Genomic DNA, 70,000 nt, shown 5'->3' on the forward strand with positions numbered 1-70,000 from the left:
GTCATAAAAATGATATAATATAATGGGCATAATAAAGTAGAAAACTACTGTTTTTATACTATTTTGTTTTATCTTGTCTGTGCCGCCGACGAGTCTGTAGCAAGGACTAAGTATCTATTCAAGGAATGACGGTATATATTGTCTTTCCTTTCAGATTATAGAAGAAAAGAAAGGCTACAGGGTAGGGGCTTTACTAAAGTACCGAGATAGTATCTTTTGATATTACACAGCGATGTTTGATAATAGTGAAGGGAAACTGCGGAGACGGATGAAATCTTTGGAAACTAGCTGTAAATGTTTTGAATTCTTTCATATCTCTTAGTCTATGGCGTCTAGAAAAAAGGCGAGTGAATTGATCACTGCTATTCCTCAGCAACACCAGGATTCTTCTGCTTGGATAAAAGGCCAAGTAAGAGTAATCCCATCATCTTTCTGTTGCCAGTATTGGACGAAAACACAGCACTAACTCTTCGAGAATATATTACATCTTTGAAGAGAAGAGATTTTAAGGCTCATTAAGTCAACCTTTTCTTTTTTTTTACTCATATATCCTTGCTTTCCATAGTCTATGGATAGAAAACAAATGTTCAATGTCTATCTTGTATCAAATCTTTACTATGTAGGTTGATTTTTCAGGTTTTCACCTTTTTTTATTGGTCTGTTCAAAACACGAGTCGAAGGGTCATAATATATCTGGATATCTAAATAAAACAAAACGCATTCTCAAGCACCACCACTTCGTAATTAGAAGGATCTAGAAGAATGCCCCCCCAAATAAAAAACTAACCGAAGCACTGAAATAATGAGAGATGGTAAGGGTGCACTATTGAGATATTGTATGATATGAATAACCACAAAACCAAAGAGCATGGGCTGTAAAACGTTTCTATCATTGATTGAAAACTCCATAGCATTCAATCTAATGCTTTAGTTAAACTCAAAACCAATAAAAAGGGAAGTAGTATAAGGTAAAATAGCAGGATACCACCATCTTTTATTCCTAGGGTTGCGTCTACACTACACTAAAAAATGTTATCTACCCACGTCGGTAACATATTTCACACATCACGAGCCGGCTGAATACAAGTCGACGACTTATTGGTAATCCTAACCACTGCTTCATACGATTATCCAGCATTTGTCCAAGATTCGCTCACCAACTTATGATCGTGTATATGTTTTCAACTTGTTCGTGATATGTATTCAATAAGTTGCCAATGAATGTTTATGTCATGTCCTGTTGCAGTGTGAACGCACCGAAAGATTTGCAATGCTAGATGTCTTCTTAGACCTACTGTAGCTACGTATAATGAGCCTCACTTCAGATTAGCAGAATACTTAGTTCCAGAACTTACAGTATATTGAAGGATGTTTTCTCCATCGCATTTACCTTCATCTAATTTTTAAAACCGAATGCGGAATATCCAAAGTAGCGCACGAAAAAAGATTATTCTAGATATAATTGCTTGTTATCATCAAATTTCCTTAGGTGTTTCTAGTGTTGCATCTTTGTAGGCAAGCTGATGAGGGTGTTCTTATTCCTCTTAGCCTTAGTGTTGATAAAACAGTTTAATTGTGGGAGATTACGGCTGAAATTTGGGGTTGCCACCGGTTCCCCTATAAGTTCATTATTGTCTAATTTATGTATGAAATTGATTAAATTTTTCTGCAAGTACTGTGCCTTTAATTTGATTTTGACGTTTAAATTATATTCTTATTATTTATTAGAAAGGTGAAGATAGTTTAATGGGGTTTTTATTTATATTTATAGTAAGTTTCTTCAAGAAAACTAGCCGCTGAATACAAAAATGATAACAGTTTACCTTTTCCAGATGAGGTAGTACACTGTAATGCAGACTCTCTCCATTTTTCAAATGGAAAATAACCAAACGCACCTAATTCAGAAGAGTGCATTCACTCCGTTTCATATCATGCTTCAGAAACGAAATCTAATGTTATTGGGCTCATGTACTAGTCACTGGATCTCTTGGGATTTCAGTTCTGAACATAAAATATATGACGTATAATATTAGTCACAGTAACACGTTTTTTCTCCCTTGTCATCAGTCTTTGTCAGTGGTTAACAATTTAAGGCTCATATCTTATCATTCAGAGACGTTACTTTTTTGTTAGTTATAAGGACTTGATAAGGGGCCTGGTTACTGAAGGTAGATACTAGAATAATATCAACAAATTGGAAAAGTATTGCCTCAGTCCCTTGTAAAAGACTGGAATAGCAGATAATACAGGGTAATAGGCAGGAGCCGTTCAGTTGTTTAGAAGAACATAAAAAAGGAATAAACACGCAAAAGGGTATGGTAGACGTTTATGGAAGATGAATATTTGGCTCTCAGATGACAGCAAAACTTTTCAGATTATTTATCTGCAAATAAAGTGCACAGAAATAGAGATTTGGACAGAAGTAGGGCTGTAGAGAGTTCCCTCAGAAAACAAAATCAAGGCTTTTGAGGATAACAAATGATTTGATATGAAACTTTTTTTTTTATCATTAAGATCGTTTGCATATCCGCTAAGATAATTATTAATACTTTTTCGACTGCGCCATGTTTGAAGACTTTATAGGCATATAATTTTCGTGAAGTAATATCTCAGTTTTAAGGAAATTTTTAACTAAAGCCATTATTTCATTTGCTGGGCTTTCAGGACTGAATATCCAAGTCGTTCTGTAGGGGAAATAAAAAATATTTCCCAAACCACAATTTTATTATTCATCTACGAGGAACTAAGGTAAGCACGTGTTCTCTCTCTCTCTCTCTCTCTCTCTGAGTAAATTAATATTCATGACGTGTAAGAGCTTACGAACCCTATAATTCGTATGTATGATCTCAACGCGTTTATATTTTGTGTGTGTGAACTTTTAGTAGTTTAATAACATTTCAAACTACCCACATTTTGTTTTATGAAATTTCAGTTAGTTTTTTTTATTTTATTAATTGTCAGTTTTTATTTCAGGATTGCAGTTCATATGCAAGTATAGTAGGAGCCATCATAGCCTACTATTGGAATGTTCTCGATGGTAAAATATCGAAATCTCACGTTCCAGTGGGTAAGAAAAGGGCCCCATTAAGTGAAATTTGTGTTTCTGTTATCTTCTTCTTATGCGACTGCATATCTTCCATTACGAGGCAGTCAGTTTGCAATGTTGACGTTTTGGAACATGAGGAAAACTTGCGCTGAAATGTATTTAGTAAAAGATTTTACTCTGGAACTTTGACTTACATAAATCTGTACTTTCACGAATTTTACTGAATATATTTTAAAATGTAAGTTTAAATCTGGCCCACTTTTCTTGTCACCGGGAGTGGAGCAACTTTTGAAAGCTACTTTTTATGCTTGGCTTCGGTCCTTGATTAAGTAATGTTGAAGCAGCAGTATCAGTTTTCTGAGATCATCTCGCACCATTTTATATCTTTATCGAAAGGACCTGCAAGTCGTCTTACTTGGATCATCTACAAAAAATTAAGATGCCTCAATTATATTCAAGTACTGTCTTGGTTCTCTTTCATCGGCTCCTTCATTTTCGGCTTAACCTCCCACGACCCCCCGCCCCCAACCCCGCAAAACAGCCTGAATCCCATGATGTGACTGAATATAAATAAAGTGATAAATAGTAAACAAATATCTTTGAGATACAATGTTGATATTAACGCAACCATTTTACAATTACCATGTCACAACTGCAATAATTCATAAGCATATATAATCAGTGGGTCTGGATGACAAGTGTAGTAGATTTCAGAGGTCAGTGAAGAGAAGAGGCTAGATGTCTTCACGTACATTATCCAGTTTTACTGGGCAATCTTAAAGTGGCTTCTTAAATCTTTAATTACTTTTTATAGATTATTGACTTTTTCATCTTTTTATTATTATTATTATTATTATTATTATTATTATTATTATTATTATTATTATTAGTTGGATCCTTAGAAGAAAATGTGTGCAAGTTAGAGCTAGTTCTAAAAAAGAATAAGTGAATTTAATCGACGAATGAAACTTTCCAAAATTATATGAAAAAATATTTCAATAAAAAGCTTGAAAAAACCGCAGTTCTGACAATATCTACGAGATTTCAGCATATGTTACTTCGACCAAATCACGAATATAAAAAATAAACGTAAAAATTGTTTTAAACACGCTTTTATTAAAATGAACTAAAAAGTGAAAAGAAAAAAATTTGAGACACATCAGGATTTTCTCACAATTAATCATGTCTACAAAAGCAAAAGCGTGGGCACCAAACATGGAAGGAAATCCTACAAGAATAAAAAAAAAAAAATTATTTCTTGTAGCATTTCTTCCATGTTTGGGGTGCACTCTTTTACTTGGGTAGACATGATTAATTATAAGAAAATCCTGATGTCTCAAAAATTATTTTTTTTATTTTTTAGTGCATTTTAATAAAAGCTCGTTTGCTTGACAGAAATTGAAACCAATTTAAGGTTGTAGCTAACGAAACAACGTGATATTCTATAATATCCTGTTGAGCCAAAGAAGGTTTGAAAAATTTGTAGTTATTAACTTATTCTGCCAAGTAAAAGAAGGTATGAAAAATCCAAAGAGTTATTCACTTCATACAAATCCTGAGATACTGGGAGAAGTCATTGTAGGGTCACTAGAGGTCACTGCTGAACTACTGATCATGTAAAGTTGTACTGTCACCAGGACTGAGTAACCATGCAAAATTTCAAGTCCATCAGACGAAGGGGAACAGGTCGAAAACTGAGTTACAAGATTTGACCCAGACAAACAAACAAAAAGCAAGCTAAATAAAAGCATATAAAAAGAGGCTCAACAAGCTAGTCCAAATAAGGCCGGTTATTCACGATCAGGTTTACCTGTCAGTTCACCCACGACTTTCGATGGATGGGCGTCCACGCTAAAAAGTAGAACTGTTAGTAGGACTGTCAACTCAGGTCAGTCAGTTCTTGCCTAACCTTCTTCGGATTGGCAACACTATATGTCAGCGATGGAAACTGCTGGCTGATGAGGAGGTGGAGCTGCACAGACTAGGTGCTGCGGCAATTCTTTAAAAATAAGAAAAAAGAAGCAAAGAGTAACAGAATATGGTCTAAATATTGCCTATTAAAGAGAGATGTCTGTCTATTCTCATACAATATTAATGAATAAGGTTAAATTAGAACGGGGGTTGGTTCATAAAAAGGTAGGGCACTGGCCTAGGTCTATACCAAATTGTCTGTATCATATGGAAATATTTTTAAAATTTTTATCATATGATTTGGACTCACAATGGTCTACAAAATAGCGCCGCAGGGTCTAACAATGAAATGTGAATTAGGCTATATTACAAAGTTTATTCATATTCTGGTCCAAGCAGCTGAGGATCCTACCCAGGCAAAATCCAGCGGTGAATTGTCATAAAATCGTTGCTTACCCTTGAGTCCACGCATGTAATCGCCTGTCAAGTTGGTCGGAAGAACTTCAGGAAATTCCTCAGGCCATCCAGTTCTGAGTTGAGTGGACTGACTCGCCCACAAACTGTCGTCCACACATAGGTTTTTAACGGCAGTTTCGATGAACTGACACGTGGACTGACAGGTAAACCTGATCATGAATACCAGGCCTTAGATGTAAGCAATCATGTGAATAAAGTCATATCTTATAATTCGTTCATTTTCCCCAAGGGTACTTCTTTCCTCATTGATTTGTTTCTCACTTGCTTCCATTACCCCAAAAAGACAATTACACACTTGAAAGTAAGGGAAATATATTAACCTACGCCTTTTCTTTCGATGTATTACTTATTTTCAATCTCAGTGTAGTTGTTGGAGGACATGTTATCTAGTTTTGAGGGAAAGTCAGTACTTTTTTGCATTCAAGTCTCATTAATTGGACAAAGTAAATAAAAGATAAATGAATGGGAAAGCTGCTTATATAGTGTTAATCAAACAAAGAACTTAAAAGAAAAATAATAGACTGATACATCATAAATAGATTTTGTTGACGGAAAATGGATTTCAAAATACGTATCATCCCAGTATAGGGGACAAACCCACCAACGCGGTTGATACAGTTGTGAAACTCTTGTCTTTCCGGGCATTCTCTTCCACAAATCTCCACTTACCTCCCCCTTCTCATAGCTGTCGTCCAAGTAGGTCTGGGTCATCGAACTCTTCTGGTGCCAACAGAACCTGGCTGTCATTACCACATACTATTACTGGAGTTGTGTAAAGGTCACATCAAGCCATTTCCATTTCCCTTTTAATTGATCTTATTTATGTATGGAAAACACACACACACACACGCACACACAACACACACTCATATATATATATATATATATATATATATATATATATATATATATATATATATATATATATATATATATATATCTATATATATATATATATATATATATATATATATATATATATATATATATATATATATATATATATATATATATATATATATATATATATATATATATATATATATATATATATATATATATATATATATATATATATATATATATATATATTTACATTTTTCCTGGTGGTTTTAGTTTGAAATATTCTCTGTGAGACAGGTAGCAACAATTTAAGGTAATTTAGCCTTGTGATTCTGACTTCGTGGGTCCAGGAAAACATAAAAAAAGAGGAAAACAATGGGGAATTTCATATGAGCGTAAGGCTCATGTTACTGAGGAAAATATTACGTAAAACACGTGGGGAAACTTGCAGGAGTGTATTTACATAAATAACGTTAGTACGGGAAAGAGGAATGCAAGTAGATTATTGATCCTGGAGGGGATTCCTACGGGATGAATGAAACTGGGGAATTCCAGACACAGTCCAAGAAGCTTCCACGATATAGGGTCCCTCTGAAATGAGAGATATGCACATTATACACCAGTAATGAAAATAGACAAAAGAATAATGAATTCGAAGCTGCACTGAGGGTGCCAAGGGGCTTCGATGAATTAATGATAGCTTAGTACTGCCGACACTCGAGGAGCACGGACATTTAACAAGAGATTCGGTGATTACTGGCTTTCAAGTTAAGTAAATATTACGAGACAAAAGCATGACTGAATGGAGGTCTTCCAGAGCACTTTACCATTCCAGCGCAGAAAGCGGTCCGGGGATGACTTGCGATTTCCGAGGGCGAGTTTCTTCCACGTGTTAGGATGCGCGGGCTTCAGTACAAGGGCAAGGCGATGGGGACTTCTCGAAACTCCAAGCAAATGGAGTCAGTCATCGGTCCGGCTAGCATCCAAGGGAACACGTGGGTGGTGGCCGGAGTTCACAGAGGGAAAGTATACTTTGAAAGGCCACGTGGTTAGTAGCTAACAGAGGGCCAAGGGCATGGCCGAGATTCGGGGTCTTCACTCCCTCTCTTCCAGCACGCGTGTGAGACCGAGGCCTCGTGGTTTTCCGCTTTTATCTCCTCCTATGGAGCAGGGGGCACTTCCAGCATATGGGGGGTTGAATCATTTTCAGCTGATGCCCGCAGGGAGAGTTTTGCCTGTAAGAAAACGACCAGACAGAAATCACTTTTGCCTCGAAGAAAGATCTGCTTAAAGGGAGTGGCTTTAATCTGTTTTAAACCCTTGTATTCTGACCGTGCGAAGTCGATAGACAGATGTGTCTATCGATCGAGCGGCTTGCAGTAAATGAAAACAACAAAACAAACAACAACAAAAAAAGGGGGAGGCAATTTGCTATCGAGTTCTTGCTAATCATAATAATATATATATTTATATGTTAGCTAACCAACATGGTGTTGCCAAGGAAAAATCTGAATTACAACAAATGCCTCTCTCTCTCTCTTTCTCTCTCTTCAAACACCTCTCTCTCTCTCACTCCCATCTCTCTCCATCTCTCTCTCTCTCTCTCTCTCTCTCTCTCTCTCTCCCTTTCCTATTAAGATAGTTGCTTCGGTTACATTTGCCCAGCGTTTTGGACATTTCATATTTCACCCCCTCCTCACCCCACTTCCTATCGGGCTGGGCTTGGACTTAAAGGGCATCAGGAGTGTCACTATTCATCTCAGAGATCTTGAAAACTATGGATTAGAAACTAATATCTGTCATTTTCTGTTATTTTTATGTCACCACCTTCCCACCTTCTCAGCCCAACTTCCTGTTGGGGCTGAACTTAGACATAAAGGGCATTGGAAGTGTCACTATTTATCTCAGTGAGCTCGAAAAGTGTGGATTAGACGCTAATATCTGTCATTTTTGGTTAGTTTTACAGGTCGCCCCTTCTCACCCTTCTCACCCCCCCTTCCTATCTGGACTGAGCTTGGACTTGGGGCACTGGGAGTGTCACTGTTCATCTTAGTAACCTCGAAAACTATGGATTAGACACTAATATCTGTCATTTTTGGTTATTTTTACATGTCAAACCCTTACCACCCCTTCTCACCCCACCTTCCTATCAGGGCTGAACTTGGACATAAAGGGCAGCGGGAGTGTCAATATTTATCTAAGTGAGCTTGAAAACTATGGATTAGACACTAAATCTGTCATTTTCGGTTATTTTACATGTCAACCCCTTCCCATCCCTTCTCACCCTAACTCCCTGTCGGGGCTGAACTTGGCCATAAAGGGCATCGGAAGTGTCACTATTCATCTAAACGAGCTCAAAAACTGTGGATTAGGCACTAATAGCTGTGGTTTTTGGTTATTCCACCCATCCAACCCCTTTCCTATCAAGGCTGAACTTAGACTCAAAGGGCATTGGGAGTATGACTATTCATCTCAGTGACCTCGAAAACTATGTATTAGACACTAATATCTGTCGCTTTCGGTTATTTTTACATGTCACCCCCTTCCCACCCCTTCTCACCCCCTCTTCCTATCGGGGTTGAGCTTGGACTTAAAGGGCATTGGGACTGTCACTATTCATCTCAGTGACCTCGAAAACTATGGATTAGACACACTAATACCTGTCATTTTTTCTGTTGTTTTTACGTTGAAACCCCTTCCCACCCTTTCTCACCCTAACTCCCTCTTAGGGCTGAACTTGGACATAAAGGGCAGCAGGAGTGTCACTATTTATCTCAGTGACCTCAAAAACTGTGGATTAGACACTAATATCTGTCGTTTTCTGTCATTTTTACATGAAACCCCTTTCCACCTTCTCACCAACCCCTTCCTATCGGGGCAGAACTTGGACTTAAAGGGCATCGGGGAATGTCACTATTCATCTTAGCGACCTCGAAAACTATGGTTTAGACGCCAATATCTGTCATTTTCAGTTATTTTTACATGTCACCCCTTTCCACTCCCCTTCTCACCCACCCTTTCTATCAAGGCTGAACTTGGACTTAAAGGGCAATGGGAATGTCACTATTCATCTCAGCAACCTCGAAAACTATGGATTAGACACTAATATCCATCATTTTCGGTTATTTTTACATGCCACCCCCTTCCCATCCCTTCTCAGCTACCCTTCCTATCGGGGTTGAACTTGGACTTACAGTGCATCGGGAATGTCACTATTCATCTCAGCGACCTTGAAAACTATGGATTAGACACTAATATCTGTCATTTAGTTCTTCATTGGAGGGGTGGCTAGAGCTCTCGGCTAGCACACTGTTGGCCCGGCGTTCGAGTCTCCGACCGGCCAATGAAAAATTAGAGGAATTTATTTCTGGCGATAGAAATTCATTTCTCGTCATAATGTGGTTCGAATTCCACAATAAGCTGAACTGTAGGTCCCGTTGCTAGATAACCAATTGGTTCATAGCCACATAAAATAAGTCCAATCATTCGGGCCAGTCCTACAAGAGCTGTTAATCAGCTCAGTGGTCTGGTTAAACTAAGATATACTTAACTTATTTTTGGTTATTTTTACATGTCACCCTCTTCCCACCCCTTCTAGCCCACCCTTCCTATCGGGGCTGAACCTGGACTTAAAAGGGCATTGGGAATGTCACTATTCATCTCAGCGATGTTGAAAAACTATGGATTAGACACTAACATTTGTCATTTTCGGTTATTTTTACATGTCACCCCTTCCCACAACCCACCTTTGGTGCCAGTGATGTCTTGTCCCCACAGTGGTCTTTTTGAGATAGTAAGCAATATGTATACCAAGTTTGGTTGAAATTGCTCAGTGCATTTCAGAGTGTGTATGCATGTGTGTATGTTCCACATACACACTATACACACTTACACATGCACATACATATATCCATTTATATGTATACACACACACACACACACACACACACACACATATATATATATATATATATATATATATATATATATATATATATATATATATATATATATATATATATATATATATGACATAATATATGCATGTATATATGTACATATATGTATATGTATAAGGCAATCCACAGGAAAAAGACATGCAAGTTCAGTAGTACCAACACTTTCACGTTTACTGACGCATCGTCGGCCGTCAATAAACATGAAAGCGCTTGGTACTACTGAACTTCTGCCTGTCTTTTTCCTGTGGGATTCGCTTTATACACTGAAGTCACGTGCATCTACTGTGATTTTTAAGCATGTATATATATATATATATATATATATATATATATATATATATATATATATATATATATATGTATATATATATATATATATAGACATATATATATATATATATATATATATATATATATATATATATATATATATATATATATATATATATATATATATATATATATATATATATATATATATATATATATATCAAGATTTTCAGGATGTTTTGAAATTTATATTAGTTTTGAACACGGTTATTTTTCTTTATTTTCACAGCAGGTTCTTTTAAAATTCAACTACACCTACATTTCCACAAATATAATTCGTATGAGAGAAGCATTTCATTGCTTCAAACTAGCAATTTTTCAAAAGATCCTACGTCAACCTAATAGGTTGCTTTAGCAGCTCTACATTGTTTTGTAAAATTTATTGTAGGTCAATATTGTAATAGGTTATTAGCTCGTTGTTCTTCCTTTCCAGTGGTTGAATGGTCCCAGCATTATCAGGAGAAGGCAACTTTATTGGTTGTTCATCTGATACTTTCATTCCAATAAAATTGCTAATAACTTCTGCTGTTACCCCCGAAACGTATATCACTTACACATAAAAAATTCTATTTTAATTTTTATAAGAATATTTAGATAAAAGTAGAGTAAATTATGTCGCTATTTAGATGCCTGGTATAAAAAACAATGAACAGATTTTTTTTCTTAACTGTATGTTCAGTAAACTAGAAATGCGTTTTATCAGTTCACGTCAAGGAAAGCCTTTTATATAGAGCAACACTTTTAACAATTTTGAAAGACTACTAATAACCAAAGTGCTTTGAAGGAAGGAAATGAAAGTACAGGGCGCCTAAAGAACTTGCCAGCGGTATTAAGTCATGGGTGATTATATAAAAGGTCAGAAAGTGGAAGAAAAACGACAGCGTGGATGATGTCAATGGAATAAGAAGCAAGACTAGCAGTTTACGACCACGTATCAACTCTCTTATATAGGCAATGAATTTTGTGCTGTATTCCATACGCAAAATACAATTATTTGACACAAAATTTATTTGTTTAAGGGCTAGATACATCGTAGGGCATAAAGTCGAACATAAAGTAGATCCCAAAGATTAAAGAAACAAGGCACTGGTGTGGTGAAAACCAGGTCTGCCCCGAAATGATAGTAACTAAACTGATCCATAATGAAGTTGGCCCATTCGATATCATCGTCGATTAGAACAATACTACTTTTCAAATATTTAGTGATCTTCACTTACTTTCACTGGTCAATATGATTATTCCAAGTAAAGCATCAAAAGTAGCACCCATTCTGTACTTCAATTGCATGTTAGTAAAACAAACCACCATGACAATATTTGAACATCTCCAACTGCTGCAGAACTGGAACAGAGCTTGACTAGTAGCAAATGAACCCTGATTATTATTGTTACCATCATTTTACTTGTCGATGGCTTGAATTAATCATAGTAAAATATTGCATCACCTATAGTAGTATCAAATTGTCTGATAAATAGTAGTTTGACTGCGGACGGCAATTCCTTTCTTCTAATACTTCATTAATGGCAATAACAAAGACTAATACTTCATTAATGGCAATAGCAAAGTGGGTGACACTAAGGACACTACCCCGAGGAACTCCCTCTTCTTGTAAGAAAGGTTGCGAAACATGATTCCCAACTCTTACCTTAATATATCTTTCTGATAAAAACGAATTTATAACTCTGATCAATTTTCCTTTAATGCCCATATTATACAACTTTTTTATAATACCAAAATGCCATGTGGTGTTATATGCCATTTCCAAATGAAAGAAAACTCCTATTGTTTGGCTATGCTTACCAAAACCTTGTTGTATTTGGTTTGAGAGCCTGAGCAAGGGATCTAAAGTAGATCTAGTTTTCCTAAAGCCAAACTGGAATGGAGAAAACAATTTATTTGTTTCTAAGTGCCATACAAGTCTGGTGTTACTTATCTTTTTCGTCAGCTTACAAGTACAACTGGTGAGGGCTATTGGTCTGTAGCTGCTGGGTAAAGAAGGATCCTTATTTAGTTTCTTCAATGGGAGGATTAATGATAATTTCCAGCTCTTGGGAATAATACCAGTTTCCCAGATTTCATTTATCAAATCTAAAAGAAATTCCCTTTTGACTTCTCTGGGGATGTCGAGCATTTCATAAAGTATTTTATCTTTACCAGGGCCTGATGGCTCAAGCTCTAAAGATCTTTGAGTTCCTGCGGTGTAAATTTTGCATTATATGGTTCCAATTTATTTTCACTTAAATCAAGAGAAATCTAGGCATTTCTAATATTTTGGAATTCTCGAGAATAGTTCTCAATACTCGATATTCTAGAGAAATGTTCTCCTAATTTTTCTGTGACCCTCTCTGGTTGGGTAATTAGGTCACCATTTTTCTTAAGGGTGAGAAGAGGTTCAGGGACAAACTTGCCATTTAGTGTTTTAATTTTCTTCCAAATTATGGCCTGAGACAATTCCAAGGTGGTTGGGTTAAGTGCCATCTTATCCTCCTTGGAGGCTTGTGCTCTAGCCTCAACAGGCTGAGCACCTAACCCAGTGGGCTGGGCCACTACCATAGGGTTGATGCACCTGCTACATTAGCTGCTGCCACTGCAACCCTAGTGGTAGACAGGGGTAGTGGCTTAAGAACTTGAACATAGCTCCTAGGCAGTTGTCCTAATTGTATTTTTGCAAAACTGATACTTATATGTTCTGCATTGGCTTTATTTAGTGCAAACGGTTCAAATTTGTAAGTTTCACAATTTTTTATTGGATTTATGTTCCAGTTGACAATTAACAAATTTCTTTTTTATATTGCATTCATCATCATGATGGACACTAGAGCAATTTATAGAAATTTTTGCATTTTCGCAGTTTTTTGATGAGTGGCCAAACTTAAAACAATGATAGCACTGCATTGGTCTTTTCAAATATGACATGAGAAGGTACTTCAGAGTCTACAAAGGTTAAATGATCGTGCTGGGCTAGCCGCTCTTTTTTTCACTCTTGAAACTGAAGGCTCATTCCTTGTAATCCTTCTTCTGCCGTCATATAGGTCTTTATCAAATAGCACTCCTCTCCCATAACTAAGGTTTAAGTGGGGCTTGATCTTCGTTGTCATTTCATCATTTTTAATGTCCAACAAAGTCAGCATATATGCTTGTGTTGTGGATTTGGCATGAATAAGAACGGTGTTCTTCCCCAAACGAGAAATATCACCGCTCTTTATTCCTCCCACCTTTTTCTGAAGAAACCTGCAAAATTTGCAGTAGTTATAATTTTCCTCCTTGGCTGAAGCTATCAGCCATATAGGAGATTTAGGAGTCCTTACTACTGCATTCTGCTTTCTCTCTGGTTTATCCTAAGCTCATTTAGATGGCACATAAACGTCCATGTTTTTGGGGGCTTTAAGGGTCTTCGTACTGTAGCTTGACTATTTGTATGGCACTTATCATACTACTAGCCTTTGGAGCCTCATCATGGCTACTAAAGGTAACCCAAGCTTCCCATTAAGATTCAATATCAATAACGCTCATCCTAATTTCTACAACAGTTCCAAATGATTTCAAAGCCGCCGAGATCGTTTCACAATCACAACTGGCTGGTAAGTCTTCAATATGGAGAGTTCTCAGATTTTTCACACAACCTGGTTGTGTTGAGGATTTAATTTTGGATGAAGATTTCTTAGAGAAGTCTGTGCCCTTGCTTGAAGTCGTTATCAATGAAGCATGTCTAGAGGTTCCAGGGGAGGGGAAGTCAGGAGGATCAGGAGATTTGTTATTACTGCCCTGCGTCAATTTATTTTTGAAGTCATCTACATTTGGAGAATTTTCAGTCTGCAAGATGGGTGCAGAGGTCGTCACCTGTCCCAAAACAGCATCGTCAAAGGGCCCAGGGGCACTCGAATCCTTATAGCAACAAAGATTGGAGGAAAAAAAATTTAAACCTGAGAATCTTAAAAAGATATCAACAGCCTTTCATGGAATTTATTCTTCCACCAATGGCAAAAGTGAGAACCAACTCCCAAATGTCCTCCCCCTACCCTACCCACGGGGGATGGCACAACACGATTAGAGTGGTCCAAGTGTAAGCCAAACCCACTTGCTAGGACTGAGAGTATTACAAGAATACAATCATCCTCACCCTAATCATATTATGAGCAAACAGAAGAGAATGCCAAGAGTCCTATCCCCAGAGCCAGACGCCCTATGGAATCCGTGGCCCAGCCCTAAAGAATAGTTCCGCCCTTGAGCCATCAATCTGATATCTCTCAGGTTCAAACATTATGAGGTAGTTGATGGTCCTACCACAGTTCCCACTATTTAACTTCGGATATAAACCGAGTCCCAGCTATGATATTTTTTCATATATATCAGGTCCAACAAATTTTAGCAAAAGTGGAAAATTCCACAAAAATTAGTCTAAAGAAATATATAATGATATAAGGGACTCTTGGACTCAAACCCGGGAACAAATTCCTGGGGTTCAAAAGCCCCCTCACCACGTTAAGGTGGTCCCAAGTCGAGGGGCGTCTGCGCGTGACGACCTTAATGCCGAAATCCTAGGACACCAGGACACATTCGAGGCTTCAAGACACTAGAGTGGATCTCTGATTCTTCCCTGGCTGGAAGACATATTTGTTTTGTTTTTACTTCCAAATGTTTTATATCGGTGATTCTTAAACTCGGGCGAGCCCCTAGCAGAGTTAAGCAGATGGTGCTCTTATTATTTTTCAATTTGTGATGTTAATTACAAAATTGCCAAAACGTTATCACTGTTTCCATATATTTTCAAATATGATTCAAAACATGGCAAAATTCAAAATATAAGTCAATTTTAATTTAAATCTTGTTTATGAATTGTCTTTTATTGTTATGATAAGTAGAATAGCATACAAATAGACAACATATTGTTTATAGATTATAGTTGGCAAAAATTTCAGTGGTAAGGGGGCGTGGGGTCTATACATAATGCAGAGGGGGGCGCAAGGCAAAAAAGTTTAAGAACCACTGTTTTATATGCTTCTCTGTCCTTGCATTTCTTGCACTTTTCTTTATTTTTCTATTAATGTCTATTATAGCATATATATATATATATATATATATATATATATATATATATATAGTATATATATATATATATATATATATATATATATATATATATATATATATATATATATATATATATATATATATATATATATATATATATATATATATATATATATTTATATATATATATATATATATATATATATATATATATATATATATATATATATACATATATATATATATATATATATATATATATATATATATACTTGTGTGTGTAAGAGTTTATAAGGATAAAAAGCCGGATCAAAGGAGCAAAAGTAGTAAGGCAAAGGTAAGAAGAAAAATACGAATATGTATAAGAAAACGAAAGGTCAGAGGAATTAGGTCACAAATTTACTGAAGTACTTCGAATTGTCAATAAAATCCACCAGCTGTTCCTTCTACCTTTCATTGATGGTGCCTAAACAGGAGGAGCCTTTTGGCTGTTAAATCGTAAGGGGTTATATGGATGTAGGTGTTTTTAAAATGGAGAAAGGAAACATGTATAGTTCTTTAACCAGTTTTTCGCTGGGCATTCTTTAGGTTGGAACACTGCAGGATTAGCAGGAGCCAATTAGACTTTGAACAAATAGAAAATACTTATTTAAAAGACGGCAAGGACAAATGGAAACCAGCCGAAAAAAGATAAATGAGAAACTAATAAGTTTAAAAGGTAAATACGTTAAAAAAATAATGCAACAAATTTCTACGAAGAATTTATGAAATAAGGATCTATATAAAGACCTTGATGTCCTTAAGGACCTCTATTCTCATGAAGATCTGATTTCGTCAAAATTTCAAGTAATAAGGAATTTTAAAAAATTTACAATGCCAAAAAGCCTTTTTCGTATTTAAAGTAACCTCCATTGTATTACAATTCAGCTGGAGAAATCGAAATGAGAATAAAGCATTTCATTAGATCCATCATGAAAAAACCACTGTGAGGGCAGACACTACTCTTTGTCAGATTATTCAGCGTTGTACAATTTATTTTACTCGGTTAAATATGGATGTTTGGAAATTCCGTTTGTAGGTTTAAGTGTGACCATCTATACATGTAGATCCAATTTTTAGGCTAACTCACTTTCAAGGCCAGAGCAAAAAAAAAAAAATAGAAAAGGGAAATACTATTAACATACATCACCATTCAGTTTGCCCGTCTGTCTGTTTGTTTTTAGCCATTTATGCTCCCGTGTGCCAGTATGTCTACCAGTTTGTGTGTGTGTTTCGTCTTTCTAAAACCCTTGCATCGCTACGAACTTAGTTGAAATTTACTTTCCTACGTACAGCCTTCCTTCCTCTCTCTCTCTCTCTCTCTCTCTCTCTCTCTCCTCTAGAATCTTCCTGGCATCGTTGAAGAAATTTCCTTTTCCTTGGATGACATTTGCAACCAGGAAGAACTTATTCTTTGTGCTTGCAATGGATGTAGTAAGTGAATTTTTCATAAAGAAAAAGAGATGGTAAGAGAAAAAAGAATTGTTAGAAGCCATGGTTTTCTCTTAGTTTGCTTAATACCTTAATGGAGATGATGGTGTAAGGCAGAGAGAGAGAGAGAGAGAGAGAGAGAGAGAGAGAGAGAGAGAGAGAGAGAGAGAGAATATTAGAAGAGTGAGACTTAGCTAGAGAGAGAAATATTAAAGCCTGGAGAACAATTCAGATACAACAGACAGTGTGTGTGTGTGTGTGTGTGAGAGAGAGAGAGAGAGAGAGAGAGAGAGAGAGAGAGAGAGAGAGAGAGAGAGAGGCTTATTTATTTTCATTTTGCTCACTTGGTGAAGAATCCCATTATAGTGTATAACCAGCAGAGGTGAGCCATCGGTAAACAATGAAAGAGGACACTTCAGAAGGCGCCCCTTAGATCTCCTAAATGTCTCGAGATGTTTCTTTCCTTTACACATCCTCGGAGGGGGAAGACGCGTGAATGGATTCTTAAGAAATTCCTCGAGACAGGGCGTGGACGTGACCGGGATTCTTGAGTATCGCTTGAATCGAACGACTTATTTCTTCCATTAGAAATGATTGGCTTTGATGGCCTACAGAGGTACATTTCGTCTGCCTGGTGGACAGGGCTTGCCATCTCTCTCTCTCTCTCTCTCTTTAGCTATCTTTGGAAATTCATGACCTTACAACACATCACATGATCACTAATTTCAGTCCTTTCTTTTTCAGTGAAAAACGTTGTTGTTACTTATAAGCAATGAATTTACCTGAAAGGAACATCATTTGTAATATTTTCATTCTTTGCAAGAGAAGTCTGATAATCTCTCCCCCCACCCTCTCTCTCTCTCTCTCTCTCTCTCTCTCTCACTTGACTACACTGGCGAGGGTGGGTCTATTCCAGCTTTAGTAAATATATCTGACTTCGACATGTATAATTATGTATGTATGAGCGACAATAAACTTCTATACTTCTCGCGGCCGGGTCGGCAACGTGACCTCGTTGTGATTACGGGATGCTGGTTCGATTCCCGCTACCGGACATCATAATTGCTTCATATATCTTGCACTTGGATCCAAGGCTTTTTGTCTTGACAAACGTTTCAAAAAGTGTGAGGAATTCGAGTTAAGAGAGGCATTGTTGTTAATAAAATTACATATATCTGGTAAGTAGTGACCATAGATTCTAAGTATATATATATATATATACATATATATATATATATATATATATACATATATATATATATATATATATATATATATATATATATATATGTATATATATATATATATAAAGATAGTTATATTATATATATATATATATATATATATATATATATATATATATATATATATTATATATATATATATATATATATATATATATATATATACATACATATATATATATATATCAGCCCGAAAAGCAATAAAAACGATTGCCCACTTGGCTTCACGATAGTGAGTCTATTCCATTTCTAATAAATATATCTGAATTCGACAGGTATATGTTTGTATGAGCGGCAACAGACTTTTAATCCTTCTCGTGATCAGGTCGGCAACGTGACCTCGTTGTGATTACGGGATGCGGGTTCGTTTCCTGCTACTGGACACCATAATTGCTTCATATTTCTGACATTTGGATCTCAGGCTTTATAGTGACACACGTATCGAAAACGTGTTAAGAATTCGAGAAGTCAATAAGGCATTATGGTTATTATAATTACATACGTATCTGGTGAAAAGTGGACCAAATATATTTCAGCCTCAAATGCAATAAAAACGATTGCCCACTTGGCTACGATGGTGAGTCTATAGAAATTTTTGAAGAAACCAGGAGTCGCGAATCTCATACCCATATCCGAAAGAGACAAGAAAAGGACGAGGTATAAGAACGGGTTTAATTCCTAAAATTGCAACGGGAATCCTTTCATCAGCTGAAGATCAAGAAAGCCCTGCAACGGAAGGATCCGCTTTGGGAAGATTGCTGTGATGTATTACCGGATTTATGCGGGGTACTGTAGTCTTGCCTGGTGCCTTTAGCGAACGGGTTGGTCCATAGATGAATTACACTGATTACTCGTTGCTTCTCGACTTCAGATTACAAGTTCATGGGGATTTAGTAAATGAACGTTAATTACGAAACGAACCTGGATTTCCTCTTCATATTTCACATTCATAATTCATTAAACAATAAAATAATATGAGAAAAAGGAACCTTTCAGAATCAGAAGCATTTCCCTGTTATTTGCCAAACGGTAATTGATCAAGTATTCATTTTATGACCGTGCACTTAAAGTGAACCTCACGCACTTGATTCATCTGAGGACTCAGTTTTTCAGTTCTGGAAACATCATGTAATAAAGGAGAGATAAAATCAGAATTGAATTTCTTAAAGCACTAAAACAATATAAGAAAGTACGATTGCTACAAGAACAAGGGATGGATTTATATGAATAAGTAATAACACCTGTTGATATTTTCCCACTCCAATCGACCCCCACCCCACTCCTCCTTCTCTCTTTGTCTAAAAGCACTCATTCACCTTCAATAAAACTAACGACCTTAGAATCTTGTGTTTTTTTTAGGGGTTTTGCCTTTGAAATGACAAAATAATATCCAGGGAAGATTTAGCGCCAGATATATAAAATAATATAGCTAAGGATCACTGCGCCGTACCGGTGATGATAAACAAAATGATTTGATCTATCGAATTTCATCAACTAAGAATATAGAAAAGTTCAGGATCTCGTTATTCCGAATTTCGATAAAGAGATTTCATTGTGCATAAAGAATCCCAGATGAACAGAATTGACCTTGCTTCACTGTCCACGAACCCAAAAAGGGTCTCATTCTCTCTCTCTCTCTCTATCTCTCGGCTTTTCCCATTACAAATTTATTATTCCTCCCTTATCCTGTCTTCGCTGTTTTCCAAGAAATTTAAATCCCATTAGTCCAAGAAGACGGCTATATGTCTCACGACAAAGGATTTAAAACTGACTCCGACCTACTGAGGCGAGAGACTCAGGGAAATTGTTCACATCTAGGCGACACTTCAGGACTTAGTATTTTCTCTCTTCTCCTTCTTCTTCTTCTTCTTCCTCTCTTCCTTCTTTCCTCTCTCTTTCTTATATGTATCTATTAGACAATCAGTGTAGGAATATCAAAAACAACACTATATTCTTTGGATTTTTTCTTTTCACTTAGGCACTATTCTCTTAGTTGGCTTGGTATATTAACAGTCTTACCTCATGGGAATCTATGTTCATGTTTATTAATACACTGTGTTATACAGCGCACTGGTTAGATTGTCTGTGTTCTAGAGCCGTTTTAGTTATAATCTTTCTGTTAAAGCTCATGATTATCGTCGGTTGGGTCGTAAGCTTGACTCAGGCGAAGACTCAGGAATATTTTATACTTTGAGAAAGAAAATGGATTCTGAGCATTGCTCATATTATGTTCCTTTCTTCTGTTTCTCCCATCTTTCTGATGTAGACAGCTTGTCAGATGAGAATAAATTTTTTTCAGCTTTCAAACACCAGTTTTAACATCCTGCAGTTACTATTGATACGGAGACGCGTGATCGCGAGCACAGCCGGGAAGACTAGTGATCTGTATATGAAGATGAGGCCCTATAAAGCTTAAGCTTTACAGTTCTGGTACACCTTTTCAGTGATCACGCGTCTCCATCGGAGTACAGCAACTGCAGGACAAGTTAAAGATGTTTTTTGAAAGCTGAAAAGTTTTCTTCTCCATCTGCTGTGTATCTGTACATCTGGAAGGTGTAAGAAGGAAGAAGCAAAAGAGAGGAACTACAATATAGACAATATAGGGAATCCATTTTCTCTTTTCTCAAAGGTATAAATAGTAAGCCTACAAGTCTTCATACAAGTCCAGAAGCTACGATCAGTCGACGGTAATCGTGAGCACAGCGAAGAAAAGGATTATGCTTCAAAAACTGCTCTAAGAACTTACAGAAAAGCTAATACAGTCTTTATTGTATCACAATTAATATTAATAAATTTGAACACAGATTCCCATGGGCAATTAAAACTGCTGTTAATATGCCAAGCCAACTTGTAAAGAATGAATACCCCCTAAATGAAAAAGAAAAAAATCCAAAGAGTATAGTGTTATTTGACGTGAATATACGCAGTTGTGTATGGGTGCATATGCGTGAGAGAGAGAGAGAAAGAGAGAGAGAGAGAGAGAGAGAGAGAGAGAGAGAGAGAGAGAGAGAGAGAGAGAGTACTAAGTTCTGAGAGGTCATCTTTCCTAGATTTCTTCTTGACATTGTCAAGATACAGGAGTCTGATATTAAATAAAAATATGCTAAATATTTTGATAAGTGCGTATCTTCGTGGGGGGCGCCCAGTGTAGGTAGGGGATCAGAAGGGTAGGGGAGACTTGACGGGCAGTGAGGGTTCCAGCGTAGGGTAGAACACGCCATTAAGCTCATATCTAAACATATGCTCAAAATCACAAACGATGCATATGACTCTGATATAAGTGAATAAAACAAAATAGCAGCCAGAAATTCAGTACCAAATGTTTATAGCAAAAACCATCAAATGCGGATTAAGAAAAGAGGTAATTCAGGATAAATGTGTGTAAATGTGTGTGTGTATATATATATATATATATATATATATATATATATATATATATATATATATATATATATATATATATATATATGTATATATATATATATATATATATATATATATATATATATATATATATATATATATATATATATATATATATATATATATATATGTATATATATATATATATATATATATATATATATATATATATATATATATATATATATATATATATATATATATATATATATATATATATATATATATATATATATATATATATATATATGTATATATATATATATATGTATATATATATATATATATATATATATATATATTGTCGTGAAGTGATCAAGCACCTGGTTATTACACAAATAATACCAAAAAAATTACCTCACTTCGACCAAATACTTGAAACCTCATGACAAATATATTAAGACTGAATACTCTAAAGGTACAGTGATCCCATAAAACTTACTTATCACTTGAGAAGATCACTCTAATTTTATCAAGTTATGGGTGAGGTAACAGCTAACAAGCTATAAACAGTCTAGTGGAAAATGGGTATCACTTCAACAAACATTATAACTGTTTCCCTGGTTCTATTTCACCTAGATATGTCTCAGGTGAACAAACAGATATATCACTTACCTTGTACACATTCATTAATTTCTCTAATTACTAGTGGTCAAAATGAAACACTGTGCTTTTAAAACTTTAAACAGACAAATTTATTTGTAAGTTCAAACGTTATATGCAGAGTTCACAATCTCAAAAAGATTTACTGTTATCTGACAACAGTGTAAGATTTAAGTATTCCTTAATCAAGTTTAATTCACAAAACTTTAATTTATTAAGAAAGCAATTTGGTTAAGTAAGATTCATACCATTAACTTTCACTCAAGTTTTAAACATATACCTGATTAACTAAACTCAACACAAGTGTTCACCAAAATATTACTGACTGGAATCTATATAAGTATTCTCTGAAATATCAGTAATAAGTATGCACTGACAAAATGCTAAGTAATCACCAGCACAAAACTTTGTAAAACACTAATTATAAAATGAGAGTGATATGATAACACAAACATATAAGAATGAAATATGCAAAAATGGAAATATACCAAGAGCCATTTCACTAAGACAAAAATATGTTTAAAGATTATATCAATCTTCCAAAAGATTACCTTCACTTTTAAAAAAGGTTAAACTCACTTCTTTCTAAGACCTTCTCAAAGACAACACTGCCAAGTCACAATGACATACACAATGATTTATAATTAGCAGCAAGACACATTACAACCCACTATAAGAGATATTATCCACCTCTTATCAAAATAATAATTCTCTATCATAATAACAGCACAAAACATATCAAGTAAGAACCTTACCTTCTTTAACAGAAAATAGTAAAATACATTTTCACAATGCTTGCACAATATAAATACCTTAGATCACTCTTACAAAATGAATACACTTCTTGGGTGAGTTTAACAAAACTTTTACAAACAGGAGAGCAACCAGTATAACAACCTTATACATGAATGGTATGACTGAGAGAAAGAGAGAGAGGAGACAGCCTATTTCCAGCAGTCCCTCTTCCTAACTGCCTGTTTCTCATTCAGCACTCCTCTTTATCTTCAAGCCCTCCCAGAATGCATGATACATAAAGTGTACATACATTATACATACAGGGAATTCTAAGGCTCAGAAGGATATATGTCAGAGCTCTTATCAATGATTGACACCATCCACTCACTCAAACCAGCTGAGCAAATAAAGAGAAACGACTTCCTTCACACCAAACAACTGTGTAGATAGGTGTTATAATAATAATAATAATAATAATAATAATAATAATAATAATAATAATAATAATAATAATAATATATACTGTATATATTTTCACTGAAAGCAATTGCTTTTGTGGTATCAATGAGTTTTTACCAGAATCTTCATATTGTCGGATTTTTTTTCTGATTCTCAGGCCTCAATATTCAGTGAAAAACACAGATTTCTTTGTTCCAGTTACTGTTTTCTGTCACGACAGCTGTTTCTCCACTCTGTGGTATTTTCAAGTGCCTGCTGGTTTGCAATTTGGATTTTGTCTCTATATGAGGATGGAAAAGTAAACCAGGGATTAAAGGGTTGAACCAACTTTAGGGTTGAAAGCTTTAGGAATAACATAGAAAATATGAAATGGATATTCTACTGCAGCTACAAAGCAATACTTAATAGTTATGTATAAAAGAAAAATTTTATTTACAAAGTATGGTTATATTATATATATATATATATATATATATATATATATATATATATATATATATATATATATATATATATATATATATATATATATATATATATATATATATCATACTTACAAAAATAAAAGATATAAAATAAAACCAAACATAAAACATGTTTTGCAGACATCAACCACTAAATGTCTGCTGTGGTTCGTGTCGGGCAAGGTCTAAGAGACATACCAGGCGTTACTTGTGCTTCCCTGGGCGCTCTTGTATTTCCTGAAGGGTGCGCCGTTCAGGGCCGCAGTGTCTGGTCTGCGTTCTCTCATGCAGTCCTGTTTCTGCTGGATGGGAGTATCTGATCTGACTTTTTGCTGGATGTTAAGAGTCGGTTTTGGATGGGGATGCTCACCACTTCAGCTAGTAAAAGACGACCATAGTTGTTCTCTTTATGGACGACCTGAGCGCCTTCGATGAGTTCTTGTCGGGATGGCTTCCTATCATGTATATCAATAAAGTGCTGGTGTATGGCCCCTTGGTTTCCAGCATTCGCCTCCAAAGGGTCGTAGCAGTGTGTCCAATCCCCGGGCATATAAATTTATACACTGTGTTTGTAAATATCTTCTCCGGTCCCACAGGAGCGGTGCTGTTTTTCATTATTAGGGCTGCTACTAAGTTAGTCTTGCATATAGCCAGAGGTTAATTTTCTTGTATGGGGCCCTAGGTGTCATGCCTCTATCAATGATTCCCTGTAGGCTACGGCATTCCTCCTTGTACACAGTCCCATAATGCAGGCGATGATAAATGATAAGGTTCTCCTCTGGCGTCGTCGTGGTCGGTTGATAGAAATCTTCAATTTTCTTTTTAACTGCAGTTTCGATGATACAATCTGCATATCCATTTTTCGTTAATAACTGCTGAATTCTGTCCAGTTCATTGTTCACATCTCTCCAAGAAGTGCAGTGGTGAATGCTCTTTTGACATAAGCACTCACTACTGACTTTTGTAGGTGTCTGGGCATTCTCCTGGGCATTCCAGCAATGGCCAGTGTTCGTTGTTTTTGTGAATACTGTAGTTTTAAACTGTCCTTCCTATTGTTTAACTAGGACATCCAGAAAAGGCAGGCTCTTCTGCTGGCTGTGCTCTGTAGTGAAGTTAAGCACCGAGTTTCTTTTTAAGGAATCCGCTATTTTCCTGGCGTCGTCAGCTTCTTTTATCGTAATGATGTTATCGTCAATGCATCGCCCGTAGATCTTCGTTTTTGGTGTTCACGGAAGGTCCTCTCTTCAACGGTAGCCATGTACATGTTTGTGAAAAGGATCCCCAGTGGAGATCCCATGGGAGCTCCATCCACTTGCCGATATAGTTTCCCTTGATGGGAAAGGAATGGGGCTTCTGTAGTACATGCCTTCAGCTTGTCGCGGAGGATATCTTCAGGTATAGGAACTGATTCTTTTTCTGACCTGTACACACGGTCAAGGGTGATGTTGATCATTTCTTCCATGGGAACGTTCGTAAAAGGCTTTCCACATCAAGCAAGGCGATGTCATCATCAGGTCCTTTTGCATGTAGAAGGTCAATGAATTCTACCGCCAATTTCAGTGAGTGCACCCATGAATGTAGGGCACCAAAGGATCATTTATGACCTTAGCTATTCTGTAGGTTGGGGATGCCATTTGAGAGATGATGGGCCTGAGGGGTTGCTGGTCATGTGGGTTTTTACTGTCCCATAGCTTTAACCTGGCCCATAGTCGCCTATTACCTTCAGGAATTTTATCAAGTCTTGTTGGTTGTTGGGCCTAGTCACAAACCTTACATCTTCTTGAGGTCCTCAGTAGGGTCCTTCGTCAAATGTTGAAACTTGGAAGGGTCCTGGAGGATCCTATCCATCTTTTCAAAATATTCGGTTTTTCATCACTACATAAAATGATTTACGGAGAGGTGATAAACAACTTTATAGCTCTTGTTTTGATCATTTCAAATCCAACTCTGTTTCTACCCTTCTCCACAGAGCACTCGTCCTTATGTCGAACTGGAACCTTTTCCATAAAGAAATTACATTTTTAATTGACTTTTTAATAATAACTGTTTCCTGCAAAGCTGGTGCATAAGAAATTATATAAACTACTCAACAAACATTTCATTACAAAACCAGCAGTTTTAGCCGTCCAAAAATTAAGTTTTATACATGCTTTCTATTTACTCATGGCCTTAAATTTCAAAAAAATTCACACAAATTATTCAGGTTCATTTTTTATGCCATTGATGTTAATTTAATTCCTAAGAACCCATTCACCATCGGTTCACTCTTTAAAACCTTTATCACCTTATATGTCCTCTGGTGTTGTTTATAAATATATTTGCCCTGAATGTCAAACAGGGATCCACCAGTAGACTCCTTAAGGTGCGTATCAATTCTCATCATGGCGTAAGCTTCCGTACTGGTAGCAGAGTTTCAAGCCCAGAACATTCCAAAGTCAGAAATCACTCCAAAATGTGTAAAACACATATCGATAATAAAGACTTCTGCATTTTAAGCCATACTACCAACCCTCAAGACTTTGTTATTCTGCAATCACTTTTTTATTATTTGTTTCATTGTTAAACACTATGTCCTCCTCCCCTCTGCATTTATCTTAACTAATGTTGTTTCTATTTATGTTTACATTTAGTTTAATACTGTCAATCCTCTGGGTCAGTCCTTAATCTTTTGTCCTGTAACCCCTTTCATAGTTATTTTCATTTTTAGTTTACTGTATATTCTGTTACCTTTCATTTTAATGTAGGGGTTTAAAAAAGTTTTGTTCATTTCTTTAATTTTAATGTTGTGTATACTTCGAAATTTTGTATGAATAATTTTCAGCTTTTTCAAATCTCATTTTTAATTTTAGTTTTTACGATTTTACAAAGATTTTTATTTCATTTTAACAGCCCTGATGATGTAATTCAACGAATAATTACGGAACATTGGAATAAAGACAGCTTGTATACATCTGTGTGTGTCCTCTTCCCTTTATTGATGATTTATATACTGAGCTTTTCAGTCGAGAAACATGCTAACTGCCATATTTAAAATATAATAAATTAATTAAAAAATACTTTGACCCAGAATGGCACTTGGCATGTTTCTCGACTGATAGCCTCATATATATATATATTATATATATATATATATATATATATATATATATATATATATATATTATATATATATATATATATATCCTGAATAAACACGATTACTTATCCAAGATGGAAGGTATTTTAAAACGACAGGAACAAAGTCGAACTGATTGGCACTCCTGACTATCTTAATATCTTTAAAATACAAGACAAAATTAACCGCTTCCTTAGGTCCTTGAGAAAGGAAAATATTATTAATGAAACTACATATCAGAAACTGTACTCCACGGGTTCTTCTTACGGGACTTTATATGGCCTTCCAAAAATTCATAAACCAGGTCTCCCACTCAGGCCTATCTTAGCTTCTTTTAATACACCGAATTATAAACTAGCCAAATTTCTCGTTCCTATACTTGAACCATTAACCAAGAACAGTTACTCTCTCAATAATTCCCTCCAGTTTAAAGAGTCTATTTTATTACAGGAATCCGATTTATTCATGACCAGCCTTGACATCGAATCCCTGTTTACGAATATTCCAGTTGGTGAGACCATTGAACTGATTCTTAACAAGTTGTTCCCTGATCCTGAGTCCACTTTTAATAATTTTAACCGCACGCTTTTTAAGACCCTCCTTGAACTGGCAGTGCTGGAAACTGCCTTTGTTTTTAACGGAAAACTATTCAAACAAGTAGATGGCATGGCCATGTGTTACGAACTCCCTCTAGGAGGAAGCCATAACAGGTTCTTTTATTTTAATCTCGAATCCAGTGACAAAAACACAAATCAGTAGGTGCGAGGAAAAACCAGAAAGACACATAGGCAAAAATTTCACAATATTTATTGCACAGTAAATGCACAAACACTGATGGCTCACAAAAAGTAATAAACTGATAAATTACGAAATACCATCAAATAACTCCAAGAGTCACCTATAACTAAAGCTAAACCCTACTCATAGTGAAGAAACCAAATCTTAATCTTAATAAGGGACCCAAAAATTACCCACCACGCTAGCCTATTACTAAATAGAAAGGAAAAGAAGTGGAAGGACATACAAAAGAAATAATAATCCTACCTAAGATATAAAAATCTAAACCTTAATATTAATTTATACACTCATGACACTCAGTCTCATAATATACCTTGAACAATTTTCATAATAAATAAATAAACACACACTTGAAGACAATAATTACACCCTGTTTAAGGTGTAGCTGAAGATCAATGTTTTGGTACGTTGACACAGACCAGTACTAATACAGATGAGTCTATAAACCGCTCAACAAAAACTGCCACAGAACGTCACTCTCATCAGAAGAACTGCCCTTCAAAACAGTTGGTAGATACTAACACTTGAGTCTACAGCTCACGCCAAATATACAGAGGATGTTCCTCTTACCTGAGAGAAGACACCCTACTTGCTCCAACAAGGCCACTCTGGTGCTGATACTGTGGATACATCCATAAAGATGAAAAGAGGCTCTCGAGCCCAGATGTACACACAACTGCTAACGTCAAGATTAAGCCAGTAGGTCACTCAAAACACAGTTGCACGTCGTACTCCACATGTAGCTCCATATACATAACTGCCTTTTACATTAAGAAGCAGCTCAATACTAGCAGATTGTTGTTCTCCGAGAACAAGCGAGAAATCTTCACAATAGGAAGAGATGTAAATATAATCCACAACAGCAGACAGATCAGCAGCTCCAGAGTCTTCAACGGCCTTGAACTAGACTCCCGAGAATACTTTAGGAGAGCCACAAGTCACCTCTCCTTACAACACTCCCAGTCACCATAAAGAAAAATAAACAGAGTTACAAATTTGGCAAGGAAGCAAAACACTGAGGAAGGCCGCACTTAAAACTGCACTCAATAGATGGCGCCACAAAACTTAAGCTTTTCAACCAAAGCAAATTAACCATACATTTAACCAAAATATAAATTAACATAAAACCAACAGCAAAATACCTAACTTAACTTAGTTTTACAAAATTGCAAACAATAGAAAAATTAAAGCCATCAGTGCAAAAAGGCAAAACAAAGAAAATTTACTTTAAAATTACGTTACTGCCTGACGCCTTCCTCCTCAACGAAAAAAAAAAATTAATTTGACTAAACAGGAAAATGAATTTTTTTTTAAACCTTAATACGAAAATATAAGGTAAAGTAAACATGACAAACAAAAACACTCACACTAGGACTACTTAATCTAACTGCTCAAAAAAAACCAAAAAAAAAAAAACAGGGAACTCCGGGATTGCACAAAAATAAGCAACAACAACATTAGAATACATTAATAGCCTATACACCATCTGAAAAGGAAATTAGAAAATCAGGATCGGCATCACAGCCAGCACGTCACATCCTAGAAAGTGCATCGGGGATCTTGTTGTCCACTCCTTTTATATGTTGGAAGACCAGGTTATATTCCTGAAGGAGAAGTGCCCATCGCAGAATCCTTTGATTCGCTCCCTTCATCTTATTTATGAACACCAGCGGGTTATGGTCCGTCAACACTTCAACCTGGAGAGAACTAGACAAATAAATAGAAAAATGGGATACGCTCTTCACCAGAGCCAAAGCTTCCTTCTCTATGGTGGAGTACTTTCTTTCGGCCGGAAGTAACTTTTTACTGAAGTAAGATACAGGGTGCATTTCCCCCTTATCATCTCTCTGAAACAGGACTCCTCCAATGCCCACGTCGCTGGCATCCACAGCCAAAACAAAAGGTTTATTAAAATTTGGAGAGCTAAGAATTGGTTCCGAGACTAACACCGATTTCAACTTATTAAATGCTTTTTCACACTCCGTACTCCACAAAAACTTAGTGTTCTTTTTCAATAGATTAGTTAAAGGCTGGGCGATGTCAGCAAAATTCTTCACGAACCTCCTGTAATACCCTAACATGCCAAGAATTTTGCGGACACCACGGACATTACACGGCTGAGGAAGGTTGGCTATAACCTCAATATTAGCATGTTTAGGAGCAACCTTCCCCAGACCAACCTCATGACCAAGATAGGTCACTACAGCCTTACCAAACTCACACTTTTTGATATTTACAACCAAACCAGCCTTTCTTAAAACCTGAAACAGTTTTCTTAACCTTTCAACATGGGTTCTCCAGTCCTGACTGTATACCACCAAGTCATCAATATATATTTCGGTACCTTCCAGCCCGCATATCACCCTATTCATAAGGCGCTGGAACGCAAAGCTGCATTTTTCAAACCAAAAGGCATCACCTTACATTCATACAACCCATTTGGGGTGACAAATGCCGAAATCTCACGGGCCCTGTGAGACAATGGCACCTGCCAGTAACCCTTCAATAAGTCTAATTTAGTTACAAACTTGGCATTCCCTATCCGGTCTATTAAATCTTCAATCCGAGGAAGAGGGAACTGTCACTCTTGGTTACCTGATTAACTCTACGGTAGTCAACACACATTCTATAATCACCGTCAGGTTTCTTTACCAGAACTATAGGAGAACTCCACGGACTTGAGCTGGGTTGAATAAGATCATGGTCCAGCATATACTGCACCTCCTTCTCAACTACTTTGGCTTTTTCTGGGTTCAAGCGGTAAGGAGCCTGCTTTACTGGACGAGCATCACCTACTTCAACATCATGTTCAAGCCATGAAGTAAGCCCTGGAGTCTCTCTAAACACTTCTGGAAAAGACTTTATCAAACATAACACGTCTTTCTTCTGGACTTCATCCAGATGCTCCAACAAAACATTAGCCTTATTAAAAATCTCAACATTAGTTTTAAATTCTCTACAGATACATGGTTATCAACATCATTATCAGGATCATCAACCTTAGAAAATACAGTAACTAGAGGACATGGTATTTCATAAACAATATTTAAAGGATCTGGATTTCTACCTTCATATTTCTTTAATCTATTAATGTGAAAAATTCTACTCTTTCTAGTAGAACCTGGAGAATCAATTCATAATTAAGGTCAGACACCTTTCTTATTACCTTCCATGGACCTTTAAATCTGGGTTTCAGAAAACTATCAGGGTCCATATCTAAAACCAGAACCAGATCTCCAGATTCGAAAGAACGACTTACTGCCTTGCGATCATGGAATGTTTTCATACTAGCCTGGGAAGCTTGCAAATTATCCTGGGCAAACTTCCAGGCACCACTCAATTTATTTTTCAAATTAGATAAAAATATATTTAAATTTTGAATTTGTTTTCGTCCCCCAATCAACACTTCAAACAACACTTCCAAAAGACCTCGAACCTCATGACCATACACCAATCTGAAAGGAGAAACACCAGTAGATTCATTTGGGTGAGTTCTTAAGGCAAATAATGCATAAGGTAGTTCCTTATCCCAACTACTCTCCCGTTCATAACAGTACTTACCAATTATACTTTTTAGGGTTTGATGGAACCTTTCCACAACCCCTTGACTTTCAGGATGGTATGGGACACTGGTGATGTGCTGAATGGCCAGTTCAGCACACCTGTCCTGAAAGTACTTAGAAGTAAAATTAGTACCGCGATCTGATTGAATGGTACAAGGTAACCCATAACGACAAAAATATTCTACTAACTTCTCCCAGACAGCTTTTGACGTTACTTTCCTAAGAGGGAAAGCCTCTGGGAACCGAGAAGCTCTATCCATCACCGTTAATAAATACATATATCCCGACTGGGTTCTAGGTAAAGGACCAACAACATCAATGACAATCTCTGAAAAAGGTTCACCAATTGCAGGGATGGGTTTTAACGGAGCCTTGCACAATACCTGATTGGGTTTACCCATGACCTGGCACGTCTCACAAGTTCGCAAGAACTGCTTAATACACCTTCTCATATTAGGCCACCAAAATAGCTTGGTTAATCTCTTAAAAGTTTTTGTTACCCCAAAATGTCCCGAGAAAGGATCCTCATGAGCCGACTGCAGCAATTCGTCTCTGAATTGTTTAGGAACTAAAATCTGCTTATGGTACTCAGAGGATTCCATAAGAGCAGAACGGCTTAATCTACACAATAATCCTCTCTCTGATACAAAACATGGCTTAGAAACATCATCCCCCTCAGTTATTTCCACATCAAATTCATCATGCTGAGCTCTTATAAAATCAGCCCTATTCCATGCTCTAACTACCTTACTACTATCACTACTTCCTACAGACTCGAGCCTTCCTACTGCTACATCTACTTGTACAGGGTCTAAATGTAAATCCTCTCCGCCCATCAAGAGGTTACGCCCTTTTTCTGGGAGCAGTAGTTACAGCAATTGGTAATTTATTTAAGGTTAAAATGGGGAACAATTCTCGTCCCCCCACATTACATAAGTTATTTCCTAGGATACCATCTATCCCAGGAATAGGTAGTTTATCAACAATGGCCAGATTAATACTCTTCACAACACCCGATATGTCAATCTCTCCTTCAACCACAGGAGCCGACACAACAGTGTCAGGAAAACCACTTAAAATAATATAGTTAGCGATCTTCACGTTAAGAGGTAACCTACTTCTCAACAATAAAGATCGAGCAGCACCTGTGTCCCTCAAAAATTTGACATTTATAACTTCCTTCTCAAATCTCAGCTTACCTGGCCAAATATACTTATTAAATGACAGTCACATGGGGGAATCTTTCTCTTTATTACCTTTGTTACCATTTTCCTCGTTCTCTATAGAATGTTGAGAAGCCTTAACTTGATTCACCAAAGCAATGGGAGAAGTAGCCTGCCTCTGTAGATAACTCTGGCGAGCAAAACACTTAGCCTGGGTATGTCCTACCTTGTTACACCAATAACAGGTTCTACTACTTCCCACACCACTAGTTATAGTACGACTAGAATGAGCATTATCAGTTTTTGCAAAATTCCTATTTACAAAATTACCACTGGGATTACTTTTTGGTTGATTTTTTACCTGAAAATTGGAATTTGCTTTAGAGTTAGCCTGGAAATTAGAATTATTATTAGGACCCTGGAAATTAGAATTATTATTAGGACCCTGGAAATTAGAATTATTTTGGTTAAAGTACATTCTCTTTCTACTCTCCCAGTTACCCTTGACCACAGGAAATTACCCTGAAGTTCTCAGTACCAACCTTATGGGTCAATATATATTCATCACTCAACTGAGCAATTCTGGGAAAAGAGGTCACCTTCAAGTCTTCTAAATGCACTCTTAAATCTTTAGCACACGATTTTTTAAAATCTTCAATCAATATCAATTCCTTCAAGGCCGCCAAAGTAGTTACTTAGACTCTTGAGCCAATCATCAAAATGTTCTTGCTTTACACGAGCAAACTCTACAAAAGTCATGTTCGGGGTTTTGTTAAAATTCCTAAACCTCTGCCTGTAGGCCTCGGGAACCAAATCATAAGCTTTTAATATCAAAGCTTTCACTTTCTCATAATCCCGAGATACTTGCTCCTCTATGGCATTATAAACCTTCTGAGCCTTGCCCAGCAAGCGACATTGAATCAACACTGTCCAGACCTCCCTAGGCCAAGACAACCTGGAAGCAACCCTTTCAAAAGCTTTAAAGAATTCAGGCACGTTCTCCTCAGTAAAACAAGGTACAAGTTTTAGAGCATCCCCAAAACTAAACTTTTCCCCGATATCTTCATGGATGGGGGTACTCACAAACTCCTTACCTTGTTGGATCTTGGCCAACTCTAACTTCATGCCAAGCATCGCTCTTTCATGTGCTCTGATTCTCTCCAACTCCTCGAACTCTAACTTCTTTAGCTCCAACATGCTCTGGAAATCCTTTACTAGTGGCTCATTTTCCACTTTGGCCGAATGAGTAGGAACAGCCGGACAAACATTATCAGTCCGAGGATCCCGCTCAGTCTGACTTTTATTATCAGGCAGACTGCCGTACCCTTCAAAAATCACTCCACAGTGGGGCGGATCCTGAAAAAGACTCAATCCCGGAGCCCCTTCTACATCAGACTCACTCATGCTTTCACTAATTAATTCATCAGCAGTTTGTTTAAGCTCACTCAGCCTATTCTTTACTAACTTATATACATCCTTTTTCAATTCCCTATTTGTTAAAGAAATGCCTAACGACCTAGCACAAGCTTTCAAATTTTCTTTAGTCAAAGCACTCAAATACCTAATACAATCCTCAGAAGCTAAATATTCAACGGGGTTAAACTCTACATCAGCCACAGTGAAAAGGAAAAGAAGGAAGGTGACGAGGCACAACAAAAATAAATACTGATAAATCTCACCCAGAGCACAGTCTGACAACTCGTACCACTGATTGTGTTTGTCCTGGATCCTGTCACGGTCGCAAATTTGTTACGAACTCCTCTAGGGAGGAAGCCATAACAGGTTCTTTTATTTTAATCTCGAATCCAGTGACAAAACACAAATCAGTAGGTGCGAGGAAAAAACCAGAAAGACACATAGGCAAAAATTTCACAATATTTATTGCACAGTAAATGCACAAACACTGATGGCTCACAAAAGTAATAAACTGATAAATTACGAAATACCATCAAATAACTCAAGAGTCACCTATAACTAAAGCTAAACCCTACTCATAGTGAAGAAACCAAATCTTAATCTTAATAAGGGACCCAAAAATTACCCACCACGCTAGCCTATTACTAAATAGAAAGGAAAGAAGTGGAAGGACATACAAAAAGAAATAATAATCCTACCTAAGATATAAAAATCTAAACCTTAATATTAATTTATACACTCATGACACTCAGTCTCGCAATATACCTTGAACAATTTTCATAATAAATAAATAAACACACACTTGAAGACAATAATTACACCCTGTTTAAGGTGTAGCTGAAGATCCAATGTTATAGTACGTTGACACAGACCAGTACTAATACAGATGAGTCTATAAACCGCTCAACAAAAACTGCCACAGAACGTCACTCTCATCAGAAGAACTGCCCTTCAAAACAGTTGGTAGATACTAACACTTGAGTCTACAGCTCACGCCAAATATACAGAGGATGTTCCTCTTACCTGAGAGAAGACACCCTACTTGCTCCAACAAGGCCACTCTGGTGCTGATACTGTGGATACATCCATAAAAGATGAAAAGAGGCTCTCGAGCCCAGATGTACACACAACTGCTAACGTCAAGATTAAGCCAGTAGGTCACTCAAAACACAGTTGCACGTCGTACTCCACATGTAGCTCCATATACATAATTGCATTTTACATTAAGAAGCAGCTCAATACTAGCAGATTGTTGTTCTCCGAGAACAAGCGAGAAATCTTCACAACAGCAGACAGATCAGCAGCTCCAGAGTCTTCAACGGCCTTGAACTAGACTCCCGAGAATACTTTAGGAGAGCCACAAGTCACCTCTCCTTACAACACTCCCAGTCACCATAAAGAAAAATAAACAGAGTTACAAATTTGGCAAGGAAGCAAAAACACTGAGGAAGGCCGCACTTAAAACTGCACTCAATAGATGGCGCCACAAAAACTTAAGCTTTTCAACCAAAGCAAATTAACCATACATTTAACCAAAATATAAATTAACATAAAACCAACAGCAAAATACCTAACTTAACTTAGTTTTACAAAATTGCAAACAATAGAAAAATTAAAGCCATCAGTGCAAAAAGGCAAAACAAAGAAAATTTACTTTAAAATTACGTTACTGCCTGACACCATGGGTTCTCCCCTTGGCCCTACGTTCGCTAACATCTTCATGTGCTCCCTGGAGGAGCGCATGCTCGACGATTGCCCTCTAAGATTTCATCCTCTTTTTTATTCTAGGTATGTTGATGATACGTTCGTTCTCTTCAAGGGTGAATACGAGGCTGATCTCTTCCTCGACTACGTGAATACTTTACACCCGAACATGAAATTTAGTATAGAAAAAGAGGAGAACAACTGCCTGTCATTTCTGGACGTTCAAGTTTATGGACAAGACAATTCTTTTAACACCACGATTTTTAGAAAGAAAACTTTTACAGGACTCGGATCTAATTTTTATAGCAGCTGTTATTTTAATTTCAAGATTAATTCAAGTTTTACCCTTCTTAATAGAGTACTGGTCCTCACATCTAACCGGAATGCCTTTCATAATGAGATTTTATCACTAGTTAACTTCTTTAGAGGTAACTGTTTTCCCTCCAGGCTAGTATATAGAAAGTTAAATCAGTTACTAAATAAGCATTTCTCTAAAAGACCTGAAGTCCTAACAGTACAAAAAATGAATTTCTTTGCAACCTTTCCATATATCAGTGACTTAACCTTTCAAAAAAGATTTACGACAATTATCCATGAACATTTCCCAGCCATATCAGCCAAATTAATTCCCAAAAATCCTCTGAGTATTGGTTCTTTGTTTAAGGTAAAGGATCAGCTGTGTCCTTATATGTCCTTTGGTGTCATCTATAAATATACTTGCCATAAATGTATTTCAGGGATTTACGTGGGATCCACCAGTAGGATTCTTAAGGTGCGCATTGATTCACATCGGGGAATTAGTTTCCGCACAGGTAGCAGAATCTCGAACCCCGAGCACTCCAACATCAGGAACCATTCAAAACAATGTAAAACCTACATTGAGAACAAAGATTTTAGCGTCATCTGTCATACTGCCAACCCTCAAGACTTAACAATCTTAGAGTCGTTATTTATAAAACAACTTGTACCATCATTAAATACTCAGACATCCGCTGGTCAAGTGTATTTAGCTTAACTCCTTACTGTGGTGGCTTCTTTCCATTTAGTTCCTTACTGTTTCACCTCTAGGTTGGTTGTGTTTTTATTCTTATTTATTTCATTTTTACTGTAACATTTTAAATGTGTTCTAAGACTGTACTTATAACTGTTTTTATTTTCATCTTTTCTTGTGCACAGCCCTGAAGATGTAATTCAGTATAAAATTACGAAACGTTGGTTTTAAAATAAATAAGACAGCCTAGTGATGTGTGGTTTTCGTCCGTCTTCCCTAGAATAGATATATATATATATATATATATATATATATATATATATATATATATATATATATATATATATATATATATATATATATATATATATATATATATATATATATATATATATATCTGTGAGCATCACTATATTGTGATCGAAAATAATGATTAAAAAGCCACAATAATATAATTGATAAATTGTATATTTTAAGACACAAAATATACAAAAAGGGGATAAAAACGAGGAGCTTTCGACCGTTTGCGCAACAGTCCTCTTCAGCCAACTGCTGAAGAGGACTGTTGCGCAAACGGTCGAAAGCTCCTCGTTTTTATCCCCTTTTTGTATATATTTTGTGTCTTAAAATATACAATTTATCAATTATATTATTGTGGCTTTTTAATCATTATATATATATATATATATATATATATATATATATATATATATATATATATATATATATATATATATATATATATATATATATATATATATATATATATATTCACATATATATGCCATTCGTCCCTTCAGCCTGTTAACTAGGAAATCAAATTTAATGGCAGCTGGAGGAGACTCCATTAAGGGGGGGGTGAACTTATGTAGGCCTCCCCCCCCCCTTATCACCTGATTTGGGGGAAAACATACCGACCTCTTAGCCCCAGCATTGTACAATGTTTTGGGGGATTAGAAAGCTGTTAGGGACAAAAGACCAGTTAGGGCCGTAAGTGGGCTGTATGCTGACCCTTAAAAGACTTAGCTATAAGACCTATTTCCCTTCGACCTTTGGCTGGCTGTTAACTGCTTTCAAATCGACTGATGTCCTGTTCCCAACCCAAAAATTGAATGAGATGCCCCACAACCTAGCCGATCACATGCACTCCGTCACAGAACGCCAATGCATCAAGTTGGTGCGGCCCTTCTTCCTCTTCTAGTTGGCACAGATCGCAAGACTCCTGCTGCTGAAATTCGTCTTTTGCAAGCGAGCTCCAAGCACAGAAGAAATAACCTATGTCTCTGGAAGTAGCAATCTAATGCCAGGTCTGTCTCTTCTCATGAATTTCTCTCCATTTTCAGTATTTCCAACTTTTCATTCTCCTAAACAAAGCCCCCCCTTTCTTCAGTCAGCCTTAGCAAACCCATTTTCTCCTCATGACTTGTCCCAAGCTCAAATTATATTAGTTCAGTGATAATAATTAGAGCCTTCCCACCATAGTGCTACCATGTGCTAATTAAATCTAATTGATCAATTCCTCCATCGTGCATAAGTAATTTCATGTGAGAGAAAATCATTGGATTTGAATGTTAACCTAGAATTCTCTTCCAGAATCCTGCTATCTGGCTCTTTGAGAAGTCTGCCCCTGCCTTGTGAACCAAAATAGCTTAGACATTTAACTGTCATCCTGTCACATGCAAAAGTCTTCTGATTACGCAGTCCCAGGGCACTAGACAGTTCCCCCCTTAGTGAACCAGTTGCGTTAACAACCAAAAATCGTTTAACCAGTCCGCAGTAAAGTCAATAGTGTCGAACTATTTCAGGGGGTAGCCTTTTCAGATTCAACTATTTGCTACACAGTGTCTAGCTTTTATTGCACCTTGTATGTGCTTGCTTGCTACTCAGTCAGCCCGTTCCTATTAATTTCCTGATTGCTTCATTTGTAAATAAATTCAGTTTAAAGCATTTAGCAGTTATAATTTACCAAGGTGACCTCCATTTCTCTGTTTACTTAGATGTGAACTCAAGGTAAGTCAGTTTATTCATTACATTTATCGCTTACATTCTGAGCACTGTGTGTTGGCCGTTAAGGTAGTTAATTGAAAAATCCATTTTCATTCTTCCAACCTCCTCGGAATATAACATTGGCAATCTTGCCAACGATCTTAGTCAGCTAGTAACACTAGCTTCGTTATTACTAGACTAGGAAGGAAACGAACTGAAGAATGATATAATTTATAAATAATTTAATTCCATTATTCACAAGGCAAAAATATAAGGGCGACAGAACCGAAGCTAAAGATAACAAGGTAAGGGTTATTATTATTATTGTTGTAAAATTAAGGATACATTAGGAACAGATACGGAAGAAGTGTTTTAAAAAAGAAGTGATTAGCAGCAAATCTCTTGGTTAGAATATCATATAAGATAAAGGCGAGAGTGCAGAAGTTCTTAAGTTAGCGATGCAGAATAACTGCCTGCGAAATTTCGCGTCGTGAGAGAATAGCAGCTGTGTTGTGATGCCAGAAGACTGATCGTTAGGAATTAGGAAGTGCTTTGCCGGAGATTTATTGCATGTGTTAGCCATAAGCAGTTAGCTAAGAGTGTTGTTCAAAAACAGTTACGGCAGAGGAAGTGTACAATTCCTGTGTTAGCTGAAGTGTAGTTCGAACATTCGTGTTGTTAAAATACGTGTGACGACCTCTAGCAGTTCGACGCTGTACCAGCTCGGCACATGCGCCTTCCTAGCGCCTCACTCCCACAATTCAAAGACCGTCATATCCAGTTCAAATTTACATTTAATGTTTCAAGTAAAGTAAAGGTATTAGTGATGTTTCAAATTAAATAATTTGATTCTTCATATCAGCACAGTCAGAAAATTTGAGTGTTCTTTTTCTTAAATTTTAAATCATTGTTTGTTATATCACTTATAGACGACACCAGTAGACATCAGCTGTCCCTCTCCCATGCACCCAGTCCCATTTCATATCGTTCACTCACCAAACAAAATTCCATTTCTTTTCGCCCCCTAACATAAAACATAACGAAATATCTTGATAGTAATTTGAAAACCCTTTCCACCATATAACTTGTCATGACGGGAGCATTAAGTGCTTCAGCCCATGGAGTGAACTCTCGTGCATTTCACAGAGCAAACGTACAACCACTTAATAACAGTTATCAACTGTCGTGCATGAGTGTGTTTCCATTATCCAAGACTTGCATAAACCGCAAGCACCAAATCGCACATTGAGTGCAAACCCCAAACCATCCTTTCCTCATGTCAGGAAGAAGGCTTCCTTTCATTATGTCAGGGAGCAGCCACTAGTTCTTAGAACTAGCCAACCACAATTGCAAGCCCAAGTGCCACTAATCTGAGGCACTGCCAACGACTTAAGTTACTGAAGCGCTTACCTTTCCACTTTCCCTTTTACTCCTTACACGCTGCTACGGACAGAGTGCCATTTCCTTCAGTGCAGTTTGGTTGTACTGCCTTTTAGGGTTGTTCCCCAGAACACACCGGCACCCCAGTGCCACCAAGACATAGTACTCACACATCAGCCACTGCACCTGTACCTGAGATACAGAGTGCCAACGACAGTGTATCCACCCATAAGGACCTTTGCTCCTTCAGGATCACTTCCACTTTACCAGCGTATCTGCCCATAAGGATCATTATTCCTTCAGGATTGCTCCATCAGTGTGACCTTCGTACGGCACACTCTACCACAGTGCCACCTTATTGAAAAGGTGCCACCCCACTGAAGTGCCACCGAAGTACAGGACACTTCCCCTAGTCGTCCTAATAGACTATAACCATGTCACTAGAATATCACCAAGCCCTCTTGGACATGGGCAAGGACACAGGTTACATGGGACAGGAACTAACCCAGTGGGTGAAAGAACAGCTGGATGACATACACCAGCTGGAATGAGAAGAAAGAGAAGATCAGAGGAAGTACAAAGAGGCTAAGACAGCAAGAGAATTAGCCCTCAAGGAAAGCAAGCTGGCTCTTAAGGAAAAGGAGCTCGAGCTGCAGAAGGCTCGAAAGGAAAATGCTGAAGCTATGGATATCCAACAAGCCTCTAACCCCACACCTGCTGCACCAAATGCTCCGATCTCAAGCATTAATTACTTAGTCCCCAAGTGGACTGAGGAGGAGCCGGAAGCATGGTTGGAGGAAATAGAGAGAGGTGTTCTTTTAAAATTACAACACCACCAAGACAGAGAGGGCCTTAGTGCTTACTAAGCACATGGAAGGAAAAGCTCAGGCAGTTCTCCGCTCACTGGAGACGAGTCAAAGAGGCGACATGCTCGGAGTTCATAGGATCATCACAAAAGCCTATGAAATAACCCCAGAGAAATGGAGATAGCGGTTTTGAGGTCTTGCCAAGGAAGTCGGCTGGTCCTGGACGGAATGGGCCTATCACAAGACCCAGTCTGGCACCCTTTGGTTAGACTCCCCGTCGTGCAAGACCTTCGAAGACTTATTCACTCAGACCATGCTGGAGGATCTTTTCCAATGTGTGCCTGGGCCCCTTGCTGTGTATCTCAGTGATAAGCAGCCCACCACAATTATGGAAGACTGCCGTATGGCCGATTCCTGAGAAACTTACAACCAGTCCCACAGCAAGTCTCATCGACACACAGTGCCACCCAGGTACCTCTCAGGCTCAACTCACCCGAAGAACAGACTGCCTAGCAAGCCTATGTGCACCCACTGTAAGAAGTTCAGGCACACTGAATGTAATTGCCGCTACAAGTTGGGCAACAGTAGGCAGCCTCCTACCAACAATCAAAACTCCTCCCCATCTACGTCCACTCAATCTTCTCCACTGACAGTCACCTTAGGGAAATCAGCCCATTCAAAGGGACCCTGCCGAGACTGTGGAACTCCAGGGGGCTATACTGCCCAAAGCATGTCAACCTGATTAGTATCATGACCTCCGCGGCCATGCCACCAGATATGTCTCACCCTGAGCGGGTCTGGACTCAGTCTGTCTCAGTGGCATCCCTAGATGGCTCTAGCTTACCAGTGAACCTGCCAGCTATGGTAGACACTGGCTCAGATATTAGCCTGATTGACCGGGCCCAAGTGCCAGCCAGTGCCACTGTTGACGAAAAGACCAGGTGAAAGATGACTTGGATAGAGGAGCAAACCAAGACCATTCCCACCGTTGAACTTAAGGTAACCACCCCTTGGGGCATGCAACATCACCGCCTTGGTGTGGTGAATAAAATCAGGCACGGAGTGGAGTTTCTGTTGGGACGAGACCTCTTCTGGGGATGTCCTTCCCCAATGCCACTCTGTTGCTTAGCTACCTCCACCAGGGAGGCTTTAACGCCAAACTCACCTGACCGGGACACCGCCACCATGACAGGCGTGCCACCATCAACCCTACCTTCTGCTCACCAAGGTGCTAAGAGCACTCTTCATGCAACTCCAGCCAAGTCCTCGATCCTCACAAAAGAATGGCCACCAAGATTCCTCCCTCACCACAAAGGGAAATTGCCAGGTACCACTGCAAGACCTGCAATGTAACAGGGCGCTCAGCGAATTGGGCGAGGTGCCCTAGCAAGCAGAATGCAGCAGACACCACACCCAGAACCATTTCAAGAGGCTCTGCCCTCCATCTAAGACAGGAATCAGGTACACCTAGGGGATTTGCGTCCCTGGGGTTCCTTGTCAGCCACACCTGACTCCAATTCTCTGCCAGTGACACTTGAGACCCCTGAGCAGTGCCAAGCTCCATCTATCTAGGACATAGCACCTCCACTAACCTTGATCTCTGTGCCTGGCCCCAAGTTAGTGCCAGTGCCGAATCTAAATCATGTCACGGATCTTCCTACAGGAGATCCTCCAACCCTCACTGAACTGATCATTGCAAATTGTGAGCCTCCGACCCCCGACGCTTCTTCTCAATCACTTTCATCTGCTGAGGATGAACCTCTGGCAGACCTTAGCATTACACCTTCTCTGGTCGACCAGGAACTGTCCAGCCAGGATGCAGCAGCTAATCCTACCCTTATGACAATTGTCACAGCTGCCAAAGTTGGGAGTCGGCCCGTAGCTACTAGGGCTACCTCTGATCCGCTCCTGACGGCACTTCTGGCCTTTCCCCAGAGGCGGCGCCCTCATCACCTCCTAGGGATGGCATAGACAGACCTTGGAGGAACCCAAAGAAGAAGAAGAAGAGGCGGAAGAGATCCAATTAACCAATAAGAGCCACAAGCTCTCCTTGGCATTCATGTCCCCTTGGCAGAGTGCCATTTCCATCTCAAAGTGATCCTGGCACCTACCCAGAGGAAGTAGCCTGCATGATTTCTGACCAAGTAGACTAACATCTAACATCCTAGGCATCTTGTAGTAATAACCTTGTTAATAACCTTACAATAAAACTATCCAATACTCAAGCTGGTACACCCCTGACCACTTACCATAATTAACCCTTCAGGTTGCTCATGTCCAAAATCATTGTGTGTGTTTTGCCATAAGGAATTGCGTAGTTCGTAATTAATTGCATCTAGTTAGATCAGTGTCATTTAATTTAGTGACAGGGCCATAGGATAGTAGACCATGTCAACAAGATACATTTACCATGTACCCGTTGCCTAGGAGTAGAGTTCCCCCGTCATCAGAGACACCCATTAGAAGTCTGTAGGTTCCTTTGCATAGGCGTTAGGCTCTGCTGTAGTAAGTAAATTAGCAAAACTAGTATCCTCTCTTAGCAGTTAGGTAGGTTCTTTTAGCTAGCTGCAGTGCAAAGGCACAACTCATTTAGGGAAGCTAACTGCCTAGTCGAGACGAATAACTTACTTATCCAAGACCTTCAGGCCTGAAAGAGAGTGAATGCCTGTTTTAAAGAGGGGAGCTTTCACATATACTGTATATATTCCATTCTTCCCTTCAGCCTGTTAGCTAGGAATAAAATTTAATGGCCGCTGGAGGAGACGCCATTAAGGGGGGTGAACTTATGTAGGCCTAACCCCCCGCCCCCCCATATCACCTGATTTGGGGGAAAACATACCGACCTCTTAGCCCCAGCATCGTATGATGTTTTGGGGGTTAGAAAGCCACTAGGGACAGAAGACTAGTTAGGGCCATAAATGGGCTGCTATGCTGACCTTTAAAAGACTTAGCTATAAGTCCTATTTCCCTTTGACCTTTGACTGGCTGTTGACTGCTTTCAGATCGACCGATGTCCTGTGCCCAACCCAAAAATTGAATGAGACGCCCCATGACCTAGCTCCTCACACGCACTCCGTCACAGAACGCCAACGCATCAGGTTGGTGTGGCCCTTCTTCCTCTTCTAGTTGGCACAGATCACGAGACTCCTGCGGCTGAAGTTCATCTTTTGCAAGCGAGCTCCATGCACAGAAGATATAAGCTATGTCTGGAAGTGGTAATCTACAGTAATGCCAGTTCTGTCTCTTCTCATGAATTTCTCTCCATTTTCAGTATTTCTAACTTTTCATTCTCCTAAACAAAGCCCTCTTTGTTCAGTCAGCCTTAGCAAACCCATTTGCCCCTCATGACTTGTCCCAAGCTCAAATTAAATTAGTTCAGTGATAATAATTAGAGCCTTCCCACCATAGTGTTACCATGTGCTAATTAAATCTAATTTATCAATTCCTCCATCATGCATGAGTAATTTCATATGACAGAAAATCTTTGGATTTGAATGTTAACCTAGAATTCTCTTCCAGAATCCTGCTACCTGGCTCTTTGAGCAGTCTGCCCCTGCCTTGTGAATCAAAATAGATTAGACGTTTAACTGCCATCCTACCACGTACAAACGTCTTCTGATTACGCAGTCCCAGGGCACTAGACAGTTCCCCCCTTAGTGAACCAGTTGCGTTAACAACCAAAAATCGTTTAACCAGTCCAAAGTAAAGTCAATAGAGCGTCGAACTATTTCAGGGGGTGGCCTTTTCAGATTCAACGATTTGCTATTCAGTATTTAGCTTTTCTTGCACCTTGTATGTGCTTGCTTGCTACTCAGTCAGCCTGTTCCTATTAATTTCCTGATTGCTTCATTTGTAAATAAATTCAGTTTAAAGCATTTAGTGGTTATAATTTACCAAGGCGACCTACACTTCTCTGTTTACTTAGATGTGATATCAAGGTAAGTCAGTTTATTCACTATATTTATAGCTTATGTTCTGAGCCTTGTGTGTTGGCTTTAAGGCAGTTAATTAAAAACCCATTTTCATTCTTCCAACCGGCCTCAAATGAAACTATATATATATATATATATATATATATATATATATATATATATATATATATATATATATATATATATATATATATATATATATATATATATATATATATATATATATATATATATATATATATATATATATGTATATATACATATATATATACACATTATAAATATACACAAATATACACATACATATATACATATTGTTACGAGTATGCCTTAGATACTTACTGGATTCTGGGTGGCAACGGATGATTGCAGGGAATTCTTTACATTATCAAAAAATCTACTATCTTTTAACTAAAAATCTAACTAGTAAAACTTGTTAAAGCAACTCCGTAGGTGAATCAATCAAGGGAACAATGCTGTCTTAGGGCCTTCTTCACGTGAGGGAAGTTTACATAAACTCAGTGGTTCTCATAATTAATTATATTTACATAATAAACAAAGATCAGAAGAATGAAGAATTACTGGGCAGGTAATAATAACAGGGTCCTGCTAAATGAACAAATTCTACACTGGAGAAATATTCTACACTGATGATGTCTTCATAACAGGAACATCACAGAGGGTAGATTAAGGGGTGGCCTAAGGCCACTGCACATAGGATAAAGCTGAGATTTGGTTCCACAGCCAAGGCCAATCTGCAGCCTCCTCGTGCATCCCAGGATGTGATCGTGGGATTTACGTTGTATGCACGGGGAGGCTACTAAGGGTTCGCATACATTCCCATAAAGGTGTAAGCTACAGAACTGGATGTAACCTGTCTAATCCTTACCACTCAGATATAAGAAATCATGTAAAAATGTGCAAAACTTATATTAATTATAAAGATTTTTCTATAATAGGACAAGCCCAAAATGAAAATTACCTTAATATATTAGAATCGATTATCATAAAGAAGACGGTCCCAACACTGAATACTCAAACAACCTCTGTTCAATTGTTCATTGCTTAACCTTTTGTTTATGTTTTTCTTCTCTCGTCCTCTCTTGCTCTTCCTGTGTTCTTGAGAAAACTTTTGTTTTAGTCTTGTTACTACTACGGCCTAGGTATGTCCTGTCCTGTTATCCTGGCGTTTATTTGTCTTATAATTTATATGCATATATCGATGTTTTAATGTGATTTTTGTAAGAAGTTTTTAATCATTGCAGCCTTAAAAAATGCGACTATAGCAAACTGTCTTGTTGAAACGTCGGCATAATAAATGAATTGTAATAATGGTGCCATTTCCATTCACCTTCGAGATTATACACACACACACACACACACACACACAATATATATATATATATATATATATATATATATATATATATATATATATATATATATATATATATATTATTATATATGACCATGGAAACGTATTCATCTCTACATAATTCTTTATTTCCAACGTTTCGCAATAAAAAGCTTTATTACATCATCAGGAATCTGTTAAATAATCATAAAATTACTTTAAAAATTGCTTTAAAATCAATAAAATCCATAAAATACTTCTCAGTTAAAATACAAGATAAAAAAAAACGATAAAACAAAAAAAAAAAAAAAAAAAAAGACATAGAAGCAAAATCAAAGACCGCTAACCAACCTTATACCAAGAAGGCAGAAGACAGAATGCATAAGAAAATTAACTCAGGTACAGCTGAGTGGAGGAGGTCTGGGTATTTAACTGGGGAACTAGTTGTTTAATAAATAATGATTCCAGGATAGGCAGTTCGCATGCATTAATTGTTTGGCCTATGATACAGAAATCTTTCTATCAATATATGTTTTACAAATTTTCGAATTTTCTTACCCTAAATGCTCGGGATTGGAGAGCCTACAGGGTTCCAGTACCTTTAAACTACTAATTTGTCCAGATGAAACGTTAGAAACCTGGAAAACTGATTAAAAATCCTCAGTAACCTAATATAAGGAACTCGTGGATCCGACATATGTCCCAGAGTTACACTTTAGGGCAAGTGTATACTTATATACCACGTTAGAGGTTAAAAATTAGCTGGTTTAATCGATCTTTGTATCTGAAAAAGGAACCCTCTTTTTGACCTCTAACGTGGTATATAAGTATACTTGCCTAAGTGTAACTTGGGACATATGTCGGATCCACGAGGAGGTTACTGAGGGTCAGAATCGACTCTCATCGGGGATTAACATTCGGACTGGCTGTAGGCTCTCCAATCCTGAGCATTCAAGCATAAGAAACCATTCGAAAATTTGTAAAACATATATTGATAGAAACGATTTCTGTATCATAGGCCAAACAATTAATGCATGCGAACTGCCTATCCTGGAATCATTATTTATTAAACAACTAGTTCCCCAGTTAAATACCCAGACCTCCTCCACTCAGCTGTACCTGAGTTAACTTTTCTTATGCATTCTGTCTTCAGCCTTCTTGGTATAAGGTTGGTTAGCGGTCTTTGATTTTGCTTCTGTCTTTTTTTTTTTTTATCGGTTTTTTTATCTTGCATTTTAACTGTGAAGTATTTTATGGATTTTATTGATTTTAAGAGCAATTTTAAAGTAATTTTATTCATTATTTAACAGATTCTGATGATGTAATAAAGCTTTTTATTACGAAACATTGGAAATAAAGAATTATGTAGAGATGAATACGTTTGACTGGTCCACCTTCGCGCTAATGTATACCACTGGCCGTCGCCAACTTCTGTTCTTTTGATATATATATATATATATATATATATATATATATATATATATATATATATATATATATATATATATATATATATATATATATATATATATTTATATATATATATATATATATATATATATATATATATATATATATATATATATATATATATATATATATAGATAGATAGGTTTATATATATATATATATATATATATATATATATATATGAAAAAGCTTATAGGTTACAAGTATTTTATGACTTACAATACACAGCAGATGTTTGATTAATAAGTGTGGCTAAAGACATTCTGAAGACTTTGTGAGTACATTTGCCAGAACTGTCCATGTTCCGGTAAATGAATTTGTATGCCCGTTTCTTTTGGGTGCAGCCCCAGGGTGTGAAGGGATTAGTTATCAGACAAATGATCATTCAAAAACCAACACTGAACATTATTACAAGTCTTCACTGAAGACTCTGCTGTTCGAGACCTGTTGATTAAGACTGTGAACATTACTGTTTAGAGGTAGGAACCATATTTGCTTTCCCAAATTCCTTGCAGATTGTTTATAAAGTTCATTTAACATGTGTCACTTGTGTCAAGCAAATAATTACATTATGTGTACTTTATAAGCTTCTTGGGAGGAATTCCCATATCCTGATTTTTATACATGTTTTTAATAATTTTATTTGACTTTGATAAAGATGTTTCATATGAGAAATTCTAGGTTAAAGATGTACTCAAAATTTTATGCTGGACTTTGACTTATTTTGACCTATTGTGAGATAACGATGTAGAGACAATAATTATTTAAATATGATGGACTAATATGATTGATCTTTTGGTGAACATTAATATTCCATTTCATTTTATCTCTTGTTTCTAGCAATCCAGTTATGTTAGATTATTATCAAATAAAGTATTTTGGGTAGAGCTTGTTTCGCTGTAGACCTGAGAGAGAGAGAGAGAAAATGCAGGGTGCGTAGGTTCAGATATGCACTACCAGTAGCCTTTTTGATGCAGTCACTATCAAGTTGCCAATAGATGGGGCGTCTTGACTTTGCAGAAAAAGGTAAGCAATGAAATTTCCTCTCGACTGGGTAACAGAAATATTTGGTGGTAAGCGGAAAACTACACTCTGGTGTGAAAGTGTATAGGTACACTCCGAAGAGACTTATCTTATGAGGAAATCAAGATTGTTAAGAGTTAGGGTGTGCCTTTTTGGTTGCTATACGTGTCTCTTTGATGATTGAGGCAGATTTTTGCAGTCGAGACTACTGAGCACTGTTATCGAGTTGGTGCGTTGTGAACCTGTGTGGCGTGAGTGGAGTGTGTGAATTGAAATATAGGATAGCATTGCTGGAGTCATCACTTTTTGAAGTGTAGGACCTGGGGTGACCTTAAGGATTTTTTGAGAGCGTCATATGGAACAGCTGGGCTGGTACAGTAAAACCTGCAGTCCGAGATCTCAAATCATTTTCAAGGTCCATAAAGGGCATGATTCTATATGGTCGCATACATAGTGCCAGTTGTTTTGATGCTGCAAGGGATTTTTCAGACACAAGAACTTTTGGTTGGGTAAATGGAATATCTTCACATAGAGAATCTTGAGATTAGGAGTTACTCCCAGGTGTTATTACAGAAGAAGACTATGATGTCCTACGTTGTCATTTGATGCTGTAACAAGTATAGAGTTTGGGGATATAGGTTTGTATATATACTTTTTACGAGATAGTAATGAGAAATTAGAGAGGGTTTTAAGACACTGAAGACATATATTTAAATGGGTTATTGGTCACAGCTGATAGGATGGGGGAGACTGATGTTACAATAGTTTTATCTTCTTGTCAAACTACCTTGTTGAATATTGAGAAAGAACCACCATCCTTATTATCGGAAGTTCAAATACAGGTTAAGGCAGTGGTTATATTTCTAAGGGATTGAATTTTCTTTTATATTTTACTTCTCATTTAGAATTGACATTTTTCTGAATGCAGCATATCTGTATGGTTCACAGATAATTTTTACTGGGGAGAATATGTGTCGCAATTATGGTATTTTAAAAGTGAGTGTGTCTGATTTTGTGACAATGCTTGTGGAAATTCCAGTTAGTAACTTGAAATCGTTTCATAGTTATATCATATGACCTTTCCCTTTTGGTTTTAATGGTCTCAAATGTTCTAGTGAGAAGGCTCTGTACCGTTTAGATCCAGTTTCAATATGGATGCTGTCATAACTATAAGTCAGGATGTGTTTTAATGGTAGATATTGCTATGAATGTCCTAGGGATGAGACCTTTTGATTCTGAGCACCAATTTGGATGACTTGACTCAGTTTTAGGACAAAATTCAATGACAAACAAGGGAAAAATAACTTCACATTTTAGTGGCCTGTCATTTGGGAAAATTATGTAAATCATTTATCTTTAACTAGTTGTATGTACATCACAAACAAGATCAGAGAGATGATTTCTTACTGGACAGATGTTTCATGCAAGGGCCTGATAAAGGCAACATTGCTCATGGGGGTAGTCATGTTGACTGCCTACATTTACATGGAGCTATGGGTTTAGCCATTTAAGTGAACTGGTGACAAAATTGACAATTATTGCAAAATGATAAGAGTGATTTGGGGGACTGAAATGGGAAGAATGCTCACTTATAATTTTGGTGACTGAGCAAATGTTTTGGGAAGACAATGCATTTAACTTTTTTTTTCTTTTAGGTTTCGCCTATTTAAAATAAATGAAAATCAGACATGTTAGAAATAGCAGAATCAAATGACTATTTTGTAAAACAGGTTATATATGTCAAAACAATATGATGGTGTAATTAATATTCAATACAGAGAAAAGAGAGAGGAGAGATGGGACATTGCTTTCCACTACAAAAATTTCAGGTTATACTATTTTCCAAGCCTCAGGGTATAATAACATAAGGTTGAATGGTCAGGCATAGGATAAGGACATCTGTCCTATATGTTTTGGAGCACTTCTCTCTCCCAATTTCTGTTGCATCATTTATAAATGTCCTTCAGTGTTTATTCAGCGCCTTGAATTCAGTCAAAAGTCGAGATCTTTGCCACCATTATTCATAGGCCGATTGCAAAGTCAGCCTTTGGAGTTTAACATCACAAGTGAGATTCAGCTCTTTTTGGCTCTCGACCGATGACCCGAACATTGTTCAACAGGTGCTTAGGCCTTAGCATCATTTTTGAACAATGACAGAAATTATCATTAAAGCAAGGAACTTTTGGTCTGGATAAGGAATGTAATAAGGTGGATGTGGAAACGGAAGTTCTAGTAATTACATTTGTTAAGAAATCGCTATTTCGAGGGCTCTGCATTAGGCATTTTGATTCCTTTAAAAACAGGTGAGGACGTGCTTTGGTTTGTTACAATATATGTTGTGACAGTGTATCTTTCACTATAAACATTGATTAGAGAAAGATATTATACATAACCAAGCATTCAAAATGACTGTGGGAAAAGAATGGTCGTTTTATGGAACAGTGGTCTTACGAATGACTTTGTTCTAATAATGTGACTTCCATCTGTGAAATAATTCATCAGATTTATATGGAGACATGAGGATAATCCCCAGGTATTATGATGCAGCGATGCAGTTATCATTTCCATTTCGAGATAATGCTCAATGTGTCTTTAATCTATCTATCTTGTAATTCATTTGGCATTTGTTATCGGGGAACTTAATAAACTCTTTTGTAGTTTAGGAGTTGATTTTTTTAGACAGAATAGGTAAATGAGAGAACAGAAGACAAAGGAACTTTCAGCCAGTGGCAATCAAGATACCAATGGAACTTTATCAGTGATCAAAGGCCCTTTGTCAACTCTTCATGACATTGGGGTACTTGTCGTTATATAAAAACATTTTGAGTAAATTCACCTGATCAGCCTTTAACCAATATGTGGCTATCCATTTAGTGCATGAATCTATAAATTAATAATTGTATTCCCTATGCATTATAGGTATTTTAGTGTGATTCAAATACTGAAAAGCTTAATAATACAAGTATTTTATGAATTACAATGCACAGTAGATGTTTGACTAATAAGTGGGCTAAAGACATTCTGAAAAACCTTAAGAGGATGATTAGCTGTTATCTGACTTGTGCTCAATTAAGTAAAACTGTATACATCAGGTATTCTGAAGACATGGAACTCACCACAAGACTTTGTTGAGTGCAATTCGCCCAGAAATGTCCAGCATCCTGTAAAAGCTTTTGTATGTGTTTCTTTTGGGCAGAGTTCCAGGGTGTGAAAGGATTAGTTTCATTCAAGGCCAACATTGAACATTATTAAGTCTTCAAAGACTGTGGTTTCTTGTTGATTAAGACTGTGAACATTGCTGTTTGGAGGGTAGGAACCATGTTTGATTTCCCAAAATGTAGATTGCTTTTTCATTTAACATTGTAACTTGTCAAGCATTTATTATATTGTGTGTACTTCTTTAAAAAACATGGGAGGAATTCCATATCTTTATTTTTATGCATTTTGTTTAATAAGGGATATATTTGACTTCTTCAGATGTTTTCTCAGAAGAGGTTAAAGATGTACGTGTTGGGAATGTACTGGACTTTGACTTTTTTGACCTATCGTGAGTTAATACTGTAAAGACAATAATTAGTTAAATATGATGGACTGTAATATGATTGATATTTTGGGGAACAGTATTCCGTTTTTTCATTTATTTCTGCAATCCAGTTATGTTAGATTTTGTCAAATAAAGTATTTTGTGTAAAGCTTGTTTCGCTGTAGACCTGAGAGAGAGAGAGAGTGAAAAGAGAGAAAAATGCTAAATATATGCACTACTAGTAGCCTTTTGATGCAGCCACTATCTAGCTACAAACAGATGGACTTTCTCTGACTTTGCAGGAAAAGGTAAACGATGAAGTTTCACTCTCGACTGGGTAATATATATATATATATATATATATATATATATATATATATATATATATATATATATATATATATATATATATATATATATATATATATATTATATACATATATATATATATATATATATATATATATATATATATATATATATATATATATATATATATATATATATATATATATATATATACATATATATATATATACATACATATATATATATATATATATATATATATATATATATATATATATATAATATATATATATAATTATATATATATGTATTATATATATATATATATATATATATATATATATATATATGTATATGTATATATATATATATATATATATATATATATATATATATATATATATATATGTATATATACATGTATATATATATATACTGTATATATATATACATATGTATATAAATATTTCTATCTATATATATAAACTATATATACATATACATGTATATATATATATATATATATATATATATATATATATATATATATATATATATATATATATGTATATGTACACATATTTATGTATATTTTTACAAGTGTGGCCAGCAAGGTGATATTTATCTCTTAACTCAGTTCTAAGTACATCTAACGGGGGCGGGGGCGGGGGCGGCACATGTGTAAAGCAGATTAATAGAGTCAAGTGCCGCAAAAAATGGTTGCTACCGAAAAATCGATATAAAATAGAATTATTGTTTTAAAGTTTCGAGTTTTATTTTCCTACCTAGCATTATTATAAATACTTTAATACTATTTTGCACTCAATGACGTGCGAAACAATAATAATACACGCGGCCGCCTAAGCGTCCAAAGAGCCTGAGCTAAAGGTCAATGACCTTGGGAATCGATCAGCTGTTGCCTTTCTTCCTACGCCGCTAAGCTTCACTGACCAGAGGACATTAATGTGTGTTGGCTTTCATAACGCCTGTTATCTATCTAACACTATCATGCAATAGTATTGTTTCTTCACTGCCTCCCTCTCTCCCCCAAAAGCAATTCCGGGTCCACCCACACTATTGCATCTTTTTCAAGTAACTTCGGCCGTTAGACCCCGAGATAAAAAATTAATCTCTATCCACTAGCAAAGACGCTCTGTTCACCCAGCTACCCTAAAGGGGCCTGCAGCTATTCAGACTGCTGAATACGGCTGAAAAACAACATGTCTGATTCAGACATCTTGTGAGTCGTGAAACCGACGCTCTGCATCGCTTCCCAGCTCTAACTGACTATAGGCCTAACTATCTGTGGCATAATGTCGATTTCGTACTATGCTTGTTAAGCAATATTATTCGTTTTAAACAAACAACCAACAGCAGGTGAACACTCTCTGGTATTTTACGTTTTAAACAAACAGCCAACAACAGGTGAACACTGGTATTTTTACATTTTAAACAAACAACCAACAGCAGGTGAACACTCTCTGGTATTTTCACGTTTTAAACAAACATCCAACAGCAGGTGAACATTCTCTGGTATTTTTTACGTTTTAAACAAACAACCAACAGCAGGTAAACATTCTCTGGTATTTTTACGTTTTAAACAAACAACCAACAGCAGGTAAACATTCTCTGGTATTTTTACGTTTTAAACAAACAACCAACGGCAGGTAAACATTCTCTGGTATTTTTACGTTTTAAAACAAACAACCAACAGCAGGTGAACATTCTCTGATATTTTTACGTTTTTAAACAAACAACCAACAGGTGAACATTCTCTGGTATTTTTACGTTTTTAAACAAACAACCAACAGCAGGTGAACGGTGAACATTCTCTGATATTTTTTACGTTTTAAACAAACAACCAACAGCAGGTGAACATTCTCTGGTATTTTTTACGTTTTAAACAAACAACCAACAGCAGGTGGACATTCTCTGATATTTTTTACGTTTTAAACAAACAACTAACAGCAGGTGAATACTCTCTGGTAATTTTACGTTTTAAACAAACAACCAACAGCAGGTGAACATTCTCTGGTATTTTTTACGTTTTAAACAAACAACCAACAGCAGGTGAACATTCTCTGATATTTTTTACGTTTTAAACAAACAACCAACAGCAGGTGAACATTCTCTGGTATTTTTACGTTTTAAACAAACAACCAACAGCAGGTGAACATTCTCTGATATTTTTTACGTTTTAAACAAACAACCAACAGCAGGTGAACATTCTCTGGTATTTTTTACGTTTTAAACAAACAACCAACAGCAGGTGAACATTCTCTGATATTTTTACGTTTTTAAACAAACAACCAACAGCAGGTGAACATTCTCTGGTATTTTTTTACGTTTTAAACAAACAACCAACAGCAGGTGAATACTCTCTGGTAATTTTACGTTTTAAACAAACAACCACCAGCAGGTGAACATTCTCTGGTATTTTTTACGTTTTAAACAAACAACCACCAGCAGGTGAATACTCTCTGGTAATTTTACGTTTTAAACAAACAACCAACAGCAGGTGAACATTCTCTGGTATTTTTTACGTTTTAAACAAACAACCAACAGCAGGTGAATACTCTCTGGTAATTTTACGTTTTAAACAAACAACCAACAGCAGGTGAACATTCTCTGGTATTTTTTACGTTTTAAACAAACAACCAACAGCAGGTGAATACTCTCTGGTAATTTTACGTTTTAAACAAACAACCAACAGCAGGTGAACATTCTCTGGTATTTTTTACGTTTTAAACAAACAACTAACAGCAGGTGAACATTCTCTGGTAATTTTACGTTTTAAACAAACAACCAACAGCAGGTGAACATTCTCTGGTATTTTTTACATTTTAAACAAACAATCAACAGCAGATGAACACGCTCTGGTGTTTTTACGTTTAAACAAACAACCAACAACAGGTGAACATTCTCTGATATTTTTACGTTTTAAACAAACAACCAACAGCAGGTGAATACTCTCTGGTAATTTTACGTTTTAAACAAACAACCACCAGCAGGTGAACATTCTCTGATATTTTTTACGTTTTAAACAAACAACCAACAGCAGGTGAATACTCTCTGGTAATTTTACGTTTTAAACAAACAACCAACAGCAGGTGAACATTCTCTGGTATTTTTTACGTTTTAAACAAACAACTAACAGCAGGTGAACATTCTCTGGTAATTTTACGTTTTAAACAAACAACCAACAGCAGGTGAACATTCTCTGGTATTTTTTACATTTTAAACAAACAATCAACAGCAGATGAACACGCTCTGGTGTTTTTTACGTTTTAAACAAACAACCAACAGCAGGTGAACATTCTCTGATATTTTTTACGTTTTAAACAAACAACCAACAGCAGGTGAACATTCTCTGGTATTTTTTACGTTTTAAACAAACAATCAACAGCAGATGAACACGCTCTGAATTGTTTTACGTTTTAAACAAACAACCAACAGCAGGTGAACATTCTCTGGTATTTTTACGTTTTAAACAAACAGCCAACAGCAGGTGAATACTCTCTGGTAATTTTACGTTTTAAACAAACAACCAACAGCAGGTGAACATTCTCTGGTATTTTTACGTTTTAAACAAACAACTAACAGCAGTGAACATTCTCCTGGTAATTTTACGTTTTTAAACAAACAACCAATAGCAGGTAAACATTCTCTGGTATTTTTACGTTTAAACAAACAACCAACAGCGGTGAATACTCTCTGGTAATTTTACGTTTTAAACAAACAACCAACAGCAGGTGAACATTCTCTGGTATTTTTTACGTTTTAAACAAACAACTAACAGCAGGTGAACATTCTCTGGTAATTTTACGTTTTAAACAAACAACCAACAGCAGGTGAACATTCTCTGGTATTTTTACGTTTTAAACAAACAATCAACAGCAGGTGAACACGCTCTGGTGTTTTTACGTTTTAAACAAACAACCAACAGCAGGTGAGCATTCTCTGGTATTTTTCACGTTTTAAACAAACATCAAACAGCAAGTGAACACTCTCTGGTATTTTTACGTTTTAAACAAACAACCAACAGCAGGTGAACATTCTCTGGTATTTTTTACTTTTTAAACAAACAACCAACAGCAGGTGAACATTCTCTGGTATTTTTTACGTTTTAAACAAACAACCAACAGCAGGTGAACACTCTGGTATTTTTTACGTTTTAAACAAACATCAAACAGCAGGTGAACATTCTCTGGTATTTTTTACGTTTTAAACAATCAACCAGCAGCAGGTGAACATTCTCTGATATTTTTTATTTAAACAAGGGTGATGAAATTCTTTGGTATTAAATAACAATACTATTCAATGGTAACAACGTTATTATTAGTAAAGATTGTACGATATTATACCTTGCATAATAATAATAATTATTATTTTTTTTAATGACTGTGATAATAATAATAATCATAAAAAATTACAGAGTAATTACCGAAAAACACGGAGAAGGCACTTTACACAACCAACTGTGTTAAGGGTAAAGGGCCAGAATTCTGAGAAGGCTCGCATGGGACGCTAGTGCGCTGCTGATTGGCCGAGAGAGCCGTGAAACAGTAAGATGCTCTCCAATTGGCTACTCGCTTCCAGCCTGTGAGCACTGAGCGAGGCAGTGTGGGTGGTGAATACCTCTCACTGACTTGCACTTGCAGAAGCTACACTCGCCTGGCGCCATTCACTAGATGCGAATAGATAACTTTAATCAAGCGACTATCGACCATTTTGCCGATGTCAGGAAGGGGTTGTGATATGTTTTCAGAAACTAGAAGGATTGGACAATGCAATGCTATACAAAACTCAAAACCAAGAAAAGTGGTGAATACCCTACTCTGCAACTAACTGCCTCATATGATATGAGAACCTCCAAACATAGATTAAGATTAAACAGGATCTTGCAGTGTATAACAATATGTAAATATGTCTTCAGATGTCAAATCTTGAAGGAATCTTCTTAAAAGTCGGAAGACTAGGGAAAGAGACCGTGGAAGCAGGTTAGCACATAGTGACACAATCACCTACTCTGCAATACAGAACCGCACTTTCACTTGATTACTATAACAAATAACACATTCAGTTTGGGAATGCTCAAAGAACAAAAAAATACAAACTTGATAAACACTTATGCTTTGCCTCACCCAAGAAAAATTAAAACACTTTGCCTAGGCTCCCAAGGAGATTCCAAGGGTGTGAATATTAGAGAGCAACAAGAAATATAGTAAAAGAATGTGCGTCGATACAATTCTAATTCCAACTGTACCTTTGTCCTGGGGACAAAGTGTCTTGATTTTAATACACAGGATCTTTAGTGGATTGGATCCGCAAACACAACAAAAGTGACTTGTGGGAGAGAGAGGGGGCGGTCAGAGGACTGACCAACAAGAATTCTGCCTTGGATGCTGGCTCACTGCAAACTGCTCACACATGTGCAAGGCAAGAGTCTAACCTAAGGTTACGAATAGGTGGTGAGGTTGTTACTGGGATCAAATTACAAATAGTATGAGTTATGGGGACAAAATATCAAAAGTTCAAAAGTATAAGAAGGAAATAGTTTACAAGTTATAAAGAGTGGAGATAAGGAGTGATTTGGCATCTGACTCTCTGGATTAGGTGCCAGATTACTCAGATAAAATAGGGCACAGTGCCAGGAGACTCCTGGAGAACTTGATCTCTCAGTCTACCTGTCTACCTGGAGGTTCTATACCTTGATTTTTCTTCTTCAGTCCTTTTGTTGATGGTTTGATTGTGCAAGAGGAGTCTGGTGAAGCCAGAATCCGAGGCAGGTGCTGGTATGCCATTTACTTCTGCTGCTGCATGACAGCTGAAGTGAACAGTGCCAATAATTTCACTCATCTGCCAGCAGGTTCTTTGAGTTTTAGACCAACTGAGCTAGGATGAATTTTTCCATCAGACATTATCTTCAAGGATCAAAAAAGAGAGGAAAGAAGTCTTTGTTGTGGCTCACAGGTTACGATGACCAACTCAGACCATGGGCTGTAGGCCATATCAGGGGCAAGCTTTCCGTTGAGGTCAGGAATCTGATGGACCCTAGTAAATTTTTAGGTTGTTTGCCCAGACTGGGATCTCCTGAAGGAGATCTGTGTATTTGCTCTGGCTCTGCATTAAAGCTGGCCAGACATCAGAATTAAAGTTGACCTGGCCTCTGGCACTGTCATTACAGACAGGGCCAGGTGCAGAACTTACAATTGAAGTTGGCTCAACATCCAGGATGGACAGAGTGTGGCACTGCTCAGGGCATTCAAGTGGCACTGGCAGAGAATTATGAAAAGTTTGGCTCTCCTGGAGGGAGATATAGTGTATTCTCTGGCACTGGCAATTGGGCGATGGCAGGCACATGAATTAGATTTGCAAGGGGCTCCACTGCTGAGACAGGCGGCTTGCATAACAGGTGCTGAGGGCGCACTGGCAGTGTTTTTAGCAGGTCTGTGTAGATTAATGTGCCTGTTGGAATTGTGAAAGGTCAGGAACCTCTGTTGTATTGAGTTCGGTGGAGACAGGGAGTCCTGTCCCAGAAGTCTCATAGCCTCAGGGGATATGTTTGGCAACTGCAAGGGTGCAGATCTGAGTCTCAGAGGCCTAGTGATCCCTCAGACAACCTGTTGGTAAAATTAGTTTTACATTGTTGATGCTCTCTAGTGATGACCTTTGGGACCTTGTCTTCCTCCCGTAAGGGAGATCTGCGCGCCATTATCCTCCAACGATGCTTGACCTGGCATGCATGGTAGCAACCTCGAAGGTGCCAGGAATAAGGGACCTGTGACTGAGGGCCAAGGGATGAGTTGATGACCACCAAAGCAATGGGCGGAGTAGTTGCTTTGCTGGGACAATGCTGCCAGAGTGGCAGAGTGCCCATAGACCTTACATGCAGTGCAAAAGTTCTTACTCAAAATCTCTGCTAGTAGCTGGATCAGACTGTGGAGTTTGTTAGTTTGAGCAGGGGATGGCACCATTGCCCTCCTTAAAGTGTACTGGGATTCCAAGTGTCCTTACTTTTGCAGTAAGTGCAAACAGGAATTTTAGATGGGCCCATTCTTAGGTTGGGATTATGATGAGGTATGACTGGTCAGGTGTGATTCTTTGCCTAAGGTACTGTGATGATGATGATGGGTTCAATCATCAGCTAACCAACAACATTCATCAGCTATTGTAAGGCATTTTTATTATGTATGTGGGCTAGTGCACTGGGATGCAGTAATAAAAGAAGTCTTCCACCTTGCACGCACTCAAAGAGTTCCTCAAACGTCTGGACGTTGAGGATTCAACCAATGGTTGTAGTGTCTATTCTTGTAATAGATCCAATCCATCCAGGATTGACCTGCACTTTGGGTAGATAGCTTCGCTAACATTGTCTCTAACGCTCAGATGTGATCTCATGCGCCTTGTTGACAGCCCTTCTAACTGCTACAATGCACCCCTGCTCTGTGGCTGTCAAGGCATGAAGTGAGGCTAAACCCTTGCCACCCATGTGCTTGTTTAGGAACAAGGATATTTCGGTCGCAGTGGGTGCAAAATTTTCAAAGACCTTCTCTATATGATCAAGCCATGCGTCATGTTCATTATCCGACCACTTCTGAATGAGAGTGCTCATGCTGGTTAGAGTGGACTGGGGAGTAGCCTGAGTAGGGTGCTCGGCCCAATGTTGGGCGAGTGCCATGGCATTCTCATGGCTAGTCCTCTCCAGGGCTAACTCATGGTTTTGCTGCTCTTCTATTGCTTATCTTTCTTCTTCAGTGAGAGTTCTTTCCTTCCAGGCCATGGCTAGCTCAAATTGGCGTTGCTTCTCCTCCTATTCCTCTCTCTCCTTTTTCTCATTCTCCTACTTTTCCTCCTTCTCCTTTTTCTTCTTCTCCTCCTTTCCCTCTTTCTCCTTCTTTGCCTTATCCTCCTTTGCTTCTCTCTCACTTTTCTTCTCTTCTCTCTCCTGTCGAGCTTTAGCTACCTGTGCTTCGACCCAGTTGTCCAACGCTTCTCTCCTAAGACCCCTAGCCCTCCCAATCTCTAGGAAGGTTCACTAGTCTTCAGCATACACAGACAGGGCACTGCGGAAAGGGTATACTGTTAAGCACTAAACCGTACAGCAATTGCACGGAAATGGCAAGAATAGTGAGTGCCAAACAAATGGCACTGGTACTAAGGAAGATAGTTGGTCTGTAGAACAGACGTGGCACTGTGAAATGAGGACCAGATGGAGCCACAGGGTATGAGTCTGTAGAGCCACCAAGGCAGGAAGTAGGAAAGAAAGGGCCAAGATGGGTCATCAGTTTGCGAGACTGGGGAAATCACCAAGGCATGGTATAGGAAAGAGGATGAGAAAGTTGTTTGTTGGTCCCTAGGGACATAGGGTTGTTCAAAGGAATGCTTGTAGCACTAGGCCAGAGCTTGGGATGGCTGTGGTGATGGCACTGAGGCTAGAAGTGGGGAGTGCCAGCGAAGGTGGCAATCAGCGATAGGCAGTGTGTAGGATCCCAGCTGCAATTAAACAGGGAAAGTGGCACATAAGTATTGCTTGGATTTGTTGGGGAAGTCGGTCAGAATACACCAACTTGCAGATCTGAGGTTTCGCTACTCGCAACAATGGTTGTCATCAAGTATGCAGAGGGTAGTTCAAAAGAACAGAGTTGTGGCAACTGATAGTGCTTGAGTTGTCTTCCAGAAAGATCAGAATTGCATGGGTCCCACAGACGGAGTGTTGATTCACAAAGGAAGGACTAGTTGTTCTGAGAACTGCAACCTGAAGGACGGTTGGCTGTTCACAAGGAATGGGTTTGTATGTCCCAAAGGATGTAGGATGTTCCCAAGAGAACTGAGTTTGGCGGTGCCCCAAGGACAATGATGGCACTAGGTTGCCAACTTGTCCCGTGGGCATTTAGTGTGAGTTTAGCTCGTTCCGAGATCAGGATTTGAGGGTTTTAGGTCCTGAAGGACGTGCAGTGTTGTTCAAAAGAATGCTATGTTCTTGTACACGGACGAAACCAGCTACTGTGCACAGAGTTGCGAGGTGGGTTCAAGAAACATGGGTAACATACACACGGACTGGTACCGATGTTAGTGCAGAGGTTATGAAATAAGTAATGATAAAGTTAAAGTGGTACGAATGCTAAAATGGTGTTAGCAATGGTAATGGGTTCAATGGAAAGTAGTACCTCCAACAAATCCTTCACAGGGATGAAGTTCTTTGATAAAGTCCAAGTTTTGCAAATGCCGCGGAACCCGGTCTGATGAATCAGAGGGAAATTGGCTCTTGACAGTCACCAAGATCAAGAGCTGACGATGGTAACTGCAGTTGGACGACTGTATATGGGAATATATAAAGTAAATGTAACTTTCTTCTTAGGTTTAAAGGGTAGGTAGAATTTAGTTAATGGGCTTTATGCTTAATAAGGTTTGCATTACAGGTCAGGTTGTAAAGCATATGGTTTGTAAAATATAAATTTTCAGTACTTAGATTATATGACATAAAGAACAATATATTGCTCTCATAAAGTTTTAAAGTTTTAAAGTTCCCATGTGGATGATAAATAATATATCAGTAATGATATACTCTGTGAGTGAATAATAATAATACAAGATCTTGCGATTACTTAAAATTTTGAACAGACTTTGGAACATGAGGTGATACAGTGAAATTTTTACATTAGCACGGTCATGAAATGCTGATGACACCTGTCAAAAGTAGTCTATTGAGGCAGTTGCCATGGTAACAGGTGACAGAAAGTCTAGCCACCACCGTCTCGTAGCCAGACACAAACCTTGAGTTGAGAGTAGCAGACAGTGTTCACACGGTACTGTCGTTGAAGGAATGTGAGTACGATTTTTGCTAATTACATTAACGTATGGATGAGTGCGTAATTGTTTTAAACTAAAATTGATCTCACGACTTTACATTAGAGTTTCGAGTGTGAAACTAAGATTGACAGGCTAAATGTTCATAAGGATAAATAAAGTCTTTAACAACGATATGGTTACTGAGATGAGAGGCGAGGTGAGACTGAATGTGGCTACCAACATGAAGGTTGCCAGATACAGCTTCCTAGCTAAGCAGATTATCATAAGTTCTTGAGGTTTTCACCTTCATTGAAAACGTTTGATCCACCTGAATACTGTTGTCCGACTTATATTTAATTTATGGCTAATTTCTATGGGAAGGATTTCATTTATATATGTATTTCTATTATGACTCTTTGTATAACTATTAAGGTTTCCTGTCTTCTGGCTCCAAAATATATTTGATGTTGCCCAAGATGTTCCATTATCCCAGCGTCAGGTCAGCAAGAAGTATGCTAAACGCTGAATGCCACTGTATGTCGCCTGAGAAGTTGCAGCATTATTTTCACAATTTTTCAGAAATGCCAATCTTTCGGAGCCAGGGAGGCAAATTTTCTCGTGTTGTTATTGTTTCAGGAGAGCACATGTGGTTGCCAGCCTTAAATTTTATTGTTCACATTTCAGAATGTTTTATTTTATGTCATGGCATAATATCGAAAATGGCAAAGTTTTTAGCAGTGAAGATTTTTTTTACATTTCATATTACATATATTATTGATATATGTACTGTTTTGCTCTTATAATTCAAAATAAGTTTATAAAAAAATAAAAATAATTCTTTTCACTTGTGGATGATAGCAAAAGTACACAGTACCATCACTAATGAACATGACTGTACCTGCAGTTGAAATTAATGAATGCTCATTACTACATATATATATATATATATATATATATATATATATATATATATATATATATATATATATATATATATATATATTATGTATTTATATACACAGATATATATACATATATATAGATAGATAGATAGATAGGTAGACAGATAGATATGTCTGAATATATATATATATATATATATATATATATATATATATATATATATATATATATATATATATATAATATATATACATATATATAATATATATATATATATACATGTATATATTCATATATATACATATATATATATACTGTATATATATATTTAGGCCCATACACAATACACACACACACACACACACACACACACACACATATATATATATATATATATATATATATATATATATATATATATATATATATATATATATATATACTGTATATATATATATATTTATATATATATATATATATATATATATATATATATATATATATATATATATATATATATATATATATTTGTGTGTGTGTGTGTGTGTGTGCTGGCTGGCCTGTGAAAAGCATATCCGGTGCAGGTGGGATTTATGTTGACGTTGGAGGTTGCCACAGTTAGATGGCAGTGTGTATCTGACGCGTTCATTTGTGCATTCTAATCATGGCCAAAATGCATGGAGGCAGTGTGACAGATTGATGGAAGCATTGTGATCCTTCGATCATTGAACCAGTGTCGTCACTCTTCCGGGAGGGGTTATTAAGTGTGTGCATGTGTGCATTCTCTAATGGTATGTTATGAAAGGAACATACAATGGCTATGGACTTCGATTTGCGGCTGGGTGTGATTTGCTCTTTGTGTAGTGTTAGTGGATAAGAACAGCCACGGTGAGATCGGTTATTTGCGACCGTAGAATGTTAGTAAGATAACTCATTAACACATATTTTTTTCCAGACATTATGTGGAATACCCAGTGTGTGTCGCATTGAAACTCCTCTGTTTCTCCATTATGCCTTTTTCCGTTTTGTTCTCCATTATCCATTTTTCCATTTTGAATGCTTATTTCTTTAAACACCATTTCAGGTTTTAAAATATGACATGTTCCTTTTAACACGAATTCTGGGTTCGTCTTGTGAGGACGAATATTTTGGAAGGGGTGTTCTTTTCGCATACTCCGTGACATTTATTTTGATCTAGAATAATTATTCATCTTTTTGTTTTGTTTGGTGACCAGGGTGTTAGTCACTAGTATTGATGGTTTAGAATCATTAATTTGCTTGATTGTGGATCTGAATTTCCTCTAGCTATCATTTCTATTTATACGGGGTGTGAGTCACTCCACTTCATGACCATAGCTTTTGCTGAAATACTTTCATTAAATTTGCAGATAAAGTCTATCTAGTTTTGTGTCTCGGCGTTTTATTCCAGTAGGCCTTTGTTTGAGGATAGATTCAGTGAGAGGAGTCGACGAGAGAGAAAGAAGGTGCTGACCCAGTGCCGGCCATTGCCACCAGGAGGATCTTAGGGATGTAAGATGATGACGCTGTTCTTAAATCAGATGTAGTAAGAGATTATGACCCTAATTGACCTTGTCAAGGGGGTATGCATAACAGTGTGGTGGCAGGGGTGAATCAACCCATGCCTCCGAAGGACTGGGTGATATGTGTGTGTGTATACATATATATATATATATATATATATATATATATATATATATATATATATATATATATTATATTATATATATATATATATATATATATATATATATATATATATATATATATATATATATATATATATATATATATATATATATACATATGCCGAAACTAAAGTGTAAGTTGACAGGTGTCGTGAAGGTAGCTTCTGAGAGACTAATGAAGGATGATACCAAGTGTATTAAGTGTGACTACAGTTGTTCACAATTTAATCGTGATTGATGTCTCATTTTGCTTGATGTACAATTTGTCATTCAAGTAGGCAGAACTGCATTATTAAAGATCTCAGATAAAACTTTAACCTTGTTATGGCAAGTTCATGCTTAAAAGAAGTGTTTGGCTTAATCGTTAACAGACGTTGCCTCCAGAATTCTGTCCTTGACGAACATTCGCATAATTTAAAACTGTCATCATTGTAACGATAAGATGAACTTGTTAAACTGGGTTAATATTTTGGTAAACTCTGCAAATAATGAATAATGACGACATATACTTTTTTGAGATCTTTTAGCACAGAAGCCTGTTCTCTTTTCAGTTCAGGTTTCCCTTTTATATTAAATGATTAGAGAACTGAAAATTTCTTGGGCCAAAAGAGTGTGATGTCATCGCTGCAAAGAAAATGTAAAAATCAAGATGTTAACCCGTCAGGCCGCAGGTATTGGGAGAAATTTGCTGGTTTTTTAATGCCGTATGTGTTGTTGAACAGTGTGACTAGCGCATCCATTGATCAAGTCTTACGAAACACTAATGTGATTTTACCTTGTCTGAGAAGATCTATAATTTGGACGCAATGAGATGTCAAGATGCTGAGAGGCAATACAAACTTAGAATTATTTCTGCAGTCGGCTTGATTTGTGCATACAAAGCATGAGTCACCTATGTCTGGATAAGGTTTGCTAGGTTTAATGCGTCACGACCCCAAAGGAAGACAGAGGAAATGTTTCTTAATTTAGTTTCTTTGTGTTGTGATTGACTTCAAGGAAAATCCGAGTGGTAAGTTATTGGAATTTTGAGTGTTTTATTCTTTTGATGGCTACCTTTAGTAGCTTTTCAAGAGGTTCGTAACACCTCTAAGAATGTGATATTTATTTATCCTTCGTTATGAGTAAGACGTTTACATCATATGGATTTATAATAAACTGGATTTATAATAAAAAAATAATAACCTGGTTTTGAGTGCCTACTAAAAACAACCCAAGCAACAGAACGTTTCTTTCATAGGAGCTCGTTCGTCTCGAGGATTTTGTCTGGATGTTCCAAAACGGAAAGAATCCTTTGGTCAGACTTTCAGATATTGTAATCCTGCATTTGGAGCTGCTTATTAAGCATACTGCCATTCCGCTAAGGATCCCCAAGTTACAAAGGATCCTACAAACTAAAGATCCCAGCTCCTCAAAAACAAATTCTCATTTTCGTAGATACTGAATAAAGAATGAGCGCGAAACAGCAAAAAAATGAAAGTTCAAGTACAATCAATTTTCTTCTCTCAAAACCTTGAATTTTACAAATATGCTTTCGGTTCATCGTCCAGATTTGTGGAAATATTGTTCATTATTTCAAACTGTGATTAACTTCTAAGCGAGTGAAATAACAGGTATTATTAGATACCAGATTGTTAATGGAGGTCAAGTATACATGATACATGAAACTGCACGCAGACAGCTCACGTGCTTCATAAATATATACTGAATGTAAGTGCAATCATTTTCTATAACTGCACACCGAAAACATATGATATTCAAGTTATGCAAGTGTATTACAATCTTCGTAAGTTTTCGTTGATAGTTAAAGGAATTAACTAGCACCCCTTTAAAGTTTAAATAACTTGATTCTCTAAATTATTGGATATGAGTGTTTTCCAGTGATCATTGAGACCCAAACCTGAGTCTTCATCGACAAATCCGAGGAAGATTTGTCACGTGACTGAGAAACTTAATTATTAATTACTGAAAGCCTCCTGACCTGTGAAAAACGCTCTAAGGGAGTTTCTACGCACACCGTTGAATGCCACAAGTTACTTCCCCACACATCTGTAGTCATCTATTTTTTTCTATTGCAAGTATTTGTAAATTGCAGCATACTGCTAAAAAATAAGTGGTCTTTTAGAAGACTTCTCACAATAATGCACTACACTTAACTTTAGCGTCTTTGCATTATTAACCTGTCAAATCTTTATAGTGTGATAGCAGGATATTATGTGTAGGAAGCTGTCAGCTCCCTTCGATGACATTATTCCTTTTTCTTCCAATACTTCCTATTTAGGATTTCTTGTAAGACACGATAGCAGGCCTCGAAGACATTTTTCTTGTGTCTCTAAAGTTATGGCTGCTTAAGTTACCAGTCAGTTATTTCAGTTACATTTATTTTCAATATAGTTTTAGTTTTTAAAGTCCTTTAAATAATTATTTTAAAATGCAAAAAAAACAATTATTTTTTGGTATACTTCAATTATACCCAAAAAGAGTACACAACAAATTTATGCGTTCAATGTACAGGAATTCTAGTAGTGACATCTACTTGTCTACTATTTTCATTAAATACCGGCATCTTCCAGAGAGAGAATCAGTAGAGCCAATAATGCCTGCCACCCAGTGACTTAATGTCACTGAATTTATTCAGTAAAACTCAAGGCTGCTTTAGGGAAGTCAAGTAGCGCAGATGGCTGGTCATTTACAATTTCGCGTGACCTTATTTATGCTGGGTTTAAAGCCCACCTTATGAACTATACCTTGAGATTAGCCAACAGATCAATCTGGCCGCAAGGCATCCAGAAATACTCTTCTGTGAACAACTTGTTATTAGAGGCTTACGGTTCCATCTTGCGGTGGAATTGGGATATTTAGTGGGCCCCATCCCATCACTCCTCCGTTCTTGATAATGAATGAGTCATGCACTTTACGAGCATAAGGACAATCAGAATTTAAGTCAAATCCCTGCAAGGAAATTCTACAAGCTAATGATCAGAACATGAAATTTAAAATTAAAATTTACAGCTTGAAAATAAAAGGAGAACTTCATACTAAATTAACGCACATACTACATTTGCTGTATACTGGTATATGAAGAAATGTTTCATTCAAGAATATTCTTTGGATGTTTTAGAGGGCAAAAGCAACACAGGTACTCTTATTACGTGCTTTAAAAATCAAACCATGACCTGATGAAAGCGCTCCGAACTGGAACAATTACAGAAGAGTCCATTTGTCTGTTTCTAAGGAGTTATATACATTTTGACTGGAAAACCTAGGAGTGTTTAATCTTTGCCCCGTATAAGCTGATTATTTTGAAACCTCAATATTTCCTTCATTTCTGTATATTAGAACATTAAACTATTATTACTTATCTTACTTTTAAATTTCAAAAGGTAATAAAATGGTTTTAAGCGGTGAATTAAATGACAATACAACATTTGAAGGATTTGAAATAACCAACACATCCTGACAACCAATCTTTCCGGGAAAATGAAGAGAGCTGCGTGTATCCACAAGCCCGCCAAAATTGTTTGATATTGTAGTAAAATACCAATGACTGCAGCTAATGCTGACAATTCTGACGAGCTAGATTTGCTAATTCTGAAAGAAGACATATTGCTTTCACACATATCCTTAAGAGCAACTACCCGTTCCTTTCAGTGGAATATTTGCACACTAGGGAAGGCCACAGTCCTTCGACAGGTTTTAAAGAACGGAGTCTATTATTCATTAGAAGTAAAGGGTTTTAAAACGGGACTATAAATTTTGAAAGATTATCATCAGAGGTACCAGTCTAAGAAACAGTTTTCGTAAAAGGTTACTGGTACATACCAGCTTTAATTGTCTTGGGAAGACCGTACATTTAACCAAGCGGTGACCCTTAGGAAATTAAAATGCTGTAGAGAACGTAGAGAAGGGAGGAGAGAGAGAGAGAGAGAGAGAGAGAGAGAGAGAGAGAGAGAGAGAGAGAGAGAGAGAGAGCGAGAGAGGTGGGGGAACAAATGGGACAGTGCGAAAGAATGGAAAAGTGAATTTCTGTGGTTTTATGTTCCAATTATAGTTTATGTAATGGAACTACCGTACATCTGGAAGGAATCCTACTTTATCCCTTTCCATCATATACATTTGCATCATAAAAGGATCCTATCTTGGATAACTACAAATTATGATTTACCTTCCTTAAGACCTTTTCACCTTAATTAGATTTGTATACACTCATTTTAGATTTCATTTTTGTCAAAGCGAAAGTTGTATCGGGCTTCTCAAGTGTCGATTGAGTTGATGGATTTTCTGTTTTTAGAAGCTTTGAAACGAAAAAGAAAAAGTTATATTGAAACGTGTTTATGAATCACCGTAAAAAAATATGCAATCATTTCATAACTCAACAAGACTGCTAACCATGCTTATTCTTAACATTTTGTTCATTCGTCAGAGAACATTCATTGTCAATTTAAAATTTCTTTATTAAAATTTTAGGAGCCAGCGAGCTAGTTTGGTCATATGATAAGGACTAGCATTATATATTGAAACAAAAATATCATTCGCCTGATCATACGTAGAATATTTACAACACGGCATGAAATTTACACAAGTGGTCATAACAATATAATATGGAGTCCCATTCGGAAACAATCAAATTAAAAGACAGTAGTTATTTATTTTCACAACAAAGAACTTACCGACGTCCCTAAAGACCAGACAGGGCAGAATTGTAGGTTTACAAAGGCTTTGGTTAACCAATTCCTGAACCGTGTAAGACTATGATTGGGGCAAAGTTGCTGAGCAAGGTCAGCCGCTTATCCCACAAAGAACAAGTTTTATTGCCTGAAAAAGACAAGAAAAACATGGCGAAGTGAGAGAGAATAGGTAGATTTCAAGTTATTGAATGCCGAAACATTAATCCGATACTCCAAAATAACGAATGCAGTGGTTGACATGGTACGACGCATAAGCAAATTGGATAGTAAAGTAAAAAATTTGATGAAAAGATACGTCATCGAACTTAAGTTATATTCATAACACAAATCAAAAACATGGGATAAAAACACACTTGAAATCTTAATAGAATAACCACTTATCTAAG

The 70,000-nt window shown here is 37.0% G+C and overlaps 1 protein-coding gene across 1 annotated transcript; it reads right to left on the reverse strand.

Annotated features, from left to right (window-relative positions):
* Positions 1-29,440: 29,440 nt before the first annotated feature.
* Positions 29,441-33,112, reverse strand: LOC136841875 (uncharacterized). The gene is made up of 4 exons (XM_067109297.1): positions 32,728-33,112; positions 31,470-32,327; positions 30,561-30,757; positions 29,441-30,169 (listed from the first exon to the last, which is right to left on the reverse strand). Exons 1-4 carry the CDS (start codon positions 33,110-33,112, stop codon positions 29,441-29,443), a joined length of 2,169 nt encoding a protein of 722 aa, XP_066965398.1.
* Positions 33,113-70,000: the final 36,888 nt, after the last annotated feature.

Source organism: Macrobrachium rosenbergii, chromosome 1 (genome assembly GCF_040412425.1).
Source record: "Macrobrachium rosenbergii isolate ZJJX-2024 chromosome 1, ASM4041242v1, whole genome shotgun sequence".
Taxonomy (NCBI): Eukaryota; Metazoa; Arthropoda; class Malacostraca; order Decapoda; family Palaemonidae; genus Macrobrachium; species Macrobrachium rosenbergii.

Excerpts from the sequence above, each read along its gene's own strand:
- LOC136841875 (XM_067109297.1), bottom strand. The coding sequence starts at position 33,112 with ATGTACTTTAACCAAAATAATTCTAATTTCCAGGGTCCTAATAATAAT. Across the intron at positions 32,328-32,727 it reads CGAGGAAAATGGTAACAAAG|AAAAAGGGCGTAACCTCTTG; the intron begins GTAATAAAGAGA and ends TACTGCTCCCAG. Across the intron at positions 30,170-30,560 it reads GGAGTTCTCCTATAGTTCTG|GTTTTAAGAAAGGCTGGTTT; the intron begins GTAAAGAAACCT and ends AAACTGTTTCAG.